This window comes from Nilaparvata lugens, chromosome 5 (genome assembly GCF_014356525.2).
Source record: "Nilaparvata lugens isolate BPH chromosome 5, ASM1435652v1, whole genome shotgun sequence".
Taxonomy (NCBI): domain Eukaryota; kingdom Metazoa; phylum Arthropoda; class Insecta; order Hemiptera; family Delphacidae; genus Nilaparvata; species Nilaparvata lugens.
Window position 1 is genome coordinate 75,980,404 of NC_052508.1, and position 66,518 is coordinate 76,046,921.

Consider the following 66,518-nt stretch of genomic DNA (forward strand, 5'->3'; position numbering starts at 1 on the left):
TTTTAATAACAAACGTGCTGCTTGTGTGACAGATAAAAATATGTACTTGAAATGGCTTCATGTTTGGCATTGACTGAGTTATATTTAATACCCAAAATTTCTCTTTTGGTCGGTGTGTGAGCTCGTTCGATAGGACTGTGAGTAAAGTCCGGCTGTTCTGGTGAAGGGGATAGTTTTCGGTTCGTTTAATAGTACAATTATTCTGTCACAGATCGGGCAGTATAAAAATAATTGTATTGTTGAGGGAGACGGGTTCTGAGCCTATTCATTGGTTCAGTTAATATTTGTTCTTTTTAAAATACTAAAGTCGCGAAATACCAGTGGATGCCAAAGTGGGAAGCTATTTCAAAAAGGTAGGTGACTACTGAATCATTTGTTCTTAAATTTTCATAGCCACAAACATTGAATCATCATTAGCAGCAAGCGAGTGTTTTCCCCATTAATTCATATCAGATATTGTTTTATAATCAAATTAATCTTGTTTTGTTCAAATGTATATATGTTAAAGATTCATTAATTAAAGTTCTAGTTATTTTGTTCTTTTCTTGATATCATAGTTTTTCCCCCTTACATATTTGGTGTAGGCACATCTTGCTTACATATTTTGGTGGAGGCGTTCCACATCGTGCTTACAGTTATGAATACAATAGTTTATATACCAGTAGTTACAATAAACTAAACAATAGTTTAGTTTACATAAACTAAACAATAGTAAACTAAACACTAAACAATAGTTTTATAACAGCGTATTACTTCCAATTAAATCAAAAAATAGACAGTATGTTAGCAACAGTATAATACCGGGTGTTTCAAAAAGAATTACCAGTTTCAACAGTTATAAACAGTATAAACAGTTATATTCATTTTAAAAAATGGTGCACTCAAACCAATTTTACATCAAATTACTCAAGTTTATGATAATGAATTATAAGTGTTCAATGTGCCCTCCTTTTGAGGCTCGGACGACATCTAGACGGTAGCCAAATTCATCCCAGACTGTTCGCAAGATGTCTTCTCGGACTGTAGCTACTGCATCAGTTACCCTGGTTTTAGCTCCTCAATATCAAGTGCTTAAATATCGTGTTTAATATTTAAGCACTTGATATTGAGGAGCTAGAACCAGGGTAACTGATGCAGTAGCTACAGTCCGAGAAGACATCTTGCGAACAGTCTGGGATGAATTTGGCTACCGTCTAGATGTCCGAGCCTCAAAAGGAGGGCTAATAAAACACTTATAATACATCATCATAAACTTGATACTCCTGTGAGTAATTTGATGTAAAATTGGTTTGTGTACACCATTTTAAAAAATAAATATAACTTTCTAAAATTGGGTTATTCTTTTTGAAAGATCCGGTATTATGCTGTTGTATTATAAACGTGTATCATAGTTTTAGACAATTTTTACTGAACTTGCTCCTCAACCTACTTGAGTAGGAAATCTCTTAAATCTTCATCAAAATTATTTGCGATACAAATTATCCTCTACTTTTATGAATAATTTCAATAGTAATAGTACAGGGTGCGGCAGCGAAAATTCTTTTTTTAAGTGAATAGAAATCTTTGTATGAATTAGAAAGTTAGTATTTATTTTTCGCCACACTGCACAAAAATCAACTGTTTTCCAGTCCCTACGTAGATCTGAAAGACATTGTTTGCAGACGACTCTCGTCTGACGTCAGAACTGGTTTCTTTCCGGCCTAGGCCGGAAAGAGTACCCTTTCCAGCCGCTAACATGGAACTAAGAAAGGTGATCAAAAAACAGCCGATCAAAAAACTTTTCATTATTTGAGTTCATTATTCAATAATTAAAACATTTATAATAATATCATCTTATTGTCATTTGAAAGAATAATAGAGTATAAACTCAACCTCCCACATAATTGAACATCATCTTTTAGGTTATTTAGACAAATCAGAATAAAAAATAAAAATACTTGGACAATTTCCTGATATTCAGATTACCTCAGATTTGCTAGAGCTATCACCTTCCACTTCTGCTTTCGGAAGTGCTTAGTAAACAACTATTCTCATATATATATTGTTTATTTTTGTGTGTGGCGAAAAATAGCGTTCGCACCACGGGCAAAAATGTTTTTCCGGCTCTAAATCTTTTCTAGTCCGAGGCCTACGGCCTCGGACTTGAAAACCGATTTCGAGCCGGAAAAATCTCATTTTCTGCTCTAGGTGCGAATTATACTATTCTGTAATGAAGACACATTATAAAGTTTTGTTTCAATTTGTTTTGAATGGGGGTAGGTGACATCCCCTATTCTCCATACACTGAGTAAAACGATTTCTGGCGTTTGCCATGACTCCCCTGCAGGCGTTGTCAGCAATTTCTTCCCTGATATTGGTCTTCAAATCTTGTATGGTCCTTGAATAGTTCACATGAACAAGGGATTTCAAAAACACCCATAGAAAAAAATCTCAAGGACCTCAACATTGAAACCTTTACTGCCTCAACGTTCTCAGGTGACCTAATGTGCCGAGGGACTTCAGTTCTCCGTCTTGTCGCACTTGCAGTTTGTCTGAACGTAGTGACCCACGTAACAATTGATTTCCGCTCCGTGACAGTAGCCAAAGGGGCTAAATTATAGCGATTTCGAAATGCGCGCAGGGTTGTGATCAAAAAACATCCGCTTCTCATTGTTTCAATGCATGATGGCGATTGATTGATTGATTGATTGAGTACTTTATTTATGTAGATTACAATATATACTGGCTTATACACTTATATACAATAGCTTACAATACAGCAAAATTATAGATGAATTTACATAATATAGACTGAGAAAATAATTATTGAACTGTATATGATATGAAAAAGCAATTTGTAATATAATAACTATAGATAATAATCATATTGTTATGCATGTACATAAATTGGCGGAGCTTTGGACATATCAATGTCCATTCTTCGGAAAGAATATTAAAAATATCCTCCCCACTAACTCTCTACCAAAGAGTAGTACCAGGCGACTGAGAATGTTGGGAAGAATACTTTATGGTTTGGCCTCTCTAACGTGACCAAATTTGCTTTACAACGACATCAGCTGACTGAATGGCGTTGACTTTAGAAAAGGAAAATTTGATGCCGCACCCGATTTATAACAGTGAATCAGAATTTCAGGAGTTACACAGACTTGACTTCTACTAAACGTGCTCTCCAAACTACTTCAGTAAAAAGCCTTTCAAATATCAATCGAAATGAATTGTGATGCAAATTATTTCCTAATTTCATGAATAGTTTTGAGGGTGATAGTGATGATTCTAAAGCTGCGTTACACCAAAGTTATTAACAAAATGTTTATTTTTCGCCACATTGCACAGAAAGCAGCTGTTTTCCAGTCCCTACGTAGATCTGAAAGACCTTGTTTGCAGACGACGTCAGAAGAGGGTTTCTTTTCCAGTCTAGGCCAGAAAGTTGTCTCTTTCCAGCCGCTCATGGAAGTAGTTAATAAGTCATCCGCTAGATCGGGCGAGTGTCCACTTTCATCATCAGCTGAAGTCGCCATGATTTCAGTTCCAGTTTCGAATCAAACTAATTCGCTTCGCAACCAGTTTTATTCAATTATTTATTGTTGATTAGTGCATTCCGAATTTTCAAAAATGCTTGAAGATGACTGTGGTATTCCAAGTGAAATTTTAAAAGAATCTGAAATCCTGACTGCAAATCTTCTACCACTAAAATCAAGAGATAGGTACGATAGCTTAACGAGTATTCTTTATTTATTTTGTCAGCAATGCCTGTAGTGTGGCGAAAAATATCGTTCGCACCACGGGCAAAAATGTTTTTCCAGCTCTCATCTTTTCTAGTCCTCGGCCTACGGCCTCGGACTTGAAAACCGATTTCGAGCTGGAAAAATCTCATTTTCTGCTCTAGGTGCGAAATATACTATTTCCGTCCTTATAGATTCTATTAGATTGAACAAAACTTGACAAACACATTTATGTTCATCATGTGTATGATAAGTTATGTTCACTCTAATAGAATCTATAAGGAAGGAGAAATAAACATTTTGTTAATAACTTTGGTGTAAAGCCCGGTCCAGATGCTCAAGTTTAGCTTCAGTCGTTTGCTCAAGCAAAAGTCGGAGCATGTAAGTCGTTGCGTCGGGACGGTAAAACGGATGGGTCTTCAAGCTTAAGTCGTCAAACTTAAAATGTAGCGGCCGGGAATCTATTTCCATCAAACCGTCCGTCTTTTGCCTATCCACCAAAACCTAAATCGCGTAAAAATGGAGATAGAGAAATTGTGATTTCAGATTGGAATTCAGCGCCCTCCAATTAATAAAATGCCTCGCGAGTACTTGAAAATAAGCAAGTTTTTTTATCGATTGTATATAACGCCTGGTGACGCCCTTTAGCGTATTTAGATTAAGTCTAGTTTAAATTAGTTTTAAGTCTAGCGGTAGTTGTAGTGGCGAGGCCGGCAGCTGCTGCGCCCTAGCGGATAAGTTAGTATTTAGATTATTCTATCGCATAATCGTCAGTTGAAGTTGTCAGCTCGGATCGGACGGTGAAAAAACAGGATCGTTGCTGTTTTTTTTCGATTGTTGCCGTTGAAATTCAATTTTACACGTTCGTCGTTGTGTTAAAATTATTATCGATATATTAACTGTCCCTAGTTGGGGAAAAGTACAGTTTTTCCTTGTTATTTGTGAATATATAAATTGAAATATTCAACTAGTGCGATCGGACTTTGAATTGTACAGCAGTGTAAAGTAATAGTCAATATAGTAAAGTTATCTTCCAAGCAATTTTCGGACTGATCAGTAATTAAATTGATGCCAGAATTAACATACATCGGATAGGGGTAGCAGATGTACAAGAGAGGCCAACACCTTTTCCCGACTCCGTCTTGTCCTGCCACAAACCTAATTCCAATTCCTGGAGTAAGTTGGTATTTAGTATTTGAAGAAAACTACTTGCTGGTGAGTAACCAAATAAGTCACTTCTGGTATAAATTTAATGCTGAAAATATTACTTTCTACATTCAATCTATTAATTATTGCTCTCTTTATTCTAGCATATTATCATTCAATATTTTGCTCTTTATATTTATCGACAGTCCTCTGCTCTCGCTTGTAATTTGGGCTATCCAACGCCATTTAACCCGTTTTTCTTTCTTGATTCTCATGATACTCTCAGAATTTGATGTTTATATTATGATTTACTATCATGATATATTAAGATGTACTATATTGTTGATGAGAATACTATCTACAAATTTCAATCCATTTACAATCACTGTGTCTCGAGATATGGCATGTAAACAAAGCCATTTTGCGATTTACAGTAATATTATTGTCATGATGTTGTTAAATATAGCATTATCCAGTTGAATTGGCGAAAAAATACTGAGCTTGTGAGCACAAAAATAGGAAAACGGACGACAAAAGATGATGCGTTTGAGCGCAATTTTACATCCGTCTTTTGCTTGAACCAAACGATCCGTCTTCGACTGATGTAAACTTGAGCGTGTGGACCGGCATTCAACGCAGCTTAATGGTGAATGAAATAAATGTTCGAATGATTATCACAGCACTGGTGAGTCTTAATTGTAGTAATTGATGCAGAGGAGACAAACAATACTGGCAAATACAAGTCCGCTGGCCGAACTCAGGACAGAGCCTGTGCCTTTCTGATTCAGCTCATTCATCATTTCAGGCGAAAGATCAAGGTAGACCTTATCCTTGCCAAGATCGTGAATCAAGTCTCTGAGTGCCGCCATGTCAACTTTGTCCGAACTGTTAGAGTTGTAGATAGTCAACGATGTGCCAGGGATGGATGACCTGGAAACAATAAGAAATGAAGTTAATTTTATATTTTGTGAAGTGAACAACTACAAGACTTAACCTACTTCGGACTATGTGTCACCTTATCTGAAGAGTTGTAGATCGTCAACGATGTGCCAGGGATGGATGACCTGAAAACAATAGGAAATGAAGTTAATTTTATATTTTGTGATAAAAATGTGAAATGTGTCTTCTATGTTTGGTTTTGAAACATCTAAATTTGAAAATCTACTTTATGAAAATAATTAAGGACAGAAAATTTTGTGAAGTGAACAACTTATACAAATGAACAACAATACAGATGGATAATTAATTGTGATTGATTCAATTCAATTTAGAAGTATTTTTTTAATGAAAGAATGATTTTTGTGTGTTCTGAATTTTAAATTGAGTGTGTAATTGAAGAATGTTAAGTGACACATAACCTAGCTACATTTGGACTGTTGTATAAATTAGAATTGGAACCGTTTTGGGCTTATAAGCCTGTGGTACTTTTCTGTAAGTTGGGTAATTCTCATTGATTAAATAAATAAATAAAAAAAACTACAAGACTGGGTTTGGAGCATCCAAATTTAAAAATCTACTTTGTGAGAATAATTAAGGACTGAAAATTTTGTGAAGTGAATAACTACAAGACTCAACCTATTTCGGACTATGTGTAACCTTATCTGAATTTGGGAGAGGGATAGCACAAGGTTACCTTATTATTTCTCTCCCAATCATTTTGATGATGTACTTATTGTATGAATCTATAAAGAATGAAGAATAATTCAAGGGGACTGGAATATCTACAGGGTCGAGAAGCCTTTAGTCTGGATAGGGTGCAGGAATAGGGAAACAATAGGTAAGTAAATATCCCATGGTGTAGGGCGTTTATGACGCAACTTTTACTGTTATCTCAAACCGATTACTGTTGATTATTGTCGATTTTAACTGTTTTGTTGGGGTGAGAGTGTATGAACGGCACAATATGAGAGACTACCAGTGTCACATAGCTTCACGGGAAAGAGTTGCATGAACTATCGGCTTGAGATAACAGTAAAAGTTGCGACATAAACGCCCTACACCATGGGATATCTATTTATGATATTGTTTCTCTATGGTACAGACATTCAAATAATAATAGTCAGATACGATGTGATCTATAGTGAGGTACTCGTTATAATGGCAGTGGAGAGAAACATTGCCGATCCTCTGTCTTGACAATCAATGCCTTCTATAGACGGTAGATGAAACAGGTTTACTGATGTAATATTAACGGTTCATTCTTTTCTAAAATAATCAATTATAATCTATCAAGCAAGAAATTATATAAAAATTCGACTGAGTCACTGTCAATATAGTAGTTTATATAGTAGTAATATAGCACTGTGATAGTAGTTTTAATTTTTCTGCTCAAAATTTTCAAGTTTATTTCAATATTATTGAAACTTTCGGATTGTTTAGTGTTATTTCCGGCTCTTATCAACCCTTCGAAATTCAAAATTCATCAGTCATATCTCGAATACGTATTCTCTGAGTGTTAATCTTTGGTGAAAACAGAAATTTTAAACTTAACCTCACTTTGGACTATTTATGTGCCAAAATCAAGGAATTGAAGAAGTTTTGGGCAATTGCCTGTTTCTCTTTCTAAATATCGTGTTTGTGACTGTTCTAATAAATAAATAAATAAATAAATATTGTAAAACCGTTCCATAATTAAATAGAAACACACATATATTGTCAAATTCTACAGTTTTATTTGGTTCAGGACCATGGATGGTTTCGTGAGCACACAGCTCACATTTTCAAGCGGACTGTTTTCATTAAATTAAGAAATTATATTTTTTAATAATTTCATAATGAATTTTCATGATTAAGATGGAATATTTTGTAAATTATTTATTAATTCTACATTGTTAAAAGACGATCTGGCAACAGAGCAAAGCGAGAAAAAGATAGCGCTATTCGCTTTGTTGAATGTTAGACAATTTTAGCAATACCATTGCTAATCTAACACTGCCTTTATAACGTGGACCTCACTATAGTTTTTCAATTTATCTTGAACAATTTCTCAAATCATGGTTTTTTTATTCACAACATTCTCTCTATTGGAACATGGAATGTAGTACAGTAGAGCTCCAATTATCCGAACGCCGACTATCCAAATCGCCGATTATCCAAATCACTTTCAGAAAAAAATTTGTCCAAAAAAGTCTAAGTGCGCTATTATTCTTCCCCCCGCGAAGCTAGTGTTTAAGAAGCAATGATTTTTATTTCTAAACTTGTACATAAGTACATTTTATTTATATTTAAAACATGTGAAAATATCATGTTTCTTTCATTTAATTCAATATAAAAGTAGTGCAATATCAAAACGTAGTTTTTTTCTCTCCAATGGCAATTTAAAAAAAAATCCGATTATCTGAATATTTGACTATCCGAATTGGTCCGGGCACTACCTCCGTAAACAAAGCAGTAGTGCACTCGTGTGACGTCAGCACAAGTAGAGTTCCTACACCAATAAAAATTCATTGATTTCAGGTGATCTATATCAGCTAGTGTTTCTATTGGTGTAGGAGCCCTACCTGTGCTGACGTCATACGAATGCACTACGGCTTTGTTTACGGAGGTAGTGGTCCGGCTCCCCATTGATTCGGATTGTTGGAGTTCTACTGGAGAAGAATTACATAAGAATAATATTTATTTCGATTGCTGAATATTTGTGCGACATTGTATCTCAAGACCAGAATATAACACATTTGAATATTTTTTATCTTTCTCTTTGTTATTTATCTGGACAATTCCATAATTGGATATTAATATTTCATGATATTGTAGTTCTTTTAGAATAGTATATTTTCAATTATTGTATTGTAAGACATGTTTTGTATATTGTGACGAAGGTAATGCTCTGAAGACCTCCAAGCGGTTACAATAAAACTTATTTTAGTAGCGCTCATCAAATTTCCATCTAGCTGTTTACCCTGTTGTCAATATTTGCAGTAGCAGAAGTCTTCGGAGTGAATTACAGCATTTAATTTGGATTTTAGTTTAATAACTAGCCGTCAGGCTCGCTTCGCTCTCCATATCCGTCTAGCCAGTCTGGACCCCCGACTGGATCGTCCAAAAATTAGATCGGCGGGCTCGCTTCGCTCGTTTGAATTTTTCATTTGAGCATGCTTCATTCCATCAGAAAGTCAAAGTACTGAGAAAACGCAGAAAAGCTGAGAAAAACGTTGGAAAAACGCTGACTTTGGGCGTATCTTTGATGAAATATTAAAGTCACCTCATCACAAAATTTTTAAACCCTAGCTAAAATTCTGTACCAGATTTGAAAATTTCGTATTACTTTATGAAATAACTGAGAAAACGCAAAAAAATGCTAATTTTGGGTGTATCTTTGGCGTTATTTCAAATTCCTTCTACAACATTATTGCACCCCAGCTGAGCTTCTGTAGCAAATTTGAACATTTTCTGTTCATTTGTTCTCGATAAAGCTGAGAAAGCGCAAAAAAAGCTGGAAAACGCAGATTTTGGGCGTATCTTTGGCGTTATTTCAAATTCCTTCTAACACAACATTATTTCACCCCAGCTGAGCTTCTGTAGTAAATTTGAACATTTTCTGTTTATTTGTTCTCGATAAAGCTGAAAAAACGCTAAAAAAACGCAGATTTTGGGCGTATCTTTGGGAATTTTTCCAATTACGTTCTTATTGCGCCTCTAAAGGGCCAACTGAACACACCTACCAAATTTGAAATGTTATGTCATATTTTTATAATTTATGTTAGGACGATCCAGTCGGGGGTCCAGACTAAACGGATATGGCGAGCGAAGCGAACCTGACGGCTAGTAATATAATATTCCCAGGAATAGCTCTGATTGAAGTAGCAGTACCCAATCGATTTTTCCGCGATAAATCAGGACCTCCTAAATAGGTATTTGGGAGGTACTGGATAAATTGGTATTTAGAAGGTCCCGGATAAATGCATTTCAATCTTCAACTTGATGCCAACCTAACAAAGTCAACTCAACTTAATGACAACCTGACAAAATTTTTAATTTAGTTACCAGAACAACTGTTTCGAAGAGGTACTCTCTCTAGATTATAGTTCTATATTAACATATGATATGGACATTTCAATTATAATTTTAAGATATTGGAATAAGAAGAATATACATGCTAAAAGACGAACTTTAAACCCTTAAAACCACCCTTAGAGTTTAAATATCGCCAAAAGATTTCTTAGTGCGCCTCTAAAGGGCGAACGGAACATACCTATCAAATTTGAATGTTTTTGGTCCGGTAGATTTTTAGATCTTCGAGTGAGTGAGTGAGTGAGTGCCATTTCGCTTTTATATAGATTCCATAATTGGATATCAATATTTCATGATATTGTAGTTCTTTTAGAATAGTATATTTTCAATAAATGTATTGTATGTATGACATTTGTTACTTTCCTTGCCCTATTACCATAGGTAAGGAAAGTATTGCTTTCCGAAAAAAATTAAAGTACCCCAATTTCTATACGTTTCAAGGTCCCCTGAGTCCAAAAAACTGGTTTTTGGGTATTGTCTGTATGTGTGTGTGTGTGTGTGTGTGTGTTGTGTGTGTGTGTGTGTGTGTATGAGTGTATGTGCGTCTGTGTACACGATATTTCATCTCCCAATTAACGGAATGACTTGAAATTTGGAACGTAAGGTCCTTACAATATAAGGATCCGACACGAACAATTTCGATCAAATGCGATTCAAGATGGCGGCTAAAATGGCAAAAATGTTGTCAAAAACAGGGTTTTTCGCGATTTTCTCGAAAACGGCTCCAACGATTTTGATTAAAGTTATACCTGAAATAGTCATCGATAAGCTCTATCAACTGCCACAAGTCCCATATCTGTAAAAATTTCAGGAGTTCCGCCCCATCTATGCAAAGTTTGATTTTAGATTCTTAATTGTCAAGCTTCAGATACAATTTAAACACAAAATTTCGAGTGGAATAGATTGAGCATGAGAATCTCTACAATTAATGTTCAGTAACATTTTCACCTAAAATTAAAATAAACTCGAAAATCGAGAAAATGTGATTATCCAATTGCAAACTATTGGCAACTGTTGATTCTATTAAATGATTCACTATGAAGAGATAGCAGACCTCGTATGTCTCCAGCGTTATTACCCTGTCACCAGCTGGCTCTAAACTTGAATAGTAGACTTGAGATGCGCGTGAACACTACCGTAGCGTCAGGTGATCAATTTTCATAACGGCAAGGAAAGTTGTGTGAGTGCGCCACACCAGATTTTTAATCAAACATCCTCTCTATCGTAACATGGAAAGTAGTAGAAGAATTGCATAAAAAGTATCTATCTAGATTGCTGAATATTTGTGTGACATGAATATTTATTTATACATTGATACATACAAGTTGCGGCAGTCAATCGGTCGATTTTAAAAGTGTTATCAAGAGTGAATGATTAGATTTATTGACATGAAACATACAAAAACACAGAGTAAAGATAGTAGCATTTAGTTTACAAACTCAAAAAACTAAAAAAATGGAGAAGAAAAGTCTTTTTTTCGAAAAATAACATCTGTCAGGTTTCCACCACTCCTATGTATGCACTCAGTAAGTCTTCTGCTAACATCGCTCATTACACGTTGCAGCATCTCCACTGGAATTTGTTCAATTTCATTCTGAATTCGATTTTTCAACTCCTGAATTGTGTGTGGTGCTGGAGACATGAACACTTTTCCTTTTAAGTAGCCCCACAGAAAAAAATCGCAGGCTGAGTGTCACAGAATGACGACGCGCTGAGCGGCGTGGACTCGTTCAAAGGCCTCTCTAACTACCGCTATGTTCTCTGGTGTACGCACTTTTTTTGCACTACCACCTCTCTTCTTCACTGTAGAATCAGTTGCCTCAAAGTTACGAACCCAGGACTTTATGGCATTGGCTGATGGAACAGCATTATGAATCTCGAACTCTCTTCTAAATTCACGCTGAGCGATCACATAGCTGTCCCCATTTTTATAAAATGCTTCACGGCATAAGCATGCTGTGCTCCTGTCCACTGCTCCATTGCTACTAAAATGCTTTAAAGTTTTCTACACGATGGGCGTAGCATCGTTTTCCCCACTCCAGCCAAAAGAACACAAGCGCTGTTGCAAAATCGCCCGATTGACTGCCGCACCTTGTACAATAATATAGTTCTCAACTTTGAATGGTTGCGAAAGGAACAACAGGCTCAAAGCTTAAAACGTTTCCTTTGCCAAATTTGGATAGAAATTGTCCAAAAATAGGTTATTTTTACCTGACAAGATTGGTTAGGAGGGCTCCAGACTTGGCAGCCAGAGCTGCTCTCACAGGAAACGTAACTGGCTGGATCACAGAGTTCCTGCTCAGAACGTCAGTCATATTTCCAATGTCATGATGGGTGTATGGTTCTAGAATTGAACAAACAATGCACACAATTATTGATCCACTCCGGACTTTGACTAAATTTATCAACTTATTGATTAATACGAAGAGGGCCATGAGCATTAAAATTTGGAAAGATGAATAACATTTTATCATTTTTTATTTCCAGGACTTAGCTTCTCGTTACTCTACTCATAAATCTAAAACTTGAATTCTAAAATCACTTATGAATCAGACGATGATGGGGGTCTGATGATGACCCAACCCACACCAGGTCGAAACAATCGTCACTAATTATACAGAGTGTTTACGAACTCCCTACTCACTAGGGCATTGTTTCAGGGTGAAAAGCATATCTAAATATCATATTTAAATTGTCCGGAAGTCTTCAGTTAGGTACTCACACAGCGGCCATTTTGCTTTTTCCGCTTATTATTTTTTTCTAAATAGTGGTTGAACATACAAAATTGAAACTTTGCACGATCATTCATAAGAACTGGACAAAGCAAGGGAAAAATTATGATGATTTTTCAAGTTCATAAACAAAATGGCGGCCATTTAAAATGTTGTTGCTCAAATAACTCAGAAACCGTTGGTTTTACAGAAACTTAAAAGAATAACTTTTTTTAGTAAATTTAATTGCCTATCGATTGGTACAAGATGTTTTAAGATTGGACCAATTTTAACTGAGATATGGCAGCTTTAGTGGTTGGTGGCCTACCTCTAGAGGGTATTGTAAAGCACAATAGCCTTCACCAATTATGTAAGCAATATTTGGAACGGCGGGAGGAGCCTCCACCAAAATATGTAAGCACGATGTAAGGGGAAAAGAACTATGAATACAAAAAATGAACAGAATAACTAGAACTTTAATGAGTCTTTAACATATATACATTTGAACAAAACAGGATTATTTTGATTATAAAACAATATTTTATATGAATTAATGGGGAAACACTCGCTTGCTGCTAATGAGGATTCAATGTTTGTGGTTATGAAAAATTTAAGAACAATGATTCAGTAGTCACCCACCTTTTTGAAATAGCTTCCCACTTTGGCATCCACTGGTATTTCGCGGCGTTAATTATTAATTAAAAATCAAAATAACTGATCTAATGAAATGGGTTCAGATCCCGTCCTATTCAATAATACAATTCTCTTTAAACTGCCCGAACTGCAACAGGAAAACTGTATTATAAAACAAGAGCAAAATCTATCCCCTTCACCAGAACAGCCGGACTTTACTCACAGTCCTATCGAACGAGCTCACACACCCCAAAAGAAAAATTTTGGGTATTAAATATAACTCAGTCAATGCCAAACATGAAAGCCATTTCAGTACATATTTTATCTGTCGCACAAGCGGCACGTTTGTTATTAAAAACAAAAGAGAAGCTACATTAATTTTGACAACAAATAAAATAAACAATCTTTCTGTCGATGACAAAAATTGTTCAAAGACAAAAACACTGTTCATTAAACTTTTCTAAATTAAAACTCTAAAATCCTGATCAATATGAGATAAATATATGATTCATATATATGTCCCAAATGACCAGGTGACAGTATGTGACGTTACTTTATTGTTTAAAAAGACCTAAAATCGCGTACTATTACCATTCAATGCAAAAAGAGATTGTTGCATCATTGAGGCAACTCTATCACCATGCCTTGGTTTGCCCTACAACAAACTTTCAGTGGTCACCTATCACTAAAGCTGCCATATCTCAGTTAATGTTGGTTAAAATTGAAATTGTGGTTAAGTGAGAGATGTTTTTATGACATTGGTGAACTTTTGATTCAGTAATTTATTATTAGAATATTGTGATTAAGTGAAAACTTGAAAATCAAATTAACTGTATGATCTTTACTTTTCAGGTAATGGAGACTTTTGATTGCACTGTTTTTAGTTTATTCAACTACAATAATTCCATCTGTGATATTAACTTTGTTTTTAATTATATAGATTATATTGCATGTATATTGAGGTGACATTTGTAATGTATTTATGATGTGTATTGTTTGATGAAATGTTTATGACCTGTGTTAATATTGTATTATATACGATGCATAGCATGAAATAAAATTGAATTGAATTGAATTGAATAAAAATAATAGCCTATATTCTCACTGTAATCAAGTAGTACTTTCACTGAAATTAAGCTGTAGTTAATCCAAAATAATGCCTATGTAACAAACATTCAAAATTCAATACAAAAATGAACAGAATAACTAGAACTTTAATGAGTCTTTAACATATATACATTTGAACAAAACAGGATTATTTTGATTATAAAACAATATTTTATATGAATTAATGGGGAAACACTCGCTTGCTGCTAATGAGGATTCAATGTTTGTGGTTATGAAAAATTTAAGAACAATGATTCAGTAGTCACCCACCTTTTTGAAATAGCTTCCCACTTTGGCATCCACTGGTATTTCGCGGCGTTAATTATTAATTAAAAATCAAAATAACTGATCTAATGAAATGGGTTCAGATCCCGTCCTATTCAATAATACAATTCTCTTTAAACTGCCCGAACTGCAACAGGAAAACTGTATTATAAAACAAGAGCAAAATCTATCCCCTTCACCAGAACAGCCGGACTTTACTCACAGTCCTATCGAACGAGCTCACACACCGACCAAAAGAAAAATTTTGGGTATTAAATATAACTCAGTCAATGCCAAACATGAAAGCCATTTCAGTACATATTTTTATCTGTCGCACAAGCGGCACGTTTGTTATTAAAAACAAAAGAGAAGCTACATTAATTTTGACAACAAATAAAATAAACAATCTTTCTGTCGATGACAAAAATTGTTCAAAGACAAAAACACTGTTCATTAAACTTTTCTAAATTAAAACTCTAAAATCCTGATCAATATGAGATAAATATATGATTCATATATATGTCCCAAATGACCAGGTGACAGTATGTGACGTTACTTTATTGTTTAAAAAGACCTAAAATCGCGTACTATTACCATTCAATGCAAAAAGAGATTGTTGCATCATTGAGGCAACTCTATCAGCATCAGCATGCCTTGGTTTGCCCTACAACAAACTTTCAGTGGTCACCTATCACTAAAGCTGCCATATCTCAGTTAATGTTGGTTAAAATTGAAATTGTGGTTAAGTGAGAGATGTTTTTATGACATTGGTGAACTTTTGATTCAGTAATTTATTATTAGAATATTGTGATTAAGTGAAAACTTGAAAATCAAATTAACTGTATGATCTTTACTTTTCAGGTAATGGAGACTTTTGATTGCACTGTTTTTAGTTTATTCAACTACAATAATTCCATCTGTGATATTAACTTTGTTTTTAATTATATAGATTATATTGCATGTATATTGAGGTGACATTTGTAATGTATTTATGATGTGTATTGTTTGATGAAATGTTTATGACCTGTGTTAATATTGTATTATATACGATGCATAGCATGAAAATAAAATTGAATTGAATTGAATTGAATAAAAATAATAGCCTATATTCTCACTGTAATCAAGTAGTACTTTCACTGAAATTAAGCTGTAGTTAATCCAAAATAATGCCTATGTAACAAACATTCAAAATTCAATACAAAAATGTTATTTTCCGATACTGGAAAGTTGGAGTCCAGAGAGAAGACTGGGAATAAAAATGGAATATTAATAGCAATAATACTGAGGGTGATGCCCACATAAGCTCTTAGGCTTGTGCGTGGGTAATGAGTGAGAGGGATGATGATGATGAGAGATGACGACTACTTTTCAGGTAGTCGGGACCGACAACTTATCGTCTCCTCCGAAAGAAGGGGTGGTCGTATCTATGTGATTGTGCTGTAGTCAAAAAATTTTGCCCCGGTCAATTGTAAAGTTGCGTACAGATAAACGCGCCGCGAACATGAGAAATTCACTTTTAATCAACTGATGCCAAGCTTTTTATAACTGTATCTTACCGTTTCTGTAAAAATACAGATATAGTCAGCTGATTAAAAGTGAATTGCTCATGTTCGCGGCGCGTATATCTGTACGCACCTTAAGACATATAAGAAATGATGAGAACCATGAGCAAGACAAGATGTTAAATACATGAAGACTCATTTTAAAAATGTATTGTAAGATAATTAAGACGGAATACGGAATTAATATGTAGAGTAAAAAGTAGAAAGTGACACAACCTTATTTCGAACTGATATTAATCCAAATTTGGGTGAGGAATTCTTTATTCTCTTTTGATTCAAAAAACAAGTACATCATCAAAAAATGATAGGGAGAGAAAAAATAAGGTAACCTTGAGCTATTCCTTTCCCAAATTTAGATAAGGTTACACATAGTCCGAAGTAGGTTAAGTCTTATAGTTGTTTACTTCACAAAATTTTCAGTTCTCAATTTTTTTCACAAAGTGATTTTCGAATTTAGATGATTCACAACCAAACATAGAAGAAATACTGTATTTCACATTATTGTCACTAAAATCGGAAATATTCACATATAAGAGATAATTTCTCAATTATGATATATAAAAATCTTAAAATTCAATAGTTTGCCAGATTTTCCCAGTCAAATATCATTTTGATGGTGTGTGATTTTATACAAATGGCTGAATAAATAAAATAACTTGAATTGTTACCGATCTGATTGTTGATGAACGTGGTCCACCCGACCGAAAGCATAGCTGATGGAAACTTTTTGACGACTGTGCGGACAAAGTAGTCGGCGTCAACTGGAACAACCGGACTGTTCCCCGGCCCAGGGAGCACATCTGCGTTTATCCACACTGGAAAATCTGCCTGCAGACAAATTAGATGAGTTAAATTGGTATTTTCAAGCATTTTCAATTTGTTATTGGCATATATTTGAACCAGATATGCCTATACTCTGTACAAAAATACTTTTGACTTGGTATGGACATGTACCGCAGAGAAGGCATACAGCGTTAGGCTAACCGTCCACTGGAACCGTATTCAACCGATCCGTTTAGCCGTTGGATCAGTCGAATCTGCCGGCCGTCAACTCGGCCGAATACGGTCGTCAATGCTTTTTGAAATTACCTACTAATTATTAATTATTTATTACATTCTACAATCACAATATCAATATATTATAACACAATTATTTCTACTTTCTAATTCCACATCTGTAGAATTTTCTAGATTTTTCCACTTGAATTATAAACATTATTATAAACAGCTGTGCTTAGTGAGAAAAGTTGTGTGTGTATTTTTGGGTTCAAAATTTTATAAAATTATTAATTCAATATTCTTATTATAATTCTTATTGATTAATTCAATAAGAAGTGATAATTGAGTGTTATATTCAAATATAGTTTGGTGTTTTAATTTCTCTAAATTCAAAATGTTTAGCTTATATTCATTTTTGGACAAAAATTGAACTAGAATCTTTTACAGTAGAAACATAACCTATTTTTTGGACATTTTATTAATTTGGGAATGGAATAGATTTGGGCCAAGCCTGTTGTTCCTTTCTAATCATATTTATATGATTTGTGATTATATCCACGAATAAATGATAAATAATTCAGTTTTTTCTCTTAGTTTTTTGTTGTTAGAAACAAAATAGATTAACTCATAATTTCCCCAACACATTAAAATAATTGTTTGAATCCCCGATATTTATTCATTTATTCATATCATCATACAAAAATCATTATTGAATATTAATTTATTTACTAAATATCAACAAAAGTAGAAGTAAATTCTATAATTGTATATTCAGGCGAGGTGGGACGTTCTCGGTAGGGTCTCCCCACCAAAAAAGAAAAAAACCATACCAACTCACATTTTTAGTGACTGGAGTACTTTCGGGTTTCAAGAGCTCATTTTCAACAGTTTGTTGGGATCTTCAAACCCGAAAGTAAGCTACTCCAGTAAGTAAATGAACAAATTCGTTTCTTTCATTAAAAAATTAACGGAATGATGACGTTTAAGTTAGGTTGCTACATTTATAGTGAGGTCCACGTTATAATGGCAGTGGAGATAGGAGAAAAATGTTGCCGATCCTCTGTCTTGTCAATGCCTTCTATGGACGGTAGCTGATACAGGTTTATTGATGTGATATTAACGGTTCATTCTCGTTTAAAATAATCAATTATAATTTATCAGGGAAGAAATTATATTTTTCATACTGAATTTTCATATTTAGGATGAAATATTTTGTTAATTTAAGTATTAATTCTTCATTGTTAAAAGACGATCTAGCAACAGAGCAAAGCGTGGAAGAGACAGCGCTAGCCGCTTTGTTGAATGATAGACAAGGATAGCAATATCATTGCTAATCAAACACTGCCATTATAACGTGGACCTGTAGCCTCTACTGAATGACAAAATAGTGTGTCAGATTGAATGATTTCGGAGGAAAGGTTTCCGAGCTCGGGATTTAGCTAAGTTCTAGACTTTAAACAGCTGGAGTCAGAAAATTAGCTTTCCAAAACGGGGTGTAGTCGTAGTCTTTATGACACTAATCGCAGTTTTTATTTTTTCATTTCTATAATTGGAAACGCTTTTCCTTGAACATTCCTTAATAATTCAAAATAGCTGAAACTTTACACTATTTTCTATTTATTTTATTTTGTGTTCAATTTTCTAGCTTTTCGAACAAAACGTGACTATGACTATGACTACGAAACATTCCTAAATAATTCAGCTAAAAATAATATAGCTGAAACTTTACACTATTTTCTATTTATTTTATTTAGTGTTCAATTTTCTAGCTTTTCGATCAAACGTGACTATGATTATGACTACGAAACATTCCTAAATAATTCAGCTAAAAATTATATAGCTGAAACTTTACACTATTTTCTATTTATTTTATTTTGTGTTCAATTTTCTAGGTTTTCGATCAAACGTGACTATGACTACGAAACAGTCCTAAATAATTCAGCTAAAAATAATATAGCTGAAACTTTACACTATTTTCTATTTATTTTATTTTGTGTTCAATTTTCTAGCTTTTCGAACAAACGTGACTATGACTATGACTACGAAACATTCCTGAATAATTCAGCTAAAATTAATATAGCTGAAACTTTTCACTATTTTCTATTTATTTTATTTTGTGTTCAATTTTCTAATTTTTCGAAATTTAATTTAAACGACTGCGACTACGCCCCGTTTCGGAAAGCCAATTTTCTTACTCCAGCTGTTTAAAGTCTAGAACTTAGCCTGATCCCAAGCTCGGAAACCGGCCCTAGATGTCCTTCAATTCTATCCTTTTCGACAAAGCAAAAAGCGCTAATCTTTTATAACTCCGCAAGGTTGCCAGATCGTCTATCAACAATGTAGAAATATAATTAATTGACAGAATATTCAATCTCAAATTATGTTTTTTTTTATTATTACTTCCATTGAAACTAGTCACTAGGACTAACCATTAATTTTTTTCTCTTATTTAGGCGTTTTTAGTGTTGATACCCTATTTGAAATAAATCTTTTAAAGTTTGTGTATTTAAGACGTTCAGAGTTTCCAGTTATGGATGAACATGTATATTCCACTCGTCAAAATCTTGCTAATAAATTAAAAGAACCCTTCACAAGAAGTAGAGTGGCCTCCTTACATGCTTTTGCTAAGGGACCACGACTTTTCAATAAACTGCAATCAGATATATCAGATGCACCCACTTACAATTTGTTTAAGAATAGACTTAATCGCTTCTATGAAGAAAAACGTTTAATAGAGGTGTAATATTATTTACATTTTTTTTCCTGTCTTCATTCAAATCTAGGCATGTTTTTTTTCTGGGTAATTTATTGTTAAAGATTCATAATCCCATCTTGTGAAAAGCACACTGATTATTGTACAAAATTTACATTATTGTTTGATACCTCAAAATTGTTATTGTATAATAATTAAGTTGACTCAACTAGAGAGCGAGACATCCCTCAACACAGGTTTAGCCTAAAGAGGGATGCACTGTGGTTTTTTCTGTTACATGCTTAATATTATTATCTATGTTCAATTATTATTCTTAAGGTATGTATTTGTATTACCAATTGTAATGTTCAACCATTATGTTTAATGTATGTATTTGTATTACCAATTATTGTAAAAATGCAGTGAAATAAACGAATTATAATTATTATCCTATAATATTCATTTTTATTGCTAAAGTCTTCCAGTGAAACCTACAGTTCTAATCTATAATTCTTCTACTTTAAATTCTTTCGCTACACATTTATTTAATTTATACTTTCTTCACTTCACCAGCACTACACCAACTCGAAGGGCTTTGTTCTCTTCAACCTCTTTATCAACCTCTCAGGGCTTGTTCTCTTCAACCTATTTATGTAGATGCATAACAATTTAAAATTATTATCTATAGTTATTATATTACAAATTGCTTTTTCATATCATATTCAGTTCAATAATTATTTTCTTAGTCTATATTATGTAAATTCAACTATAATTTTGCTGTATTGTAAGCTATTGTATATAGTGTATAAGCCAGTATATATTGCAATCTACATAAATAAAGTACTCAATCAATCAATCAATCAATCAAACCTCCTTGTCAAATTATGTGAATTAAGAAATAGTTATTTGTGCAACTAGTGCGCAAAGTGACAGTTTGCTGCACCGAAAGAAACGTTTACGCCCGAGCCGTAGGCGAGGGCGGAATGGTTTGTTGAGTGCAGCAGAGGAACTTTGCGCACGTATTTCACATTAAGTTTTTCCTACAGTTACCATTGAATATGAAAAGTGGGTAATTATGGGTAAAATTGCCTGAAATGCATCAAATGGTTTTTCTGTGTAATTTTATTATTGATAAAAACCTTAATCCTAAAATCCCAAAGTCCTCGTTGTCCTTGGTTATAATATATAATTAATAATAATTAGCTCGTTGTGCTTCGTTGCAGCTCTGCTCACTATAGCAGCCCAGTCACTGTTACCAACTTCATTTGGATTTTGCTGCACTGTTGCTCCATATAACCTACTAAGTATTTTGCGTTGCCATGTTGCAAATCTGGAGTGCAGAAAAGATTTTTCCCGCACTAGAGCGGAAAAGTGATTCTTTGCGTTCTGTAATCAGTGTACCAATGGCCACTTTTCAACGTAACTGTAGGAAAATGTATAATTGAATCATGAAACTGTACATACTTCTGGTTTGTTGAGTACTTCTTCAACAATATTCTCTGAGCTGGCGAAGACCTCCTTCGACTTGAAGTCGAGCTTGATGCCCTTATGCTTGCCGCTTTTCAGGATAGTTGTGAGGAATTCTTCCAGTGACAGATCGGATGTGGTCTGGGGAGGATGCCCCATTATGGGGATTGGATTGGTGCCGGGCGGAGATCCATCCAGCTGACCCATCAGTATATCAGCCTCGATCATCATCGAATCGTCTACAAATCACAAGAAAATATTACTTATTTGTTTAGTTTATACACTCACACAATCATTCTTGACTTATTATAAACTAGCAGGTAACCCGTGCTCCGCAAGGGTCTGCTTTAAAACTTGACCAAGTGGAATCTTAAAGAGTTTGAATATGCCTTGAACCGTCCTCGGTTAGTAAAGAATCTAAATGAAAAATTTCAAGTTGATCAGTCCTGTAGTTTTGATGCGATAATGCGTCAATAGTTATTTGTGCAACTAGTGCGCAAAGTGACAGTTTGCTGCACCGAAAGAAACGTTTACGCCCGAGCCGTAGGCGAGGGCGGAATGGCTTCTTGAGTGCAGCAGAGGATCTTTGCGCACGTATTTCACATTACGTTTTTCCTACAGTTACCATTGAATAAGAAAAATGGGTAATTATGGGTAAAATTGCCTGAAATGCATCAAATGTTTTTCTGTGTAATTTTATTATTAATAAAAACCTCAATTTATTTAAAATTGAATAATAATAATGTAGTAAATGAATGAAGGCGGCACATGGCAATGTGGTGGCTGTCGCTGTCATCGTTGTCCACTGCCATATTATAACGTGCACCACAGTCACTGTTACCAACATAATATTGATTTTCCTGCACTGGTGCTTCATATAACCTACTAACTATTTTGCGTTGTCATGCTGCAAATCTGGAGTACGCAAAGTATTACTTTGCTCACTAGAGCGGAAAAGTGATTCATTGCGGCCTGCAATCAGTGCAGAAATGGTCACTTTTCAGGGTATCTGTAGGAAAACTTAATTTTCCTATCCCGAACGTGTATGAGCCAGTTATTTCCTTCATTTTAGTATAGATAAGTTCTTCAATTTGGTTCTAACTTAATAAAGTGACAGAACTCAAACCTTCCTCAAGTTAACGCCAACCTGACAAGATTGAACTGGTATATAGTTGCCAATATAATATAGTTGCCAATTCTAACCTTCTAATCGAAGAGGTAGTCTCTCTAGATTATAGTTCATGTCCCATGAATGATATTTCAAATAATACAAAACAATGATAAATGTCAAAACAAAGTTAAGCAAGATAGACAAGATATTATTTGAACATCAATTATTCTGAAAAATCTAGAAGGAAAATTGAAATTTGGGCTTCGAGGTGCACGAGATTGATATTTTTAGAATCTATGTGCAAAATCATTGTGGAGATCTAAATCATTCCCGTTTTCCGGTATGCAATCCACAAGTTGACATGTTTTGTTGCGAACAAACACAACCCTAAACTCTCTTATTATATAGATGATCGGGAAAGAAAATCATCGAGATTATAGATTTGATAGATATATAGATAATTTAGCAGCCACTGACCTCCTCGCAAAGAGGTATATGGACTTGTCAATCATTGACTGACACTGTGCATTTATAAAACAGGTTGTGAAACATGTATACTCTAGAAGGTCTACGAAAAATCACCGTGAACTGAAGCAATTGAAAAACTTCTGAATCGGATAAAAACACTGCCCTTCCAGTTCTATCTTCAACTGAACTCTCAGTTTTTGAAGCGTTTGACAGGTTGAATGTGTTGGCAATGCATTGAATAGATGAATAGCTACACTTGTTACCCCTTTCGCGTATAAAGCTGTGCGATGTGTCTCATACCTGAGTAGGCTACATGTGGTAGAATATAGTATTTATAGTAGTACATTATATTAGAATATTGTACTTTTTGCACGTACTTTTGTACGATGAATTCAGATCGACTAGACGAAATGATTATAAATCAAGGAGTTAGACAAGGGTGCAGCTTATCACCCACTTTATTTAATATTTATGTGGACCACATTTTCAGAAAATGGAAATGTAGAGTAGCTTTAGGAATTAAACTAACAAATGACGAGTACCTGAATGCATTATTGTTTGCCGATGACTTGTGGATTATTCAAGACAGTGAAAATGACCTCCAAGAATCAGTTTATGTTCTTAACGAAATTTGTAAAGAGTACAGTTTTAAAATATCAATAGACAAGACGAAAATTATGGCTTTCACAGGTAAACATCCAACCCGGTCAAAAATTGTGATTGACAACAAAGTTCTGGAACAAGTGTCGAAATATACATATTTAGGATGCGACATCAGTTATAGTGAAGATTTGGATATCGAGAAAAAGATTGGAAAATTTCAAGTGGTATGTGGCAATATTAGCAGAACCTTGGGGAAGCAAGCACGGAGAGAAACTATAATGAAATTTTATAGAATAATGGCTGCTCCAGTCCTCCTCTACGGAAGCGAGTCGTGGGTTACGACTAAACCCCTAGAGAGTAGAGTGCAGGCGGCGGAGATGCGATTCCTCCGGAGAACCAAGGGCTGCGATAGAAGGGACCACATCAGAAACGATGATATCCGAGCAGAGCTAGGAATTTACGGCTTGTTGGAAAAAGTCACACAATACCGGAAGCAGTGGAGAGACCATGTGGAAAGAATGCCGGCAGAAAGGCTTCCTCTACAGATATTGAACTATAAACCGGCAGGGAAAAGATCTATTGGTAGGCCACGGAAGAGATGGCAATAAATACACTACTTGTATAAATTATAGCGTAATTTTGTAATTGAAATATAAAATATTAATAAGTTGTTTGTAAGTCGGAACAGGCATTGACCTAATCCTTGTACGTAAGATGATGATGATGATGATGATGATGAATTCAGTGGACTGTATTTTTTTACTTCTCGGCGTTCAACTGTGTGTTTGTCTGACAGTATGCTGTGTTAAATGAATGAAATATATGTCCATCAATAAACTAGTAATCTAGTCAAGATATATCAACTTACCGTTGAGTGAAGCATTAAGTTTGGCTCGGCTGTTGACGGCATGAGCCCACGTGACTCGAGTCAGGTCATTGTTGATATTAGGGAAGTATGCAGGAACGGAGATCACCTTATCTGCAAATACACAGAAAAGTCAATATTTAACACTCGAATTCCAAAACTAAATTCCTTATTTTTTCTCTCCCTTTCATTTTTGTTAATATACTTGTTGTATGAATCAATAAAGAACGAAGAATTTCCTAAATAAATATTATGTATGCGTAGATAAATGACTGCTGAGTTGCTTGGCTGGCTCAAAACTGGCGATAGATTTTTCAGGTGCACCTGATCAAATTCAACGCCTCTGACGTGACTTAGCGATTGCTTCTATGCAGCCAAGACCAACAATAAAACGTGTCGATCTCTGGATGTAGCATCATAGAATTTAAAAAGACCCTCTCACTGGTTCTTCTTACACTTCCGTCACATTTTGGGCGCCTGTATGGTTAAACTACTCCCCACCTTGGAGACATATACAATTGGGAACCACGGATATTTTTCCTGGCCTGTAGACGAGTTGGAGGGTACGTCTAGGCCCCGACTAAGCTCACGTACCGCCGGAACTGCGCAGCGCCCCGGTCACGGGCGGACGGTCAATTGGGGTGGTTACACTGCAAATGAAGGCTAAATTCCTCGCCTACCGACTTGGCAATGCCGATGGGTAGTAGCTCGCGTTTCACACCTCACGGAATATGCATACAGCAGGTTCCCACTTGGAAAAGTAAAGTTAACATGTGGAGTCACGACCGAAACCCTGTCTTTGAGAGAGAGCCGTGTAAAAAATAAATTTTTTCTCGTAATGTAGAAAACTCTGACTGGTATAGTTCTCGTTTTAGTTTTGGTAAGTGAATGTAAAGTGTGATTTGATTGGTCAGTCTCTTATCTAAAGCGGACCATTTACTAGCAGATATGTTGTCCAACTTGAGGACTATCAATTTAACGTATAAACATGAATGGGGTTGTTGTGGGCGGGGAGAATGCTATCAAAAGTCTGGTAAACTGTTCATCGGTAACAAAGGTCATTTTTTCATTTACTAAACAAACTCAACAGACTGTACACATTTTAACTTCAATCAAACATTAATTTTTGACAAGAATAATAAAACCTGTGTGGTCACGAAACCATGGTCCTGTACCAAATAAAACTGTAGAATTTGACAGTATAAGTGTGTTTTTATTTCATTATGGAACGGTTCTACAACATTGACAGTGACTCAGTCGAAGTTTTATAAAACATTCGTTCTTTGTTGAATTATCAGCATTTATAAAAATATGAAAATTATGAATAGATGCTTCTACTTGCCTTTAGAAACAGAGTCTTGCATTATGTTTATAATTTATACGGTAATCCTATTTTTATTCTCATGTTACCTCATACTCAGGAGCACATCAATCTACTGTAACAAATGGAACATTAGGCTACATTTCAATATCAATCGAACCATGTTTGATAGGAAACATTTTCGAAACGAAATTATACATTTTAAAACTTATTCTTTTATTGAGAATTTTGTAGAAGTTATAAAATTGAATTGACATAACCTCAAAAGATATAGTTTTGAGCTTTGAGGTTATGTCAATTTGTTTTATCGATCTTCGATAGTCGTATGTCGACTTTTGAGAAGTCGATATCCATTTTTGTCGATATCCCTCCCATGCAATTCCCGCGTTGATTTAAAAAATCTTATTTTTAACTACTGCACTTATTTTTCTGTTATAATGGTTAACTAGCTCAATATATGGGCGTAACAATATATTGAAAAAATATTATATATCTCACATATTTAGTATAAGCTAAAAATATGGGAAAATATCTTATGATTGGGCCTATGTTAAGAATATTTTACTGATTCACAGTATTTGTTATTCTGCATAAATTTTACTATCCAAACAATAATTACACAATTATTCCTCTTTATATAATTTGATGGTTCTCTATGTTATAATGTGAATGCAATTAACAATATTTTAAGTCATCATACCTATAAAGAAAATACATGTATCTTGGCTGGGCAGTCCAATTATACTATATAGTAAGATTCACTTTATATTATAAAGTCAGCACCTGATTAAAATTGGCCTGCTATACTTTACTGCCATTAGACAAAGCCGATAGAAAGCCATAAAAGTTTTCAACGCCCTGCCGCAGATTGTCAAAGAAAGTGCTACTTCTTGTATATTTAATAATGAATTGAAAGCTATTCTCGTAAGCAATATATATATATCCCTATAAAGTTGATGAGTTTTTGGAGAAAATTTCCTGTATAGCTTTCTAATATCATTATGTTCACTGTTAGTACTCTATTTATAATTATTATAGGGTATCATTTATCATTCATTAATATTTATGTTTTGTTACCATTGTTTCCATTTAGAATAGCTGTGATATTTCATACATCACTGGAGCTCTGCTCTGCCATGTAGTTTCATGTGAAATATTATAAAATAAAAATAGCTCTTATTCTTTTCTACCTCCGCATTGTTGTAGAGTCTAGTTGTGATGTGATTTCAATTCAATTTATTATTAAAAACTTACAAAACAAAATAGCAAGAAATTACAAAACAAATAAAATACAATAAAATGTTACAAAAAACCATGGGCTTTGTGGTTGGGTGCGTTGGAGAAGAGAAAAAAAGAGAGGAAGATACCTAGCCAACTATGGTTTCCCATGAATAGGCAGGCAAAGAAGAGAAGAGAAAAGTGATGAGGAAAAAAGGGAAGGGAGAAATGGGGGGAAGGAAGAAAATAGAGGAATAGGTACTCAAAATAAAGGTATGCGAGTCCACTGAAAAATAAAAAAACAATGCTGGAGCAGAAATCTTGAGTCATATATCTAAATGGAAGAAGAAATTACTGTATGTCGAGTTTTTTATATCCAGTTAAATTTTTCCGCTGATCTTATTGTCCATGAGAAAGTGATTTGGAATGAGGTTTATTATTTTAGTACCTATGTAAATAAAATAAAAGGTTACTTGATAACTTTTACTGTGTTACAATTTTATCTCAATTATGAAAATAACTATTTCTTGACGAATAAAATATATTTGATCATTATTAACAAGAATCAAAAAATGAATATCACATCAACCTACTGGAATAAGTTGAATCACAGCAGTCTAATATATAGATGGCGTTGGAAAAAGAGAATCGGCAACCCTGTTGTCCTATCAGTTTGACGTAAATCCGTAAGGCCTATTGCTACTAGTAATTTTGCCACCTGTGTTCCCGATAATTCATCATGTTCCCCAACAATTTTCAACCTGTAATTTTGTGAATCAAGTCGTGTGTTTTGGAGCAAATTAGTTGCACGTAGTCAACTCTACAAACGCACGACATGCCAACCCTTGCTCCCCCTCATTTGACCCCCGCACCCCGCTCCCCTGTCCCAAAATTCCAAACTGATGCCAAGATTCGCGTGTTGTGCTGCAATTGAAGAAGGTGGAGCATATTACACGTTATTAGAGGTCACTGACCTCCAGCCTCTCCCAAATAGGCCTAGAGTGTCCCCACCACTGCTTGGGCTTCATCTCAACCCCCCTCCCCACCAAAAGCATTCTTCAGGTCTCTCACACCAACACAAGAAACTGGTTGTTTATAACAAAGACATTGTTATTCAATTGAAGCTCCTGGCGCGTTCTTATCGCTTAGTCTCTCAGACTCTCTCTTTTTCTTACTCTTCCCTCTCTCTTACTCTTTCTCTCTCCCACAATCTATCTCTCTCCCTCTATCTATTTCTCACTCACTCTATCACTCTCTCTATCACTCTCTCTTGCTCACTCTTTACTTCACTCTTCACTCTCTCTTGCTCACTCTTTACTTCACTCTTCACTCTCTCTTGCTCACTCTTTACTTCACTCTTCACTCTCTCTCACTCTTCTCTCTTTTCCTCTATCTATCTCATTTTCTCTTAAATCTTCATATTAATTGAAACTTTTACAATATTTTCACCACTCATAAATAAATCTTTAGTTGAATTAATGAAATTAACGGTTTGATAGAGAGTTAGTGGGAAAGATATTTTGAATATTCTTTCCAAAGAATGGTCATTGATATGTCCAAAGCTCCACCAATTTATGTAGATGCATTACAATATTATCTGTAGTTATCACAAATTGCTTTTCTCATATCATATGCAGTTCAATAATTATTTTCTTCTTCAATGTTGGTGTCCATCACGATCTGCTTATTATTAAATCACTTTTTGCTATTAAAAAGACGAATAGCAGTCAGATCTTTGACAAACAGGTCATATCAGTCAGATATCTGACTGCTAGTCGTTTTTTCAAATAGCAAAAAGTGATTATTTTCTTAGTCTCTATTCTGTAAATTCATTTATAATTTTGCTGTATTGTAAGCTATTGTATATGAGTGTATAAGCCAGTATATATTGTAATCTACATAAATAAAGTACACAATCAATCTCTCCATCTCTCGGTCTCTCTCTCTCTCTCTCTTCCTCTCTCTCTCTCTCTCTCTCTCTCTCCTCTCTCTCTCTCTCTCTCTCCTCTCTCTCTCTCTCTCTCTCTATCTGTACCCGGTCGTGTGTTGATGGGAAAGATATTATTTTATATCCTTCTAAGAGAATCGACAATAATAATTTGTTGAAACACCGCCGATTTATAAAGTTACATCACATTATTATATTATCGTTATTCTATTGCATTCAATCTTTATTCTCATTGATTAATTATTTATACTTTGTAAAATTCGTTGAATAATTAGCATTACTGGCATTTAATGTAAATTAGTGTATAAGCCAGTAAATATTGTAACATACATAAATAAAGAAATCTAATCCAATCTAATCTCACTCTCTCTCACTCTTCTCTCTTTTCCTCTATCTATCTCTCTCGCTTTCTATCTATCTATCTATCTCTCTAACTTTTGGTAGAGAGTTAGTGGGAAGGATACTTCGAATATTCTTTCCGAAGAATGGACATTGATATGTACAAAGCTCCGCCAATTTATGTAGATGCATAACAATATTATCTATTTTATCTATAGTTATTACAAATTGCTTTTTCCATATCATATACAGTTCAATAATTATTTTCTCAGTCTATATTATGTAAATTCATCTATAATTTTGCTGTATTGTAAGCTATTGTATATAAGTGTATAAGCCAGTATATTGTAATCTACATAAATAATGTACTCAATCAATCAATCAACCTCCCTATCACTCTCTCTCGCTCTCTCCTTCTCTCACTCTTCACTCTCTCTCTCTCTCTCACACTTCTCTCGTTTCCTCTATCTATATCTCTCGCTCACGCTCTCTCTTTCTCTCTATCAATATATCTCTCTTTCTCTTTCACACTCTCTCTTTCTCTCCCACTTTCTCTCTCTCTTCCTCTCCAGAGAGCGATAAAGCTAGTCGAAATCACGCAATTGTTTCCGACATGACAAATGACCACACCGTGTTGCAGAAACATTTTTGACCTTATCATTTTTTTTTTGTCTATTATATAGACTATCACACTGCCTTGAACACATGTGGACAACCGATTTGAACAAGATGTATTAATTTTTTTCTGAAACTTATGATTTTTATTTTTATAATTATATTTAATTTAATTAGATTAGTAGTTGTTCGTAAACATTATTTGATAACTTTAATTGTGATTGAAATTATTTTTATTACTTTGATAAATTTATTTTATTATTACTTAAACTTCCATCAGAGCAATATAGTAGGTAATTGAAGGGAAATTAGTGTTTCGACCTGAAAATTATATCATCTATGAAAAACTTAAGGGACAGTTCTCAAGCTCGGGATTCAGCTAAGTTCTAGACTTTAAACAACTGGAGTCAGAAAATTAGCTTTCCAAAACGGGGCGTAGTCGCAGTTTTTATGATAATCTTTATTTTAATCTTATGAATATCGGGGCACCGAGCTTCGCTCGTTTTTTTTATTTATTGATAAACAGAACACAATTCTCTAAAATGATCGTGTTCATATTTTACAACTGGCTGTACGTCAGCTTATGAATTTCGGGGATGCGATATTCTAATTTTCAACAGAATCACTCGCTACTGTTTACTATCCACAGACGCCGAAAGTCTCAGCTGTTTCAGCCAAGGATGAATTATCATCCCTTTCAATGTTGTTCAGCGAGTTGCACCTAGTGCAATCGAATTTTATATCATAAACCTACTATGTTCCAAATTTCGTGAGAATCGTTAGAGCCGTTTTCGAGATCCGTTGAACATAAATAACCAGATATAAAAATATAAACAGACATACAGAAATTGCTCGCTTAATATAATTGATTGATTGATTGATTGATTGAGTACTTTATTTATGTAGATTACAATATATACTGGCTTATACACTTATATACAATAGCTTACAATACAGCAAAATTATAGATGAATTTACATAATATAGACTAAGAAAATAATTATTGAACTGTATATGATATGAAAAAGCAATTTGTAATATAATAACTATAGATAATAATTATATTGTTATGCATCTACATAAATTGGCAGAGCTTTGGACATATCAATGTCCATTCTTCGGAAAGAATATTAAAAATATCCTCCCCACTAACTCTCTACCAAAAAATAATAGGATATTGAAAACCTTTTTCCTTGACGAAATGAAACATTACTAAATAGCCTAATTCAAAATAGCTGGAACTTTACACTATTTTCTCTTTATTTTATTTTGTATTCAAAAAGTAAGTAATTATCTAGTCTTTCAAAATCTGATTCAAGCGTAGACTGTGACTACGCACCGTTTTAGAAAGCTAGTTTTCTGACTCCAGCTGTCTAGAACTAGAACTTCGCTGGACCCCCGACTGGATCGTCCAAGAATGGGATCAGCAGGCTCGCTTCGCTCGCCTGCATTTTTCATTTGAGCATTTTTATCATATGTTAGAACAATCCAGTCGGGGGTCCAGACTAAACGTCTGGCTAAACGGATATGGCGAGCGAAGCGAGCCTAACGGCTAGTAATATAATATTCCCAGGATTGAAGTAGCAGTGCCCAATCAATTTTTCCGCGATAAATGCATTTAAATCTTCAACTTGGTGCCAACCTAAGTCAACTCAACTTAATGCCAACCTGACAAAATTATTAATTTAGTTGCCAGTTAACAACTGTTTCGAAGAGGTACTCTATCTAGATTATAGTTCTATAGTAACATATGATATGGAAATTTCAATTATAATTAAGAGATTGGGAGAAGAAGAATATACATGCTAAAAGACGAACTTTAAACCCTTAAAAACAACCCTTAGAGTTAAAATATTACCAAAAGATTTCTTAGTGCGCCTCTAAAGGGCCAACTGAGCATACCTACCAAATTTGAACGTTTTGGTCCGGTAGATTTTTAGTTATGCGAGTGAGTGAGTGAGTCAGTCAGTCAGTGAGTGAGTGAGTGAGTCAGTCAGTCAGTCAGTCAGTGAGTGAGTGCCATTTCGCTTTTATATATATAGATTGGGAAAGTCATGAATCTGAGAAATAAGATTTCCAAGAGGCAGACCATATTGAGTGTTTTTTTTTTCAATTCGAGAGCTTCCTGCCCTGTCGACTCTGAAAACGCCTGGAAAACGCTCAATATGTTATAGCCCTTAGGGCGAGACCATATTAGGCGCTTTTTCGGGTATTTTCAGAATCGGCAGAAGAGAAGCTCTCCGATTGGATGTTTTGGTTGACCCCAGAAAAACGCCCACTATGGTCTCCCCATAATAGTATAGTGAGGTCCACGTTATAATGGCAGTGTTTAATTAGCAATGGTATTCCTATCCTTGTCTATCATTCAACTAAGCAGATAGCGCTATCTCTTTCTCGCTTTGCTCTGTTGCCAGGTCGTCTTTTAACAATGTAGAGTTGATAAACAAAATATATCATCTTAATTATGAAATTATTGAAAGATATAATTCTCTGCTTGATGTAATATAATTGATTATTTTAAACGAGAACGAACCGTTAATATTACATCAATAAACCTGTATCAGCTACCGTCTATAGAAGGCATTTGACAGGACAGAGAAGGCATTAGAGGTTCGGCAATGTTTTTCTCCCATTTTTTTTCTTCTCTTAAATATTCATATTAATTAAAACTTTCAGAATATTTCCATTTATAAATGAATCCTTAGTTTAATTGATTAAATTAACGTTTTGGTAGAGAGTTAGTGGGAAGGATATTTTTAATATTCTTTCCGAAGAATGGACATTGATATGTCCAATGCCCCGCCAATTTATGCAGATGCATAACAATAGAATTATCTATAGTTATTATATTACAAATTGCTTTTTCATATCATATACAGTTCAATAATTATTCTCTAAGTCTATATATTATGTAAATTCATCTATAATTTTGCTGTATTGTAAGCTATATAAGTGTATAAGCCAGTATATATTGTAAATCTACATAAATAAAGTACTCAATCAATCAATCAATCTTTCTCTACTGCCATTATAACATGGACCTTACTATAGTTGTGTTTGCTCCCAGGGTACGGTTTTGGAAATTCATTGTTCTCGCACCGGAGACACTAAATCAAAAGCTTGTAGCCATGGTGGGAGGTTTAAAGAGAATATTCACCCTTTCTTTCTCGCATCAACTGACTACAGCAGTGTCGCTGGTCACTCATTATTTGAATGTAGGAATTTGCTCAATAAAATATAATTTATTATTTTAAACGAGAATAAACATTTTAATATTACATCAATAAACCTGTATCAGCTACCATCTATAGAAGGCATTGACAAGACCTAGAATCGGTAACGTTGTTCTCCTATCTTTCTCCACTGTCATTATAACGTGGACCACACTATAGTATCGTCTATGGTACTTTAGAAGCTGTCTCGCCAACCTAAAGCTGTGTACACATATTCGCGCTTCCAACCCGCACCGAGCACGCTCCTCCCTCATACCGCCCTCGTATCACCATCGAACCTCAGTCGCTCCGCCCACGCACCCATCATGAACGTTACGGAAGATGTTAGATCTTCTCGCGTTCCCCGGTCGAACCACTCTTGCTCGCTGGTCGATCATCAATCGCTCTGCTGGAGTGACGTTCGGTTGCGGAGCAGAGCGAAAGTCTGTACGCACCTTAGGATTAATGGATATTGATTACGAGTTAATCCTTCATTGATTGATCAATAATCTGTGAGAGTTAATCATTGATTGATTGATTGATAAACAGTGAGAGTTAATAATTGATTGATTGATAAAAAGTGAGAGTTAATCATTAACTGATTAATGTTCGTTGCCACCATTCCATAAGCGATCATCATCAATTTCATAGCTTTTAATTTGAATTTCATTCCCTATTATTCCGCCAATTGGCAGAGCGGAACACAGATCTATGTAAAATCCATGACTAGAAATCAAATTGACTGGAAACTGTTTAATTTAATTATCCGAATGACCAAAAATATTGACAAATCTGTAGATAAAAGTTCAACAATGTAATATACAGAGTTATCATAAAAGAATGGTGCCGTTTCGAACATTGTTTAAAGAAAAACCAAATTACTTACAGTTAATGTTTTTTATTCACCTAATTTGTCGTCTGAAACAGTTTTTTTACATGATTAATAACTTTCAATAAGTGCGCCCTTAGTCGCTCAACAAATGTCCAAACGATAATGAATTTCTCTCTTAACATTTAATAACATTTCTTCGATTATGGTTGTCATTGGTTTTTTAATCCTGTTTTAAAGTGGTTCAGTTCGCGATTTCTTGTGAACAATGTTTTTGATGTAAATTTACAAGAAAAAACTACCTGAACCACTTAAAAACAGGATTAATGAAGCAATGACAACCATAACCAATGAAATGTTAGCGAATGTTTGGAGAGAAATTGATTATCGTTTGGATATTTTGTCGAACGACTAAAGGCGCACATATTTAAATTTATCAATTATGTAAAAAACTGCCTGAGACGACAAATTAGATGAATAAACAACATCAACTGTAAGTAATTTGGGTTTTCTTTAAATCATGTTCGAAACCGCACCATTCTTTTTTGATAACTCTGTATATAGGCTACCTCCCCACTTCTTGATGGAGACATCGACGCATTTTTTATCGTCCAACATGTAGCTGATTGGATTGAAAAGGAGGCAGTTTTTAGTGTCCCTATTAAACAAGTACGGGCTGATTGTATTCAGAAAGTTTATTGTCAATATTATTTTTAATGTCCGTCGTAAATTTTACTGTCCAGCAACAAGATTAGCCTGGTTTTCACTAGTAGAGTTAGTGGTCGAGTAACTGGTATACTAACTCTACCAAGCTAACTCTAATCTACTTACTTGGTCGAATAAGGCTAGGCACACACCAGTTATTCAAGACAAGACAAGACATGATCAGACAAAATACTTCACATAGTTGCTTATGACGCAGCACACACTGATTAGTCGTTGCAATTTGACATGTCTTCATAAAGCAACTATGTGAAGTATTGTGACTAAACGTGTCTGATCATGTCTTGTCTTGACTAACTGGTGTGTGCCTAGCCTCACTGTTTCCATTACAATTGAGCATAGTAGGTAAATTGTGTTGTCTAGTGAACAGAACTAACCTTAAAATGTCAATATGGAACATTCATCATCGCCGTTCAGCCACAAAGTTTTACAAAAAGCATTGAGATATATGCGGCTGATCCTTTTCTTGCAGAGATAACGACAGCTATTAAAGAAGAAGAAAATAAAGTTAAACATCATGGATTTTTTTACTTTCCTTGCCCTATTACCATAGGTAAGGGAAGTATTGCTTTCCGAAAAAAATTAAGGTAACCCAATTTCTAAATTTCTATACGTTTCAAGGTCCCCTGAGTCCAAAAAACTGGTTTTTTGGTATTGGTCTGTATGTGTATGTGTGTGTGTGTGTGTATGAGTGTATGTGCGTCTGTGTACACGATATCTCATCTCCCAATTAACGGAATGACTTGAAATTTGGAACTTAAGGTCCTTTCACTATAAGGATCCGACACGAACAATTTCGATCAAATGCAATTCAAGATGGCGGCTAAAATGGCGAAAATGTTGTCAAAAACAGGGTTTTTCGTGATTTTCTCTGAAACGGCTCCAACGATTTTGATCAAATTCATACCTAAAATAGTCATCGATAAGCTCTATCAACTGCCACAAATCCCATATCTGTAAAAATTTCAGGAGCTCCGCCCCATCAATGCAGATAGATTCCCAATTATCAGGCTTGAGATACAATTGAAACAAAAAAAAATCAAGTGGAGTAGATTGAGCATGAAAATCTCTACAATTAATGTTCAGTAACATTTTCACCTAAAATTGAAAATAAGCTTCAAATTCGAGAAAATGTGATTATTCAATTCTAGAAGCATAAACTGATTCCGTTTCATAAACTATTTTGTGAACACGTTCACATCAAATCAGAATCAGCTGACTTCAAGGTTATTTTACAGCCCTAGGGCCGTAAAACTTTTACCGGCCTGGTCAGAAAACAATCATTTTCGGCCTCCATATGACGCACGAAAACCAGCTCATTACATCAAAGTGGGTCGAAAAATACTTTACATAGTTGCTTATTACGCAACACACACTGATTAGTCATTGCAATTTGACATGTCTTCATAAAGAAACTATGTGAAGTATTGTGACTAAACGTGTATCATGTCTTGTCTTGTCTTGACTAACTGGTGTGTGCCTAGCCTTACTGTTTCCATTACAATTGAGAATAGTAATTGTGTTGTCTAGTGAACAGAACTAACCTTAAAATGTCAATACGGAACATTTATTATCGCCGTTCAGCCACAAAGTTTTACAAAAAGCATTGAAATATATGCGGCTGATCCTTTTCTTGCAGAGATAACCACAGCTATTAAAGAAGAAGAAAATAAAATTAAACATCATGGATTTTTTTACTTTCCTTGCCCTATTACCATAGGTAAGGAAAGTATTGCTGTCCGAAAAAAATTAAGGTACCCCAATTTCTAAATTTCTATACGTTTCAAGGTCCCCTGAGTCCAAAAAACTGGTTTTTGGGTATTGGTCTGTATGTGTGTGTGTGTGTGTGTGTGTGGGTGTATGAGTACACGATATCTCATCTCCCAATTAACGGAATGACTTGAAATTTGGAACTTAAGGTCCTTTCACTATAAGGATCCGACACGAACAATTTCGATCAAATGCAATTCAAGATGGCGGCTAAAATTGCGAAAATGTTGTCAAAAACAGGGTTTTTCGTGATTTTCTCGGAAACGGCTCCAACGATTTTGATCAAATTCATACCTAAAATAGTCATCGATAAGCTCTATCAACTGCCACAAATCCCATATCTGTAAAAATTTCAGGAGCTCCGCCCCATCAATGCAGAGAGATTCCCAATTATCAGGCTTCAGATACAATTGAAACAAAAAAAAATCAAGTTGAGTAGATTGAGCATGAAAATCTCTACAATTAATGTTCAGTAACATTTTCACCTAAAATTGAAAATAAGCTTTAAATTCGAGAAAATATGATTATTCAATTGCAATATATTGTTGATTCTATTAAATCATTCACTATGAAGAGATAGCAGACCTCATGTGTGTCTCCAGCGTTATTGCCCTGTCACCAGCTGGCTCAAATCTTTGAATAGTAGACTTGAGATGCGCGGGAACACTAGCGTCAGGTGATCAATTTTCATAACGGCAAGGAAAGTTGTGTGAGTGCGCCACACCAGATTTTCAAATTTAAAATCGCTCAAACTCTGAGGAATGATAGTACTTGACGAGAGGAAAGATGATATGTCATCACATTGGCGATATTCACTCCTATTCTTCAGTTATAAGCGTTTGAAGATGAGTGATTTTTCTGATCTGAGAGTGGAGGTAAGATTTTATGTTTCAGTGAATAACTCACCCTGTATTGTAGCGAAACGTCTCATATTATAGCACAATACTTGTTAGGTCAACCTCTATTCATAGCCCGAATATCAACCAAATCTGGGAGATTTGCATTTTTAATGAAGTCCATGAATTAAGAAACAATCTACTCTACTCTACTAGCTCGGGACTGTTTTCATTGGCATAGTTGAGTGAGAAACGATGGTGGGGGGAGGCAAGTGGAAGAGTACTATGCCACGGTGATATTCCACTCTACTCTACTAGAAACTAAGGGTACGTTTATGTCGGAGCTGTGATAAACGATCCTAGCAACGATGAGAGAAGCGATGCTAGTAGGGAGTAGCGCTCAGCTTCTATCGACTGTTCATGCCGACAGTCGTGCTTAAGCTTGATCCGTGAGTTCATGTTTTGAAAAACCAATTTGTGTATACTATAATGAGTGATTCTGATGAAGATTTTATTTTTGCATCGAATACAGTAAAGTTGCATCGAATACTTACTAGGTTGTAGAGAACGTGAATATTATGCACATCCTATCAATGTGGAGAGGAATGTATTTGGGGAGTATCATCATTTGTATAAAGATTTAAGACAGCATCCAAAAATTTTTTTTAACTATATGAGAATGGAAATAGAAACTTTCGACTACATTTTGACGAGAGTTTCCAATAATCTAAAAAGGACTGGAATAATTACCACATAAGTCCCATCATGGCAGAGGAGCGATTAATGCTAACATTAAGGTACTGTAAGTAGGTTTATACAAAAAAGTTATATTCTTTGATAAAATAGAAACAATTGAATTTATTCTTGAAATGCATACATCAAGGTCTATATTACGTTTCATTATTATCATTGACAATAATATAGAATTTTGTAATTGAATAAGAAATAGTTTAATAAAGTAAAGAAAATGTCACTTGCTTACGAAACTCCACATATAAATCAACCCAAATCATGAAAAAATATTGGTCCATGTTTGTACTTTGTATTCTACAACTCGATACTAGCCTCGATACTAGCTTCGAAAATGGACCGAGCCATTATCGATGCTCTTATCGATGGTCAGGACCCAAGATTGATTTTCATCGCAGCTCCGACATAAACAGGCCTATTAGAAAGCACGTTGGTATTATCTACGCGTTGCTAGAATCGCAGCTTTTATCACTAATCGCAGCTCCGACATAAACGTACCCTAATACTCTACCATGAACGTTTTCATTGGGAGAGTTCACAAGATAGTTAGTACTTGCCCAGGGAACTCTATCACTAACTCTACAAATGAAAACCAGGCTTACTGATTCAATTGAAAAATAGGACAAGAATTGAGTTCTAATTGTGCGTCGCTTATTATTTGATAAAGAGCATGAAACTCCAACCCACTTTTGACGAAGCACTACAAAAAGAGCGCTCATCAGAGCACATAGTCATTACTTTTAAGTGCTTGTCATCCCACATCCCACACCAAACAATTCCCAACAGGAAGCTCACAGACACACAATTTAATTCTCACGGAAATTAGAATCCGGCACCTGCGAAAAATTACAAGCTTCAACTCCTTTATCACGATGATATTTGACAAAAAAAATTGTTGAAAGAAAGCAAAGGAAAATCGTAATTTACATCGTTATTGGAACTAAACATCTGTATCCTATGAGCACTCTACATAGTCTAGGTTTAACTTTCAAAAGGGTTGGATTTTGTGACCCCTGGTATGAGCTACTTAGCTAAGGTACTATTATAAAGAGTCGCAATTATTCAGCGCATCCATTGGAAGAAGCTTCTGACACTATTATGATAAAGAGGATGAGAATATTCCTTCGCTATTATTAAGTGCATCCAATGGAGAAACATAGTGAGGTCCACGTTATAATGGCAGTGGAAAAAGATAGGAGAACAACGTTGCTGATCCTCTGTCTTGTCAATGTCTTCTATAGACGGTAGCTGATACAGGTTTATTGATGTAATATAAGCCGTTTATTCTCGTTGAAAATAATCAATCATATTTTATTAAGCAAGAAATTATATTTTTCAATCATTTCATAATTAATATTTAATATTTTGTTAATTAATAATTAATTCTACATTGTTGAAAGACGATCTGGCAACAGAGCAAAACAAGAAATGAATTATAGACAAGGATAGCAATACCATTGCTAATCAAAGACTGCCATTATAACGTGGACCTCACTATACCTGAGAGAATAACAAACCCGAATATTCTTAATTTCTCACACACCATGTTTTATTAGTTAATTAGTTAATTAGTTACTCTACATCTCCCACAGAACATTTGTTATAAGTTAATTAGTTAAGAATAACTATTATGTCTGTGGAGTTGGAGATCCAGTTTTATTTCCTCTTTTTGAGAGTCGATGAAATGAGATGATAAAAATCGGGCGTTTTCACACTTACCGATTCCTTGACGGCACGGCACGGCACGACACGACAGAGAACAGTTAGCTCTCCGATTGGCTGATTAGGTTGACGTATTGAGAATCAGCCAATCAGAGAACTTCCTGTCCTGTATAGTCATGCCGTCGAGGAATCGGTTAAACAACAATAAAAAAATCTGGTGCGGCGCACTCACACAACTTTCCTTGCCGTTATTAAAATTGATCACCTGACGCTAGTGTTCACGCGCATCTCAAGTCCACTATTCAAAGATCTGAGCCAGCTGGTGACAGGACAATAACGCCGGAGACACACGAGGTCTGCTATCTCTTCATAGATTTAATAGAATCAACAGTTGCCAACAGTTTGCAATTGAATAATAACATTTTCTCGAATTTCGATCTTTTTTTTAATGTAGGTGAAAATGTTACTGAACATTAATTCTGGATATTTTCATGCTCAATCTTTTCCACTTGACATTTTTTGTTTAAATAGTATCTGAAGCCTGATAATTGGGAATCTAAAATCAAACTTTGCATAGATGGGGTGGAGCTCCTGAAATTTTTACAGATATAGGACTTGTGGCAGTTGATAGAGCTTCTCTATGACTATTTTCGGTATAAATTTGATCAAAATCATTAAAGCCGTTTTCGAGAAAATCGCGAAAAACCCCTGTTTTTGACAACATTTTCGTCAATTTAGCCGCCACCTTGAATTGGATTTGATCGAAATTGTTCGTGTCGGATCCTTATAGTGTAAGGACCTTAAGTTCCTAATCTTAAGTCATTCCGTTAATTGGGAGATGAGATATCGTGTTCACAGACACACACACACATACATACCAATACCCAAAAACCACTTTTTTGGACTCAGGGGACCTTGAAACGTATAGAAATTTGGAAATTGGGGTACCTTAATTTTTTTCGGAAAGCAATACTTTCCTTCTATAGTAATAGAGCAAGGAAAGTGGAAAATGAACATGTGAAAATCAAAATATTTATGTTTTATCTGGCTTCTCTCAAAACTATACCAATATGTCAATTTGAACTATGCTTCAAGCTTACATTCGATGTATTGCATTGTATATTGTATTGAATAACACTTCGTTGTATTAATCAACGAGAAGCCAGATTACCAACAGAACTGACACAGAATTCTGTTGTCTAGAACATGCTGATTAACACAACACAGAAGTCACATTAGTTCTAAATATAAAAGAAGTGGGTGAAGGCTTTGCTCCAAAATCCACCTCGTCTTGAGTAATTTGGTGTCACATATTTGAGACTGTTTTGACTTTGCTCTCGAGTGGCGCTCTTCTCTGATAATCAGCGTTTGGACTGTGATTGGTTCACACTTCTTTCACTTAAACTTGATAGATCACTATTTGATGGCAGTGATTTCGCCAGAGGCTATTGAAACTAATTGACTTGTTGAGAGTACAAAATGATGTATGTTATTTCAATACAACTGATAGGCAGCTTTGCCGGTACGGTACTTGAAAACTTAACATTAAAAATACGACAAAATTGTTTCACTACAGGTCTTCCACCTCATTATCATTTATTTTCCCAAGTATTGTTTGTAAATAATGATAGAGCAAATAAGTATCGTATGATCTTGTCTTAAAATGAGAAAAATTATCTTTTCCTACAGTTACGTTGAAAAGTGGCCATTGCTGCACTGATTACAGAACGCAAAGAATCACTTTTCCGCTCTAGTGCGGGAAAAATTTTTCTGCACTCCAGATTTGCAACATGGCAACGCAAAATACTTAGTAGGTTATATGGAGCAACAGTGCAGCAAAATCAAAATGAAGTTGGTAACAGTGACTGCTGTGGCTGCTATAGTGAGCAGAGGTGCAACCAAGCACAACGCGCTAATTATTATTCATTATATATTATAACCAAGGACAACGAGGACTTTGAGATTTTAGGATTGAGGTTTTTATCAATAATAAAATTACACAGAAAAACATTTGATGCATTTCAGGCAATTTTACCCATGATTACCCACTTTTCATATTCAATGGTAACTGTAGGAAAAACTTAATGTGAAATACGTGCGCAAAGTTCCTCTGCTGCACTCAAGAAACCATTCCGCCCTCGCCTACGGCTCGGGCGTAAACGTTTCTTTCGGTGCAGCAAACTGTCACTTTGCGCACTAGTTGCACAAATAACTATTTCCTACAGTTACGTTGAAAAGTGGCCATTGCTGCACTGATTACAGAACGCAAAGAATCACTTTTCCGCTCTAGTGCGGGAAAAATTTTTCTGCACTCCAGATTTGCAACATGGCAACGCAAAATACTTAGTAGGTTATATGGAGCAACAGTGCAGCAAAATCAAAATGAAGTTGGTAACAGTGACTGCTGTGGCTGCTATAGTGAGCAGAGGTGCAACCAAGCACAACGCGCTAATTATTATTCATTATATATTATAATCAAGGACAACGAGGACTTTAGGATTTTAGGATTAAGGTTTTTATCAATAATAAAATTACACAGAAAAACATTTGATGCATTTCAGGCAATTTTACCCATAATTACCCACTTTTCAAATTCAATGGTAACTGTAGGAAAAACTTAATGTGAAATACGTGCGCAAAGTTCCTCTGCTGCACTCAAGAAACCATTCCGCCCTCGCCTACGGCTCGGGCGTAAACGTTTCTTTCGGTGCAGCAAACTGTCACTTTGCGCACTAGTTGCACAAATAACTATTTCCTTCGGTAAATCTTGAAAACATCTCTCCTCATTTAAGGGGAATTAAAATCAATTTTTGGATGAATCAAATTGAGTTGATTGCACCTTATATAATATAAAGAAAAATAATGATAACTATCAAGTGGCGAATTACTTTATTGTTATTGGATGAAAAAGACTAAGAAATTGTCAAAAAACCACTGATTTATTGATAATTAGAAAGACCGGTTTCGGTTATTACACCATTGTCAATCTTTGATAAACTAAAACTAAATACAAGAGCAGCAGAATTTATACTAGTAGGCGAGTACTGCTATTGGTCGAGGGCATGAACGCCTGCCATTGGCCTAGCTAGACAGTCTCCTCCTAGACGCTGTCTAGCTAGGCCAATGGCAGGCGTTCATGTCCTCAACCAATAGCAGTACTCGCCTACTAGTATAAATTCTGCTGCTCTTGTATTTAGTTTTAGTTTATCAGAGATTGACAATGGTGTAATAACCGAAACCGGTCTTTCTAATTATCAATAAATCAGTGGTTTTTTGACAATTTCTTAGTCTTTTTCATTCAATATGAATAATTACCACAATATCAACTTCTCAACTACACAAAAAGTACTTTATTGTTGATTGACGAGGTCTGCTTCTTGTGTTGCAGTTGAAGAGAGTTAAAAAATAGCGAAAAAAGTTTGAAAATACTCAGCAATCTTTGCAGTGGAGGACTACTCAGTAGGCTACCTATAAGTAATGTTCCTGATAAGGGTAACCCTTCAGTACAAGATACCATGATGATATTATACGAGCTGAAACCAACAAAAACTGTCTGATTTATTTTCCCCTGTTATTTCATTTATTTTATTTCTTGAAGTAGTACCTACTTTTCATGCGAATGCATGATAGATCATTCCAAATACGAACTAGGAATATGCTAATTTTATAGGTAAAACCATAGAGAAACAATAACGTAAGTAGATATCCCATGGTATAGGGCGGTTATGTCGCATTTTTTACTGTTATCTCAAGCCGATTACTGTCGATTATTGTTCATTTTTACGGTTTTGACCGGGTGAGAGTGTATGAACGGCACAATATGAGAGACTGCCAGCGTCATAAAGCTTCACGGGGAAGAAATACGTGGACTATCGGCTTCTGATAACAGTAAAAGTTGAGACATAAACGCCCTATACCATGGGATATCTACTTAAGCTATTGTTTCTCTATGGTAAAACTGATTGATCGATCGTGATGTACTAAAATATTATTATATACTCAAATCTCAATAATCACAAGCAGTTCGAAGATTGATTCAGTAATTATTAAAATCAATAATCCAAGTTCATAAGATTTTCCTTGAGTCGATGGAGAACGGCCCCATCAGAATATAGGCTACTGGTGCTTTGATACAGATATTATGATATTGTATTAAACAATTAAAAATTGTCTCAAGAAAGGGTTTGTGAAGTATACTCCACAGAAACACCCTCGAAGAAGGTTAAAGCTGATGATAACAACATCTACCTTGGAGTACAGTACTATTGACAAAACAGTCGTTTCATCTATTGTAACAGATATGTGACTGTAATATACCAAGGAAGGATACCATTATGTAAAATAGCCTATAATATTCCACCAAGAAGTGTTAATGATTTTTCATACTCCACAGAAAGATTATAGCTCTGTCAAATAAGGATAGAGCTGACGATACCGTCAACCATTAAATAGCCTAATATAAATGCAAGGGAAAAAGTAGAATTTACTTTTACAATTGACAGTTTAGTCTGTTCCATTGAAACGAATTCTGATTGGAGTGTGCCGTGATAATATTGAACAACTCTCAGGCAAACGAGAGACAGCTTGAAGCCTCAAGAGATTGATTGATTGATTGAGTACTTTATTTATTTAGATTACAATATATACTGGCTCATACACTTATATATACAATAGCTTACAATACAGCAAAATTACAGATGAGTTTACATAATAAATAGACCAAGAAAAAATTATTGAACTGTATATGATATGAAAAAACAATTTGTAATAACTATAGATAATAGGAACAGTAGGAACAGTGAATGTTTGATAAGAGAGGCTGAGAGGTGTCTTGCTGAATTAGATTCGTGGTTTGTTCAGAATAGTCTTAGTTTGAACTGCAAAAAAACTAAAGTAATTCCCTTCAGTAGAGACTATAAAAGTTTTGGAATAAACTTGAATACTCAAAGTAGAGTTGAAACTTCTGATTCCACGACATTCTTGGGTCTGATGGTGGAGAGTGATTCGAAGTGGAAGCTAAATATTTCTCATGTCACTGGTAAATTGAATAGAGCCTTGTTTGCATTAAGAGTAATGGCTAGAGTAGGGAGTGAAAAAACTGTTCTTTTTGTATATCATGCTTATTTTCTGTCAGTTATGAGATATGGAGTTATTTTTTGGGGAAAAAGTATAGAGAATAATGGAATATTCATACTGCAGAAGAAAGCCATTAGGATAATTTATAAGATTAATACAATGCGCTCTTGCAGACCTTATTTTAAAGAAAAGAGATTGCTGACGGCTCCTGCTATTTATATATTAGATTTAGCAATCTTCGTTTTTAAAAATAGACGAATATATGAGGAGAACCAGGTGAGTCATCCCCATAATACACGATTTAGAGGTTTTGTTTACCCACATCACAGACTAAGCCTGCTGGAGAGTGGCCCGTTTTCTATGTGAATGAAAATATTTAATTCAATCCCATCTCACATAAGAGAAATTGATGGCTTGAAGGAGTTCAAAAAACACTCAGGGGATTCCTTACTGTATTGTGTCCGTACAGGTTAGCAGACTTCCTTGTTGAATAGTGTTTGATTGATGTATGTTATGTGGGATCTGTTGTGTTGAAATAGGAGGGATGGTAGATATTAGATTAAACTTTGACGTGTCATATACTGCGGGATCGTTGCACCCTTAATGCAGTTCAGTAATTGTAACGAACAAGAAAAGTAAAGTAAAGTAAAGTATAATATTGTTATGCATCTACATAAATTGGCGGAGCTTTGGACGTATCAGATATCAATGTCCATTCTTCGGAAAGAATATTCCGAGAGAGAGATAGAGAGAGAGAGATTTTATATTCGATATTAATTTAATGCATCTTACGTGAGATAGAGAGAGAGAAAGAGAGAGAGAGAGAGAGTGAGAGAGAGAGAGAGACCCTCAAGCAACGAGAGAAACTTGTCGAGTATTCCCGAGTTTGTACAATCGTTATTGACCTTATCTGTCCTTTCTTCTTCTGCTTTCTTATATAGCATCTCTTCTCTTATCCTTTGTTGCCGATCTATCTTTTTATCAATCAAGGTCAACAATGTAAGAAAGAAACCAATTGAATTCTAGTGTGAGAAAGAGAGAGAAGAACGTCTAGAAATCGAGTGTGATGAAGAAAGAGAAGAAATAGAATCCATGCAATGACAACATGCAGTCTAGACCTGCTTTTATTGATAGGTTGCCACACAGACATACGTCACTTCAGCAACTCATCTATAGTGAGGTCCACGTTATAATGGCAGTGGAGGACGATAGGAGAACAACGTTTCCGAACCTCTGTCTTGTCAATGCCTTCTATAGACGGTAGCTGATATTGATGTAATATTAACGGTTCATTCTCGTTTAAAACAATCAATTAAATTTTATTTGGCACTTTTTTATCCGATAAGATTTTTAAACTGAAATGAAACTAAACAAATTATCACTTGATTATTCACCCCTATAAAATATTTATCCTTGACATCCAGCGATTAACACTGCAACAATATAATAGATTCAACAATAGTTTTGTTGACAGAACGTAGTGAGGTCTATGTTTTAACTCGGATTTTCTTTTGTCTGTCTGTATGTAACGCGATTACGGCCAAACGCGTTGATAGAGTTCGATGAGATTTGGAAGGAATATTCCTTTTTCAACTGCGCGTCGATGTATACACAAGGTTTTTTGAAATTTTGCATTCTAAGTATAATATGAACAGAAAAGGAATTCCTCCATACTCTGATAACACTATATATATATATATATATATATATATCACCTACTTTGAAGATATTTAATCATACAATAGAATTATTCATAATCAATCAGTTGACAAGTGGATTATTCATTGCATGCATTACAAATATGTCTGGCCGTGTCTATTCCTATAAGGTGGATTATCAATATTTTTTATGATGCTTGCCCATCAGTATCAGTATTCTCACATTTGAAAAACAAATTTAATAGGTGATTGAGAATAAAATTAAAAATGATTAAATGAACTAAATAATGCTGAAGAAATTATAATATTCTTGATTGAAAGAAATCAATTTTAAAATAGTTGAGAAATAGACTATTTTTATCAGATTGAAAGATTATCACGGAACTGGATAATACTTTATATCATATGGGATACAAATTCAAACGTGAACTGAGTTTATTAACATACTAGCCGTCAGGCTCGCTTCGCTCGCCATATCCGTCTAGCCAGGGGGCTCCGCCCCCTGGACCCCCGACTGGATCGTCCAAGAATGAGATCAGCAGGCTCGCTTCGCTTGCCTGCATTTTTCATTTGAGCATTTTTATCATATGTTAGGACGATCCAGACTAAACGGATATGGCGAGCGAAGCGAGCCTAACGGCCAGTAATATAATATTCCCAGGAATAGCCCCTATTGAAGTAGCAGTGCCTAATCAATTTTTCCGCGATAAATGCATTTCAATCTTCAACTTGGTGCCAACCTAACAAAGTCAACTCAACTTAATGCCAACCTGACAAAATTATTAATTTAGTTACCAGTTAACAACTGTTTCGAAGAGGTACTCTCTCTAGATTATAGTTCTATATTAACATATGGTATGGCCTTTTTTCAATTATGATTAAGAGAATAAGAAGAATATACATGCTAAAAGACGAACTTTAAACCCTTAAAAAGCACCCTTAGAGTTAAATTATTGCCAAAAGCTTTCTTAGTGCGCCTCTAAAAGGCCTACTGAACATACCTACCAAATTTTAACGTTTTTGGTCCGGTAGATTTTTAGTTCTGCGAGTGAGTGAGTGAGTCAGTCAGTCAGTCAGTCAGTGAGTGAGTGCCATTTCGCTTATATATATATATATATATATATATATATATATATATATATATATTATATATATATATATATATATATAATATATATATATATTATATATATATATAGAAGTGAGTTTTTGATCTTGGAGAAAACAAATAACAGTTTTTAAGAGTAAATTGTGATTCAACTGAATCAACTATAGCAGGTGACATCAGATACTTGTGGATGAGAAAACTGCGTGAGGTCTACTGTTCACAGAACTACTAGTATCATTGGATTATTGCCTTGCTTGGACGTGACCTTGGTCACACTTTCATCGTAAGAAACGAAACCCGATAATAGATTTATTTCAGCGATTTGTCGCAGTTGCACGTGTCACTGGCTCTGTCTAATGTCTAATGTCTCTCTCTAACGCCAGGTGTGACCGTGTGACGACGTCGGTCAATTTTTCAAGTCATTGGCGTGATCCAATAACGGTAACGGCCTCGCCAAAACATAATAGTTTCACCCATTAATCACAATTATTTGTGACAACGTAATGTCACAGATAATCTTCGCACAAAGGCTATACTTTTCCGACAAGATCCAGAGAAAATTTTCAAGAAAAACATTGATTTTTATCCTAAACAGTGTTAACTGCACATGCAGACAACAAAATTGCAGCTTCTATTATCTGTCACAACAAAACACTGATTGTATTTTCCTTTTATTCGAGATAAAACTCATAATTTCAAGGTCATGCAGTACAAGTATTTTCGCGTTTCCTCTGACGAGATAATTGATGTAAATAGACAGCGATTTGATAAATTGGTGGTCAAACGACAATGATTCAGAAAAGTTGCAAAATATCTAGGCTCAAGATAACGTGCAGTTTCCCGGTAGAGAGTGCAGCATATATGCAACAGATTGCTTCGAAATTTTCTGAATATCTGAATTCAATCTTTGATTTATTATTGAAAGATTAAAAAACTACAATTATTTTCTGAGACATAAATGAATCAAATAAGAGTTTAATTTCCACGCAGTATTCTATAGAATTTTTTACTTTCCTTGCCCTATTACCATAGGTAAGGAAAGTATTGCTTTCCGAAAAAAATTAAGGTACCCCAATTTCTAAACTTCTATACGTTTCAAGGTCCCCTGAGTCCAAAAAAGTGGTCTTTGGGTATTGGTCTGTATGTGTGTGTGTGTGTGGTGTGTGTGTGTGTGTTGTGTGTGTGTGTGTGTGTGTGTGTGGTGTGTGTGTGTGGTGTGTGTGTGTGTGTATGAGTGTATGTGCGTCTGTGTACACGATATCTCATCTCCCAATTAACGGAATGACTTGAAATTTGGAACTTAAGGTCCTTACAATATAAGTATCCGACACGAACAATTTCGATCTGATGCAATTCAAAATGGCGGCTAAAATGACGAAAATGTTGTCAAAAACAGGGTTTTTTGCAATTTTTTCGAAAACGGCTCCAACGATTTTGATCAAATTCATACCTAAAATAGTCATCGATAATCTCTATCAACTGCCACAAGATTCCCAATTATCAGGCTTCAGATAAAATTGAGACAAAAAAAATCAAGTGGAGTAGATTGAGCATGAAAATCTCTACAATTAATGTTTTGTAATATTTTCACCTAAAATTGAAAATAAGCTTTAAATTCGAGAAAATGTGATTATTCAATTGTAAATTATTGTTGAGTCTATTAAATCATTCACTATGAAGAGATAGCAGACCTCATGTGTGTCTCCAGCGTTATTGCACTGTCACCAGCTGGCTCAAATCTTTAAATAGTAGACTTGAGATGCGCGGGAACACTAGCGTCAGGTGATCAATTTTCATAACGGCAAGGAAAGTTGTGTGAGTGCGCCACACCAGATTTTTTCAAATTGTAGAAATGAATAGTATAAGCCCACATAGTTTGAAGAATTGATTATTCATTTTTCAATATTATTAAAAATTCATCAGGACTATTAGTTATTCATTTTTTATATCCCCTACCTTCTATATAAGTAGTCAGAAGGTTTTCGAACAAGCGTAGCAAGTTCTTACTGTCTTATTGATGACTTGAGCCGTTGTCATTATCTGTTTTTTTCTGATTTTGTTCCACAATTACTAATAAGTTAGATACAAATTCTCATTAGCTGCAGACAGAGCATTAGAATATAATTGTTTAGTAGACTTAGTGCCGGTTGTACAAAAGCCGGTTAAATTTTAACCGTTATTAATTTCACTACTTTGATGTAGTTGAGACACTGTGTTACTTGTAAATATTTGAAAAACACTTACTTTTCTTGGAGTATTGAGGCCTCATGGCTAAGAGTCAGATCTTAACAGACAGAGTGCCGATTGCACAAAAGCCGGTTAAATTTTAACCATGCTTGATTTCACGAGAACCAATCAGAGTAGGCCTTTTTGATAAGACGGCTTCTCTGATTGGTTCTTGTAGAAGTTATCACGATTAAAATTTAACCGGCTTTTGTGCAACCGGCACTAAGTCTACTGAGCAGTTATATTCTAATGCTCTGACTCCAGCTAATGAGAATTTGTAGGTATCTAATTGTACAACATATGTAAATATATGTAAATATACAACAAAGTTATTATCTATAGTGTTTCGTCATGGAAAGCAGCATTAATTTCACGAGAACCAATCAGAGAAACCGTCTTTAAGAGACCGAGAATTGGTTCTCGTGAGATTAATTACGGTTAAAATTCAACTGACTTTTGTGCAACTATTAATATTTTCTGTTATTATCATTTATTTCATAATCCTCTTCCATCCTTTTTCAACACCTGAATAAACGAAATCACAAGTCGCATAGACTCTGGGGAAATGCCCACTAATAAATTATTACCGTATCACATGTCATGGAAGTCTAACAGTTCGATAGCAGACCTCAATATTCGACAGAATACAAAAGCAATCGCCAAACGACACGTAATGAGGAAAATTTAGATAATAATATCGTTCAAGGTTTTTTGGCTGGTTGAAAGCATACATTAGTTTTAAAATGGAACATGAATGTTATCTACCTGGGAATACCGTTTGTAAGGTGGATAGAGCTAATGCTAGTATTATTATCCATCCTTGGGTTAGAACAGCGGACATTCCCATGTTATTAGTCATATCATAGAGAAACGATAGCATAAGTAGATATCCCATGGTATAGGGCGTTTATGACACAACTTTTACTGTTATCCCAAGCCGATAATTCACGTAGTTCTTTCCTATGCAGCTGTGTCTCAAATTGTGCAGTTCATACACTATAACCCCAACAAAACAGTAAAAATTGACAATAATCGACAGTAATCTGTTTGAGATAACAGTAAAAGTTGCGACAGAAATTCCCTATACCATGGGATATCTACTTACGCTATTGTTTCTCTATGGTCATATGCTTTTGAGAACTGAGGAGAAAAATTTATGTAGACATGTAATGTGACATTTTTAAAGTAGCCATGGACTGTGGATTGGTTCTATAGTGAGGTCCACGTTATAATGGCAGTGGAGAAAGATGACAGAACAACGTTGGCGATCCTCTGTCTTGTCAATGCCTTCTATAGACGGTAGCTGATACAGGTTTATTGATGTAATATTAACTGTTCATTCTCGTTCAAAATTATCAACTATATTCTATTAGGCAAGGAATAATATATTATAATGAATTTTCATAATCAAGATGAAATATTTTGTTAATTAATTAATAACTCTACTTTGTTAAAAGACGATCTGGCAACAGAGCAAAGCGAGAAAGAGATAGCGCTATCCGCTTTGTTGAATGGTAGACAAGGATAGCAATACCATTTCTAATCAAACACTGTCATTATAACATGGACCTCTCTATAGGAAAATGTACGTACAACCTGCTTTTCTAGTCTGCACCTTTTTACTTTCCTTGCCCTATTACCATAGGTAAGGAAAGTATTGCTTTCCGAAAAAAAGGAACCCCAATTTGTAAATTTCTATACGTTTCAAGGTCCCCTGAGTCCAAAAAAGTGGTTTTTGGGTATTGGTCTGTATGTGTGTGTGTGTGTATGAGTGTATGTGCGTCTGTGTACACGATATCTCATCTCCCAATTAACGGAATGACTTGAAATTTGGAACTTAAGGTCCTTCCCCTATAAGTATCCGACACGAACAATTTCGATCAAAATCAATTCAAGATGGCGACTGAAATGGCGAAAATGTTGTCAAAAACAGGGTTTTCCGCGATTTTCTCGAAAATGGCTCCAACGATTTTGATCAAATTCATTCCTTAAATAGTCATTGTTAAGCTCTATCAACTGCCACAAGTTCCATATCTGTAGAAATTCCAGGAGCTCCACCCCATCTAGGTAAAGTTTGATTTTAGATTTCCAATTATCAGGCTTCAGATACAATTTAAACAAAAAATTCCAAATGGAAAAGATTGAGCATGAAAATCTCTACAATTAATGTCCAGTAACATTTTCACCTAAAATTTAAAATAAGCTCAAAATTCGAGAAAATGATTTTATTTCAATTGCAAACTGTTGATTCTATTAAATCATTCACTATGAAGAGATGGCAGACTTCGTGTATCTCCAGCGTTATAGTCCTGTCACCAGCTGGCTTAGATCTTTGAATAGTAGACTTGAGATGCGCGGGCACACTAGCGTCAGGTGATAAATTTTCATAACGGCAAGGAAAGTTGTGTGAGTGCGCCACACCAGATTTTTAGCATAGGGACATCTTCAACTGGGAAAAACCATGTGTGTGAACATATCAAATTATTCATGTATAAGATTATAACCTTGAATTCTAGTCCAAATATTTTGTTATCACGAGTTTGGGAAAACTCAATATCTTAATAGAGATGAAGCTCATTTCATTTCATATCTCTATCCTTCTTTTTTCAATAATAGTTTCAGACTTGTGCTGTGTGCAAACTGAAAATGGGCCACTAATGAGGGTAATGAAGTGGAATCAGAGGACAATAAAGTATGCTAGTCGAGAGTTGGAGGATGAACCTTTTTGGAACAATAGCCCAGTGTAGCGCGACCCCGTCTCGTCTCTTCTACCCAGTATAGATTATTAGAAGAGAAGACAATTGAAATGTAATAGTTAATTGGAGAAACAACAAGTGCTCTTTTAAAAAAGTAGAAGCTGAAAGAACAAGATAATATTTGGTTTTATCTGACTCGGCTCGGTTCAGAGTTACAGATATTATGCTGTACTTTGTACTCCACGGAAATCTCATTCATAGCTTTTGACTTTTCATGAGAATTGGCAATTTGCCTATTTAGTAAGGTCCTCGTTATAATGACAGTATATTTGATTAACATAATTTGTATTGCTATCCTTGCCTAATGCCTATCATCTATCAAAGCCATCATTTTCTAGCTCCGCAACGTTTATGGATCGTTTAACAATGTAGAAATATAACTAATTAGCAAAATAATATCGGGGCACCGAGCATCGCTCTTTATTGTTATTTATTGATAAACTGAACACAATTCTCTAAAATGATCATCTTTATATTTTACAGCTGGCTATACGTCAGCTTATGAATATCGGGGATGCGATATTTTGATTTTCCACAGAATCACTTGCTCACTTTTCACTATCCACAAACGACGAAAGTCTCAGCTGTTTCAGCCAAGGATGAATTATCCTTTTAATGTCGTTCAGCAAGTTTTCCCAAGGATGAGACCTAAAGTGCGAGATAAATTACTTTTAACATGAAGGGGAGAAACCCATTTCTCCCTCCACAGTTTGTAGCATAGACATAGACGGACATCCTCCGCACAATTGGATGCGCCGTGCCATTTTGCTTCATGTTCTTGTGATGAAAACATCTCTGTAACATACACAAACCAATATACCTGCTGACCAGTACTTGGAACATTGCCAGCAATAGATGGAGGGGAGTGTTGCCGCGTCGTGTTACAAAGCTCTCTCACTCAGACACAAAAGAAGGAGAATGCTGCTAGGTAGTGGGAGTGATTAGTGGAGGATAGAGCATCGGACCTCTCCGTCTTCGAGAAAGAGCTGTGTTAAAAGTAATTTATCTCGCACTTTAGTGCAATTTTTATATCATAAACCTACTATGTTCCAAATTTCGTGAAAATCGTTAGATCCGTTCTGGAGATCCGTTGAACATGAATAACCAGATATAAATACACAGAAATTGCTCGCTTAATATAACAGGATTTATTCTCAATCATGAACTGGACAATAACGAGTACGTTTACGTAAAACACAAACAAATATACCCATGAATAGCGTTGAATTTGGGCCTAACTTAGGAGTGTTCATAACTTGCTAACAGTTTATCTCAAATTCCCGAAATATAAATTTCAACTTAATATATACAACTGGCTTATGATCAATACATGATACATTTTTTAATTTAAATTCAATAATTTCCACTTATGATGGCAGTGTTTGATAAGCAATTGTATTGCTATCCGTGTCTGTCATTCAACAAAGCGGATAGTGCTATCTCTTTCTTTGTGACTCTTTGCTCTGTTGCCAGATCATTTTTTAACAATGTAGAAATATTTATTTATTTATTATTCTAATTTTTACAAGATAGCACTGAATGGGAGAGAAAAACTAAGGGTACTCCTTGTACTATTTCTCTCCCAAATTTAGATAATATTTTAAAAGTCCAAAATGAGGTTATGATTCAACTTGTCTGAAATTTAGTCCTCTTCACTCTTTCACTCAAAAACAACAGTAACTAAGAATTTTGACAGTTGAGAAACTTGATAGGAAACAAAAATATTACACTCGAATCACTAATAATTGGATAATTTTTACGTAATTTCACAAAATTTAGAGCCAGAAAAACACAACTTATCCAAATATAACTAATTATTAACAAAATATGTATTCTCAATTATAAAAATTCATTATTGAATCATTAAAAACATTCATATTATCTTGACAAATAAAATTCAACTGACAATTTCAAACAGGAACGAACAGTTAATATTGCATCAAATAAACCGGTATCAGCTATCCTCTATAGAAGGCAGTGGCAAGGCAGAGAATCGGCAACACTGTTGTCCTATCTTTTTCCACTGCTATTACAACTTATAGACCGAGCAAAGTGAGGTCTAAGATTCTAGTCGACGGTTTGGCATTTCTCTTAATGTTTAAATGTTCAAATGTTTAAATGTTTGAATCTTTATATGTTGCGCATTTACGGCGAAACGCGGTAATCGATTTTCATGAAATTTGACAGGTACCGTATGTTCCTTTTTAAATTGCGCTTCGTCGTATATACAAGGTTTTTTGGAAATTTTGCATTTCAAGGATAATATAAAAGGGAAAAGGACCCTCCTTCATACGCCAATATCGGAGTAAAAATCAGACTATAGAATCATTCATCATAAATCAGCTGACAAGTGATTACACAGATGTGTGGAGAAGCCACCTATAGTGAGGTCCACGTTATAATGGCAGTAGATAAAGATAGGAGAATAGCGATGCCGATTCTCTGCATTAATCAATTATATTTCTACACTGTCCAAAACATAATTGGCATCGTTGTGGACCTAGAAAAGGATAGTACCACCGGCTTTGTCGAATGATAGACAAGGGTAGCAAAACCAAAGTTGAACAAATACTGTCATTATAACGTGGACCTCACTATACTACGCCTTGTATGCTGAGGATGAGGCTCAGTGCCACGAAACGCGTCCGTCAAACAAGAAAACCGTGAGTACTGCTGTAAAAGTGCAAGATTAATATTAATTATTCTAATTAATTATTCACAATATATTAAATTTAATTAACTATATGGAAGAATAATTTTAAAAGAAAGTAATTGTAAAATCAGACTATAGAATCATTCATCATAAATCAGCTGTTTAGTGGACTATAATACTACCCGTTCAAAAACATTGAACATCTTGAAAATGTATCTTTCCATCAACGTTAGTAGACAGTTGCAACCAGACCTGATAACAGCGCTCACACTCACATTTTGGGACGACACGTCACGGTACGATAGGATTGAAAGCTCTATGTTTATTTAGGATTTTTTCTAGACATTTTAAATTGATAAATTAGTAATTAATTTTTGAGAAAACATAACAGGTCAATGTAACTAACTGAGCGCGAGGTCTACTGTTCACAGAACTACTTGTTATAATTAGGTATTATCTGTATCCTCGTTTTATAGCTACTCTTCAGACTGGAAAGATAAGAGAGAGTCTGGAAAGACTAATAGAGATAATAGAGAGAGAGAGACTGGAAAGATAATAGAAAGAAATATATTAGAGTCTAGAAGTAGTAGGCTAGATAAGATGTAAGCGGGTCAGCCTGGAAAAACCTTTCACTGTGAGATCATTAGTAAATGCAGTAGGCTACACTATGTTATAGTGAGGTCCACGTTATAATGGCAGTGGAGAAAGATAGGAGAACAGCGGTGCAAATCCTCTGTCTTGTCAATGCCTTCAATGACAGTAGCTGATACGGTTTATTGATGTAACATTAACTGTTTATACTCGTTTAAAGTTATCAACTATATTTTATTGATCAAGAATTCATATTTTTCAATAATTTCATAACAAAGATGAAATATTTTGTTAATTAATTATTAATTGTACATTGTTAAAAGACGATCTGGCATCACAGCAAAGCGAGAAAGAGATAGTGCTATCCGCTTTGTTGAATGATAGGCAAGGAAAGCAATACAAATTTTATGGTGTCATTAAAATCACTCATCTTCAAATGCTTATAACTCAAGAATAGGAGAGAATTTCGCCAATGTGATGACGTCATATTGTTCCTCTCGGAAAGTAGTATCATTGCTGAGAGTTTGAGCGATTTTAATTTTTGACCATTTTGCAATAATCCTTGATTTTTTTTATTCGTTGATTCCATAGAAAATGCAAATCTTCCAGATTTGGTTGATATTCGGGTTATGGATAGAGGTTGACCTAACAAGTGTTGTGCTATAATATGAGACGTTTTGCTACAATTCAGGGTGAGTTATTCACTCAAACATAAAATCTTATCTCCACTCACAGATCACAGAAATCTCTCATCTTCAATTTATTGCTTACAACTCAAGAACAGGAGTGAAGTGCTTTGAAACAAGGCGCGTCGACGTTTATAAAAGGTTTTTTGAAATTTTGCATTTTAAGGATAATACAAAAGGAACGCCAATATTACCGTAAAAAGCAGACTATAGAATTATTCATCATAAATCAGCTGTCGAGTGGATTATTAATTACATGCAATGACGCATGCAATTGATATCTCAATGTAACTTAGTAATAGATCAGCTGTTGTGTGGACTATTAGTCATTAATTACATGCAATTGATATCTCAATGTAACTTAGTAATAAATCAGCTGTTGTGTGTTGCAATGACGCATGCAACTGAAAGTAACATAGTATTTTATCTCGACTTTTTCTGCTTTCAACTCGGGCTGACCTGTTGCCAGTATGTCTTGAAGGAGATTAACTTTTGATGTTTCAGCATTTTTGATACACCAACCCCAACAGCCATTAGCCGTTTCCACACCGATATCTCGCCGACACGATAGGACAGGACAGAATTTACTCTGATGGATTGATTGATTAATTAATTGAGTACTTTATTTATGTAGATTACAATATATACTGGCTTATACACTATATATGGACAGTGGGCTATAGACAGAGGCGGCTGTGGTTTATAACTGCGCGAGGTCTACTGTTCATAGAACTACTAGTTAGAGACGATTCAGTCATGTTTGCATAACAAGCAAGTATATAGTTCTATCTCCAACAAGTAATCAAGGAAATTTAGAATTGAACACAAATAAAAATTTTGGTATCCAGCCAATGCCAATTTAATTCGAAAAATGTCTTTCATTTCAGAGAAACAAGATACAGTATTTTAGCAGATTTTGGTATCCAGCCAAATGTAACCTTTCAATGGTAGGTATCTTCTTGCACAGTTCGACTTTAAAAACTGGGTATTATAATATAACTAGCCGTCAGGCTCGCTTCGCTCGCCATATCCGTCTAGCCAGGGTGCTCCGCCCCCTGGACCCCCGACTGGATCGTCCAAGAATGAGATCAGCAGGCTCGCTTCGCTCGCCTGCATTTTTCATTTGAGCATTTTTATCATATGTTAGGACAATCCAGTCGGGGGTCCAGACTAAACGTCTGGCTAAACGGATATAGCGAGCGAAGCGAGCCTTACGGCTAGTAATATAATATTCCCAGGATTTAAGTAGCAGTGCCCAATCAATTTTTCCGCGATAAATGCATTTAAATCTTCAACTTGGTGCCAACCTAACAAAGTCAACTCAACTTAATGCCAACCTGACAAAATTATTAATTAGTTGCCAATTAACAACTGTTTCGAAGAGGTACTCTATCTAGATTATAGTTCTATAGTAACATATGATATGGAAATCTCAATTATAATTAAGAGATTGGGAGAAGAAGAATATACATGCTAAAAGACGAACTTTAAACCCTTAAAAACAACCCTTAGAGTTAAAATATTGCCAAAAGATTTCTTAGTGCGCATCTAAAGGGCCAACTGAACATACCTACCAAATTTGAACGTTTTTGGTCCGGTAGATTTTTAGTTATGCGAGTGAGTGAGTGAGTGAGTGAGTGAGTGAGTGAGTCAGTCAGTCAGTCAGTCAGTCAGTCAGTCAATGAGTGAGTGCCATTTCGCTTTTATATATATAGATAGAAGATATTAATAACTCCAATATTATTGGAGTACAAGAATTGGCCAACATTTTACTATAACAATCCCCAACATATCCTCCCCTACACCCCTAAACCACACACAAAAAAACATGTCATGGTTAACTATGAGATGATATCGAATTAGTATTATTGAACAGTGTGGGCTATATAAGCCTTTTTTTCATTCCCAATCATTATTGACCGAACGCAGTTAGGTCTATGTTTTAACTCTGATTTTCTTTTGTTTGTCTGTATGTATGTACGGTATGCAACGCACTTACGACCAAACGAGTTTATAGAATTCTATGAGATTTGGCAGGAATATTCCTTTTTTAACTGCGCGTCGATGTATACACAATGTTTTTTTGAAATTTTGCATTTTAAGGATAAAATGAAAGGAAAAGGAATTTCCTCCATACTCCGATACAGATATCACTATTATCATAGCCACCTCTAATACAGTGTTTTTATTATACAGCGCTATTATATAAATCATCTACTCTGAAGATAGGATTAATCAGACTATAGAACTATTCATAATCAATCAGCTGACAAGTTGATTTATTCATTGCATGCATTACACAGATGTCTGGAGAGCCCATGAACAGGTGACACCAAATACTTGTCGATGAGAAAACTACTTGAGGTCTACTGTTCACAGAACTATTAGTATGATTGTGTTTTCAATTTTCATCATTGTTGAATAAATAAGTAAATTCTTTCCGAACAAAGACCAGTTAAACCTGTTCAATTCAAGAAACCATATTCTTTCTCACCAAATATTAGTCTATTGTAAGAATTGATATTATTGGACTATAATACTACCCGTTCAAAAGCATCGAACATCTTGAAAATGTATCTTTCCATAAACGTTAGTAGACAGTTGTCTACTAACTTTGTCTTTCCATAAGCTGATGCTGATGTAACTTAACTTAATCATAAAATCACTTTACTTATATGGGCTACATTATTCAGATTACTAAAAACAATATAAAACGTGTAGTACCCTTTGATTAAAGCATTTTACTTTCCTTGCCCTATTACCATAGGTAAGAAAAGTATTGCTTTCCGAAAAAAATTAAGGTACCCCAATTTCTAAATTCCTATACGTTTCAAGGTCCCCTGATTCCAAAAAACTGGTTTTTGGGTATTGGTATGTATGTGTGTGTGTGTGTGTGTGTGTGTGTGTGTGTGTGTGTTTGTGTGTGTGTGTGTGTGTGTGTGTGTGTATGAGTGTATGTGCGTCTGTGTACACGATATCTCATCTCTAATTCAACGGAATGACTTGAAATTTGGAACTTAAGGTCCTTACAATATAAGGACTCGACACGAACAATTTCGATCAAATGCAATTCAAGATGGCGGCTGAAATGGAGAAAATATTGTCAAAAACAGGATTTTTCGCGATTTTCTCGAAAACGGCTCCAACGATTTTGATTAAATTCATACCTAAAATATATTTATTGATAAGCTCTATAAATTGCCACAAGTCCCATATCTGTAAAAATTTCAGGAGCTCCGCCCCATCTATGCAAAGTTTGATTTTAGATTCCCAGTTTTCAGGCTTCAGATACAATTTAAACAAAAAATTTCGAGTGGAAAAGATTGAGCATGAAAATCTCTACAATTAATGTTCAGCAACAGTTTGACCTGAAATTGAAAATAAGCTCGAAATTCGAGAAAATGTGATTATCCAATTGCAAACTGTTGATTCTATTAAATCATTCACTATGGAGAGATAGCAGACCTCGTAATGCATAATATGTCTCCAGCGTTATTGTCCTGTCACCAGCTGGCTCAGATCTTTGTTTATAAGTAGACTTGAGATGCGCGGGAACACTAGCGTCAGGTGATCAATTCTCATAACGGCAAGGAAAGTTGTGTGAGTGCGCCACACCAGATTTTTAATAATTGACAAAGTAGGTCGAAAGTAATCGTTTAAATGTTTTAGAGTTTTTAGAATGTTTCAATAAAAGGGTAGGCTACGTGAAAACGTTGAAAATTCAACAAGTTTTTTATTGTTTTTAGTAACCTAATCAGTATGCAATATTGACGTACCGGACAATGAACCATGGACCAGTGCCAAGATAACTACAACGACGGTCGCCCATGACGTCACCGAAGAGAACAGGTTGTTGCGCTTCATATTTCCAGATTTGTGGGCTTCACTTTCGGTCAAGACGCGCTTCACGATTCACGCGCGTCGCTAAGAACTGAGAACGGACGCGAACTTGCCAAAACGCTGGTTGAACGGTGACTGCTGAGTGCTGACCTGACTTCTGACTTGCTAGCCGAGCTCGCTTGACAGCTGCCGTCACAGAAAGATAGAGAGAGTGTGTGTGTGAGTGAGAGAAAGAGTGTGTGATGAAGAGAGGAAGAGAGAGGCGTCTGAAGAGGCACTCCTGCCAGGAAGCGGCTACGAGATCTTGCGCGTACGTGCGCTAGGTGATCTTTTTCACCGCTACACTGCGTCTAGCCCTATCACTCTCTCTTTTCTATATCTATATCCATCGCATTCCCCCTTTCAAATCTAGCCCTATCGCCTTTATCAATATCTATGGCATTCCCCCTTCTATGTTCCAATTCCATTGGAGAGAATGGAGGGTCAAGTATAGGAGAGGACCGGCTGCGCCCTAACTTCACCCTCCTAAGTTTTTAATAAAGGCAGCTAATCAAACAATTCCACATTACATATTATCACATGCGGTGCGAAAACCCCCCTATAGTGAAATTTTCTACCGATTTTCTACCTTGTCACTGCCTTCTATAGTGGATAGCTAATCCAAGTGGTATATCTGATGTAATATAAGCTGCTAATTCTAGTTTTATAAAAAATACCAATTAGGCTAAATTTATTTGTCAAGAAAAAATATTTTTTTCAATTTATTAATCGCAGGTAAGGTGATCCTCAACAAGTATCAAATTAAAAACTTGAAACACTGAAAGCGTGTTCTACTGAAATGCTGAATATTTAAAATAGGTTTATAACCATCATCGGTGAATTAAGTATCTATATGCAAAATTTCAAGTTAATCAGTTGAGTAGTTCTGACGTGATGACGCGTCATTCATAATTCCTATCCCGTACATGTATAAGCCTATCTTTCCTTTATTATATCATAAATAATGTTTTATTATGTATATCAAATACTCTGTTAACTGATTATTATTCTTTATTGATGCGTAAAATAAAAACATCATCTAAATGATAGGGAGAGAGAAATAAGGTAACCTTGTGCTATTCCTCTCCCAAATTTAGATAAGGTTACACATAGTCAGAAATAGGTTGAGTCTTGTAGTTGTTCACTTCACAAAATTTTCAGTCCTTAATTTTATTATTTTCACAAAGTAGATTTTTAAATTTAGATGCTTCAAAACCAAAGATGGAAAAATATTTATTTATTTATCTATCATTTACAATCAACTCAAGGACAAAGAAACAGACCACAGTCCAAAACTTCTTTTCATCCCAGTTTCATAGAATAAATTGTCCAAATAAAGGTTATGTGCGACTTTCCAATTCTTCACTAATTTCAACATTGAAACAAAATACAAACACTTGAAATTAAATTAAATTATTATCACTAAAATAGGAAATATATTCACATATTAAGGGGAGCAGACCAAAAAATATCTCCATAAGCCGTAATGTTAACATATGTACCCTTTTATCAGGAACCCATTGAGGTAGACGTCTAACATTTTGTACAGTACCATTTAGCACTATTATAAACATTTTAACGGGAGGTAATTGCGAAATAATTTTCAAATCTCATTTCATATGCCTTTTTGAAATTCAATACTGTTTTTTTGAGTAGTCATTCAGAAAAAGAATCATATTTAGCGAAAAATGGTTGAAAACTGAAAAGCTTGTGGTAAAGTATGTGAAAAGGTCATGTTATTCAGTGTTCAAAATATCAGGTTGATCGGTTGGATAGATCTCTAGTAGAAAGTACATAATATGTACTTTTAATGTTAACATTATAGCATTTATGGAGTTATTTTCTGGTCTGCTCCCCTTAAAGAAATATTTTTGCAGGACCAAATGAATAAAAATAATTTTATTCCTACATTGTTGAGAAGGATATGGCAACGTTGCGGAGCTAGAAAAGGATAGCGCTATCTGCTTTATCGAATGGTAGACAAGGATAGCAACACCAACGTTAATCAAATACCACCAATATATCGTGGACCTTACTATATAGGTATTCAGAATGTAATGGGCGACTTGTTTGTAATATCTGTGTAGAGGTAAAAAAGCAATCGATCTGTATGCTGATGAATTATTCATAAATGCCGCTGAAAAAAATTGTCGGACAGGAAAACAGGACGTTTTAAAGGCTATAAGGAATAGTATCGCATTAAAATTTTAGTGTTCTCAGAATTTTTCAAGATGTTGAAATTTGCGATGTGTACAAAATTGTAAATTTGTGATTCAACTACATGAAAGCTCACCTTCCTGAATCGAGGAAAATGTGGTCAGAGTAAAACTGCTAAAGTTATGAGATTAATTAAAAATCCCTGATATATATATTACATCCCTGATTAAGCTGATTTACGACTCACACTGGCGCACAAGGAATCTTCCTTTTGCCGGTGTTTTTGCCTCACCTACTGTACTTATGCATGTGATCATAAATTGAATCTTCATTTTAAAACTATTGTTTGTAATGTAAAGGGTATCATTTCGTTATTATATCTAATTAAATAAATGTATGTATCTTGGTTTAAGTGCAGTAGCATATACTTATATTTATTTTTTGTAAAGCTTATTTGTATTTTGTTTTTGGCAAATAAAATTCATTCATTCATTCAATTATAAGTGGAAACACAAAACTAGCTAGGTAGATTTTAAACTGTAGCTAATGAATATAGAGCCAAACTACTGCTGATGTAAAACTAGATCTAATTAGGTACGGTTTATTCCGATCACGAAGCCGGTAATATTAATTCATCAATTGGAGCACGATTGCTTGAAATACTGTACATAAATGAAAACAAACAAAGTAGATATGATGTATTGCGCGATATACATTGCGAAATACTTTTTGTGTGGTTGAGAAGTTTATATTGTGGTAATTATTCATATTGAATGAAAAAGACTAAGAAATTGTCAAAAAACCACAGATTTATTGATACTTAGAAAGACCGGTTTCGGTTATTATACCATTGTCAATCTCTAATAAATCAAAACTAAATACAAGAGCAGCAGAATTTATAGAATAAATTCTGCTGCTCTTGTATTTAGTTTTAGTTTATCAGAGATTGACAATGTATAGATTTATAGAATAAATTCTGCTGCTCTTGTATTTAGTTTTAGTTTATCAGAGATTGACAATGTATAGATTTATAGAATAAATTCTGCTGCTCTTGTATTTAGTTTTAGTTTATCAGAGATTGACAATGCATAGATTTATAGAATAAATTCTGCTGCTCTTGTATTTAGTTTTATTTTATCAGAGATTGACAATGGTGTAATAACCGAAACCGGTCTTTCTAAGTATCAATAAATGTGTGGTTTTTTGACAATTTCTTAGTCTTTTTCATTCAACATTGCAAAATAATTTTAACAGTTGTCATAAAATATACTAAACATTATGCATGGTTTGAGTTTTGGATTGTATTGCAAACTTTGATCTGGGTTTGTTTCAAAGAAATTCAGAACTCTTGGTGACTACACCAGGAGTAGACTACACCAATACACATTCACAAATCATGCTGGTGTAGCTATATAGAGTGTGAGCAAATCTTATGAAATAGTTATAAAAAAATTATTAATTTCGATTTATTTAATTCTCTATTAATTGAGGAGGTAAAATAAACAGTGTACTGCGAATTTTGTTCTTAAATATATTTAAAGCAATTTATTATCAATAAAATATATAACATCAATAGTAGATTGAATATATTCCACTAGCTCATATATATATATAAGTATTCTACTCCACTGAGATTTACAATATGCTGAATTGCAAGATACTATTACATATATAGTAATATCACAATATTGAGCATGATAATGTACACAAAACTATTATATAGAGTGTTCATTATGTCGCGCACATCAAAATAAATATGTCTGTTTTTTAGAAAAAGACAATGTCTGTTTTTTTATTTATTTATAATATTTATTTTACAATTGCTTATCAGGAAATACTCATCCTATATCAAGTGAGAACACGTGACTGTAAAAATGGGGGTTTCATATTTAGTGTTTGGCTAACACAAGATAGCATTTCCATTTATGTACGGTATAAAAACATAATATGTAATGTCATTCAATATGTACAGGTGACAAGAATTTTTTTCCGTTAGGCCTACTCTTGAATATAAATAAAAATACAAATCTAAGTAACCTTTTTACTTTCCTTGCCCAATCACCATAGGTAAGGAAAGTATTGCTTTCCGAGAAAAAATAAGGTGCCCCAATTTCAAAATTTATTAAAATTGTTTTCTCACAAAGGGTACTTAATTTTTATATTTATAGGTGACAACATGTCTACAATATTGTTTTGTATACGACAATGTAAGCATGTCATTTTGCCAAGAGCATCGAGAGTTATTTCTGGAACAGTATTTTACCAGTATTCAACGCATCCAGATTTTTTCCTGTGGGATTATCTCAGAGGGTTTGATAAATAGGTTTTATACTATAAAATTGAATGTTTTGAAATTGAAATTACCACGGAGATAAGCAATTTTGTGGCATGAATGTCACACGAAAGCATACTCCTGTAAAATTTTAATTTCTATTGAAATAAAGTGGATTTTTGACAACATTTCAAGTCTTTTCAATAACCAATTTTATCTTGAAGTGAGCGACATGACGAACTGTATAATTCTGTATAATGCACTGTCAATTCTAAACCAACATAAAAATATAAGAAAAACATATCGACATGATCTTCACAAATATAAAACGTATACATTTCAAATAATTAATAATTAGTTATAGAAACTTTTACAGTTTCATTGGAACTTTTCAGTTAAAAATCATGTATTGCACTGTGTATTCTAAACCAACATAAAAATATAAGAAACACACATTGACATGATCTTCACAAAACAATATAAAACGTATACATTTCAAAGAATTAATAATTAGTTATAGAAACTTTTACAGTTCCATTGGAACTTTTCAGTTAAAAATCATGTAATGCACTGTGTATTCTAAAACAACATAAAAATATAAGAAACACACATTGACATGATCTTCACAAACATAAATAGAACATTTCAAAGAATTAATAATTAGTTATAGAAACTTTCACAGTTTCATTGGTACTTTTCAGTTAAAAATCATGTAATGCACTGTGTATTCTAAACCAACATAAAAAGATAAGAAACACACATTGACATGATCTTCACAAACATAAAAAGAACATTTCAAAGAATTAATAATTAGTTATAGAAACTTTCACAGTTTCATTGGAACTTTTCAGCGAAAATTCATGCTAGAACGCATAAAAAGCAATGAGACCATTTTATTAGGGCGTCTACCCTGAAATAATAAGGCGCAATGAAAATCTGAAGTTCATTCAGATACAAACTTGGATAACAATGTCATCGTTCATCAAAAAAAAACAATTATTAACCAAAATAAAAAATATCAGCAAGTAAACATTCAACATAAATCATTAAAAATTATTAATCTCACACTCACAACATCACAGCTAAATTTGACCTGACAAAATCAAAACTATCTTTATAAAATGCTTAGCCTAATAAAGAATATTTTATATCCTATTAGAATGCAATAAGCATTTCCATTACAAATTATATGAGTATTCATGGAATTAGGTAAGTTAGTCCTCTAGTAGTAATTTTATTGAAAAATCTTGAAAGTTCCTCTCAAAAACAACAAAGTAACTAGGGAGAGTGCACTTGAAAGTACTCAATAATGTAGTGCATGGACCAAATCGAATCAACTTAGAAGAAAAATATGTTAAACTACAAATTAGAACATTTATTAAAATAAAATACGAAGAACGTCAATTCACTTGATTACATTTTCCATTCAACTAAATTCACAATTATTATTTTCCTGATGGTAATAAATTTGGAAATTGCATTTGTTCAAATTAATGCTAATTAAGGAATAATTATTATTAAACGAAAACCCCAATTGAATGCTGTAAATCACCCCAAAGACTTGTGCCACAGCAAATATTGACAACAGGGTAAACAGCTAGATGGAAATTCGATGAACGCTACTATACAAAATTATTTGTCAGCCCGGGAATCGAACCCGGTACCTCCTAATTGCCGGTCAGGAATGCTTACCCTAAAGCCCCACACACACACATCGATTTTGTTCTTACGGTATTCTGCCGGCCTTATAGATTTAATTAGATTAAACAGATTATTTCAAACAGATGTTTGTCAAGTTCCGTTTGATCTGATACGATGGCAAGATATCGTACGAACCAAAATCGATATGTGTGTGCGGGGCTTAAAGCTGCGT

The 66,518-nt window shown here is 34.7% G+C and overlaps 1 protein-coding gene across 2 annotated transcripts; it reads right to left on the minus strand.

Moving 5' to 3' along the window:
• Window positions 1-5,196: 5,196 nt before the first annotated feature.
• Window positions 5,197-60,375, minus strand: LOC111057813 (protein FAM151B). 2 transcript variants are annotated; one of them, XM_039429302.1, is made up of 6 exons: window positions 25,703-25,959; window positions 24,364-24,474; window positions 21,311-21,552; window positions 16,824-16,983; window positions 12,090-12,222; window positions 5,197-5,798 (listed from the first exon to the last, which is right to left on the minus strand). In XM_039429302.1, the coding sequence occupies exons 1-6, from the start codon at window positions 25,722-25,724 to the stop codon at window positions 5,561-5,563; spliced, it is 906 nt and encodes a 301-aa protein (XP_039285236.1). In that variant the 5' UTR covers window positions 25,725-25,959; the 3' UTR covers window positions 5,197-5,560. The 2 variants fall into 2 exon arrangements, with proteins under 2 accessions (XP_039285236.1, XP_039285235.1); XM_039429301.1 differs by lacking the exon at window positions 25,703-25,959 and adding an exon at window positions 60,114-60,375 and having other exon boundaries at window positions 5,201-5,798.
• Between the last annotated feature and the right edge of the window lie 6,143 nt (window positions 60,376-66,518).

Excerpts from the sequence above, each read along its gene's own strand:
- LOC111057813 (XM_039429301.1), bottom strand. The coding sequence starts at position 60,201 with ATGAAGCGCAACAACCTGTTCTCTTCGGTGACGTCATGGGCGACCGTC. Across the intron at positions 12,223-16,823 it reads GTTCATCAACAATCAGATCG|AACCATACACCCATCATGAC; the intron begins GTAACAATTCAA and ends GTTCAATTCTAG. Across the intron at positions 5,799-12,089 it reads CTCCTAACCAATCTTGTCAG|GTCATCCATCCCTGGCACAT; the intron begins GTAAAAATAACC and ends TATTGTTTCCAG.